Source organism: Capricornis sumatraensis, chromosome 1, assembly GCF_032405125.1.
Source record: "Capricornis sumatraensis isolate serow.1 chromosome 1, serow.2, whole genome shotgun sequence".
NCBI classification, from domain to species: Eukaryota; Metazoa; Chordata; class Mammalia; order Artiodactyla; family Bovidae; genus Capricornis; species Capricornis sumatraensis.
The window spans coordinates 37,942,625-38,014,166 of NC_091069.1; the positions used below are offsets into that span (position 1 = coordinate 37,942,625).

Consider the following 71,542-nt stretch of genomic DNA (forward strand, 5'->3'; position numbering starts at 1 on the left):
CATTTCTTGGACCCCAGGAGTCACCCTCAGTTACAATACAAATGAACCGAAAAAAGTTACTCACTGTTGATGAAATTAACTTGGCTTATTAAATCGGTCCAGAACACAAGGCAGTACCCACAAAATGGGTAAAAATAACAGATTATTATATTAAGAGCCAACAATATACCCTGAGCACCGTCAATGGATCAGGCAGCCATTGAGCAGTAGACACGCGTTGTCTCCATTCACCCTAAAAATACACTCTTACTTATAATGGAGCTGAAACTGGAAGAGTGAAGCCACTTTCCTGAGGTCAGTGAGGATGTGGGGGGACAGGGACTGCGGGCTGGCTGCCTGGGAACCTCAGGGTAACAGAATATAGGAGCCAGGTGGTGTGTTTAGGAGCAGCACGTGGTAGGAGGGAGGCAGCTAGGAGCCAGATGGGGCTGAAAGCAAATGCTGACAAAATGTTGAGTAGGAAAATAATACAGTTTCAGGGGACTATGTGCCGCAGGATATGCTTTTTAGAAAGTTCTAAAGCATGAAACCTCAACAATATGCTATTGTTAATGATAATATTAATTTAAAAACCAAGGGAATAAATTCCATAGTGTCTAGCTCTGGGGTAGCTAGGAGACAAGGACAGAATAATGGAGGAACACATAGATACATGCAAATTGCTGCTAATTTTTCCGGTTCTCAGACTGGATGATGGGTACACCAGGGGTTTATATGTTATTTAAAAGTGTGTTCAACAAAAAAAGAAAAAATGTAACCAAAAAGCCAGGTATAAGGAGTTTGTCTTCAATCAAAATTATGAAAAAAATCTAATTTTGTGTACCCAAGGAATTTTCTTTGAAAGAATAGGGGGAATGATAAATAAACAGCCAAATACTCATTTTCAAATTTAAGAAATAAAACACAGCAAATAGAGTAGAAGACACCTGTGTACCCATCCCCAATTTCTCTTCCATTCTTGGTACATGGATTCTTTACCACTTTCACCACCTGGAAAGCCACATACATATTCCCTTACATTTTAAAAAACTTCTGAGTATCATGAACAACAAGAAATGCTTTTTTCATGATTTAAAATTTAAGAGACATGGTATTTCATATGCTTTGCATCATAGAGTACCTCAGGTTTTCTTTACTCAGCGCTATGTTTTGGCATCAGACCCCATCCCCGCATTTTCTCATTTGTATACTATTTATTTTATTATGGGCTTCCCTGGTGACTCAGATGGTAAAGAATCTATATGAAATTAATTTTATCATATAAACATGGCACAATTTGTCCACTTTCTTGGTGAAGAAAATTTCATTGTTTTTAATATTTTGCTGTTAAGAACAGTGCTGCCCTCAACATCATTCTCTCCCTATGCACCTGCACACAGACAAGAGTCTCTCTAGATAAAGTGTAGGTGTGGGATTGCAGAGCGAATGGAGGACACATATACCCTGAGCTTCGCCAGGCAATGCCAAATCATTTCCTTAGGCATTTATGCCAGTGTCTACACATCCACCAGTGATGAGCGAGAGTTCCCATCACTCCACATTCCACCATCACTCAGTATCATCCAGTGTGTGTTTTTTGTCCATTTTGGTGTGTGTGAAGTGCTGTCCAATTGTGGTTTGGCATTTTTCTAACTACCAATAAGGTTCAACATCTTTTCTTACTTTTATAGGGTAGGAGTCACATAGTCTTTTTGTAAAAAAAAAATCTTTGTGTCTTTTGTTAATATATTTTTTTCTGTTGGAATGTTTGTCTTTTTCTTATAGATGCACAAGCAATAATTGTACATTTGGAATGTTCTTTGGTTGGTTTCATGTATTGCAAATATCTTCACATTCTGTTTTGTATTGTCAGTTGAATAATAGTGACTTAACTTTACTACTACCAAATGTATTAATCTCATTTGCAATATGCACTTTGGTGTCTTCAGTCGCTCAGTCATGTCTGACTCTTTGTAACCCCATGGACTGCAGCACACCAGGCCTCTCTGTCCATCACCAACTCCCGGAGCTTGCTCAAACTCATGTCCATCAAGTCAGTGATGTCATCCAACCATCTTATCCTCTGTCATCCCCTTCTCCTCCTGCCTTCAATCTTTCCCAGCATCGAAGTCTTTTCAAGTAAGTCAATTCTTCATGTCAGGTGGCCAAAGTATTGGAGGTCCAGTTATAGCATCAGTCCCTTCAGTGAATATTCAGGACTGATTTCAATTGACTGGTTGGATCCCCTTGCAATCCAAGAGACTCTCAAGAGTCTTCTCCAACACCACAAATCAAAAGCATCAGTTCTTCTGAGCTCAGCTTTCTTTATGGTCCAACTGTCACATCCATACATGACTACTGGAAAAACCATAGCTTTGACTAGACGGACCTTTGTTGGCAAAGTAATGTCTCTGCTTTTTAATGCTGTCTAGGTTGGTCATAGCTTTTCTTCCAAGAAGCAAATGTCTTTTAATTTCATGGCTGCAATCACCATGTGCAGTGATTTTGGTGTCTTATTGAAGGAATTCTTCTTGACTTTATAAATGCATTCTCTACTGCAACTTCTGTATATATCAGGTTTCCATTTGCCGGCTATTTTACTGGGTCCGTCTTCTCTTGGTCTATCTCTATGCTAAAACCTCAGCACCTTAACCACTGCAACTTGATAATGACACCTACTAGGGCAAGTTCCCTCCTCTAACTGTTGCTATTGCTGTTGTTGCTGTGTTCCTCCTTTTTCTCCCCTCCTCCTCCTTCTACCCTCACACTTGCCTCTCTTCATTCTTCTTCTGGAATACCTTAGTTATTCTTGGACTATTTACTGTCTTATATACATTTTAGAATCATCTTGTTAATTTCCATGGAAAACCCTGTTCAAATTTTAATTTAAATTCTATCAATTATTGAATCTAGCAATTATGCTGTAAAGAATTCACATCTTTCTTACACGAAATCTTTTCATAATTGAACATAGTACATCTCTCCCATTTATTTAGAACTTCTTTCATGTCTTCCCATTGATTTTTATCATTTTTCATTTAACAGTCTTGCACATCTTTTGTCAGATTTATCTATAGGGTATTTTTTTTTCATAGCTTTTTAAAAAGCTCTCCTTTGTAGCTCTTTATTGCTAGTATACAGACATGCTACATAATTACTTGGTTCTTTTTTAAAAAGATATATTTCCCAACTCTTCGGGCTTCCCAGGTAGTGCTAGTGGTAAAGAGCCCGCCGATGCAAGAGACGTAAGAGATGCAGGTTCAATCCCTGGGTCAGGAAGATCACTTGGAGGTGGGCACAGCAATCCACTCCAATATTCTTGCCTGGAAAATCCTATGGATATAGGAGCCCGGCGGGCTAAAGTCCGTAGCATCCCAAAGACCTTCATCAACTCTTTACCACCAAGAGCTGGAGTAACATGTATCAATGTGTACTGAGTAAATTAGGTATTCAGGCTGATGTTGAGTTTTACACAATATCATGGCTGTACTAGTTACTAAAATATTGAAATATTTTCAATAAAGGACCCCCCTGACTTCCCTGCTGGCACCCTGGCCGTCCTGGCCTCTCTCCATGGACAGACCCAGACCTCCCCATCACCCAAACACTACTAATGTGGTTTAACATCTTATATTTATAGGACAGTCTTATAGTCTCTTTTTATAAAAGGAATTTTGGAGTCTTCTGCTAATTTTTTCTATTGGAATTTTTTCTTATTAAGACAGGCATTAATTGTATATTTTGAATGCTCTTTGTGGGTTTTATTATTGTAATGTACTTTCACTCTTTTTTATATCTCTACCCAAAACGGGCGGGGGGCCTTAGGCCCTGCTTCACTGGAAAGATAGACAAGTGTTCTGATTGCTCCATTCCTATGCCATCTGAGTTGTTAAGAATTTTGAAAGTTGCCTTGTACACTCACATGCCAGTGCTAAAGTAACACCAAGGGTGAAATATTCATCTGAGTGGTTTCTCAATCAAGGTGCACAGAGCTCAGAAAGAGGAGATCAGCTCTGGGGATCAAGGAGGGGGTCAAGAGATCTGAACTGTAACCAAGGAGATGCAAGCCAGCACCCGCCTCTAAGGATCCCCACCCGAATCCCTGCACCTCGCCTCGCTCCTCCCCTTGGAGTTTCCACAGGCACCTTGAGCACATTTCAGACTTTAAATGCCAAGTCAGCTCTCTTCCTGACTCCAAACTGGTGGAACAGTGTCTCCAACCACCTTGCCCCCAACAGTAGGAAATTCAGAATTATCCTAGACTCTGACTTACCCATAGTACTGCTTACCAAGATCTGTCAATTCTATGCCATTAAAAAAAAAATCTCCTAAATATAATCTTTTCTTCATTCCGATTACTCCGACTCCTGAATTTTTGAATAGTTTCCGAATCAGTCTTTTGGCCTCCAGCCTCTCTTGTTTCTCCAGTCCCTCCCCTGCACCGCTACCCACATTAACAGTCCCACCTGGCCCATGAGCCTACTCTCTTTCCTCATCTGTGGAGAGGAGTATGTGGAAGCCATCTGCCCTGGCAGCAGGGAGTGTTTTGTCACTGGTGCAAATATAAAGCAGATCAACTTCGAGTTGGTTTTATTATTGTGTTTAAATTCCCTGCAGACAATGCACCCTTTCTTGCCTACACCTGCCTGGCCAGCTGTTCTCATCCACTTCTCCTTGGCATGAAACTGGAGACGTGATCTGCCCTATAGAGCTGCTGTGTGCTATGCTTAGTCATTCAGTCATGTTAGCTCCTTTGTCCACGGGGATTCTCCAGGCAAGAATACTGGAGTGGGTCGCCATGCCCTCCTCCAGGGGATCTTCCCAACCCAGGGATCAAATCCAGGTCTCCTGCATTGCAGGTGGATTCTTTACCGTCTGAGCCACCAGGGAAGCTATGAAGGTTAAATGAAACAATACCTGATGGGAACTTAGCCCAGGCCCCTGCACATGGTGAGCATTTGGTCCATGTTAACCATGATTAATAATAACGTTATTATTGATTCCTTATTCCTTCTGTGATTCCTGTTTCTGTAAAACATTTTCTGCCTGGCCTCAGTCACTCCCTCCCATCCTCCTGAATTCCATACTCTTGGTAGCAAACTGTTGACTCTGCCTTCACCCCACCAAGTTCTTCCATGTTCCCCTACCTTTGCAAGTGCCCTTTACTCAGCCTGGAATGTCCCCCTTCTTCTCTATGGGTTCATCATTTAAGATCCAGCTCACAGTCAGGCTTTCTGTGACACCTTCCTCAAATTATCCAGACAAAAAGGATGCGGATGCCTCCTCCCGCTATGCACCCAGGCCTTCTGTTCCTATCTCCTCTTAAAACCCGGCCTGGCTGGAGTTCCTGGAAAAGAGAGACTCTATGTGCTTATTTTGGTGATCAAATTTGTAACCACAGTCACCAAAATCGTGCCGTAATACTGGCTTAATACTTGTGGACGTTTTGCTTATTTTGTTCGATTTTATTGGAAGGAATGAACAAATGAATGAATGAGAATAGTTTAACTTCACCTAGACCAAGCAAAAAGTTTGGGTAGTGATAGTGTTGGTCATTTGGGGCAAGCTAATATTGGACTCTTCCTTCCATGCGCCAGGAAAAATATTACCTAACAATAGAGAACCTGTCATCCTAAGGAACTGAACTCAGTAACTAAAGGGAAGCCTATATTTAAGAGTAGGGAGAGTGTGAAGCAGATCAACTCTGTCTTCGCAGCTGTCCCTGAGAGGGCGCTGTTCCCAAATTAAACCTCCAGAGGCCGGGAATGAAATACCAGAGCGTTCCCACAGAGCTCAGCATCCCTCCCTTCCCATGCAGCGAGCGGTCGCGGGTCCCCAGTGGGGCCACTGCCCACAAACATGGCGGCGCCCTGCTCAGCTTCTCCCCGCCGGGGCCGCAGGGCAGCGCCAGCCTTGCCAGTACTCGGGGACTTCCTCCGCGAGCCGGCTTCCTGCACGGCTGGCATTTAAACCCGCGCCTGGGGCTGCGGGCTGCGGCTGCAGATGCTGAGCTGTCCGCGGGCTGAGCAGCGCCGCCGCCTCCTCTGAGCCTCCGGGGCGGGCGGGAACAGATTCGAAGCATCCTTTAACTGCACTCGAGCCAAAGTGGGAGAGAGCTGGGGGAGACCGGGGAACCCGGCATCTGACATTTTAATTGCAGGTTTGACTTTTTTCCCAAGATCGCAGCTCTCCCGCCCAACCTAGATATTTCTCCTCTCTCCGGCCTTGGTTGCTGGATGAAGCCAGGGCTGGGCTTGGTCCCAGGAGCAGAGGAAGAGCGCGTTCGCGGTCCCACGCCGTCGACCCGGGGACCCCCGAGCCCTGCGTCCTGGCCATGGTGCGGCTGAGCCCGGCGCTCCGGTGAGGCTGCGGGCCCTCCCCGCGGGACACCTTCCCCAAGGACCCGGGGTCGCCGACTCCAAGCCCTCCTGCTGGGACTGCGCACCGGGGGCGAGCAGGCGAGTGGTGGCCGCGATGTTCAGCTGGCTGCGCTCCGACGACCGCCGGAGGAAGGACCCCGAGGTCTTCCAGACCGTGAGCGATGGGCTCAAGAAACTCTACAGGACCAAGCTGCTGCCCCTGGAAGAGCACTATCGCTTCCATGAGTTTCACTCTCCTGCCCTGGAGGATGCCGATTTCGACAACAAGCCCATGGTGCTGCTGGTGGGCCAGTACTCCACTGGGAAGACCACCTTCATCAGGTGAGCCAGCCAGGGTACCCCAGCAGCCCATCCAGCTGCCCAGCGCTAGACCCTCTGCTCACTCCCGATGTCCCTCCTGGGGACAAGAGATAAGTCCACTTGAAATCTCTGAAGAAATCCTTGTATGGGGGTTGTCCAAAACTTACCCTATAATTTCATTGGATGGTCCCTTGCTCCATCCTACCTAGCACCTCTCCACTGCACTCAGCCCATAAAGTGTAAAGTTCAGAGCCATCCCTATGCTACCCATTTTATGGATGGTGAAACTGAAACCCACGAGGCACAAGTGAGATGTATCCTGGTCACAATACCTTAGGCTGGTGGGGGTGTCTGACACCATCTCCTTGTAGGGACATGTGCTTGATGGTCAGGACCAGTTCCCTTGCCTTATAAAAGCTTCAGTCACTCACATGGGGGCTTTACAGTTGCAGCTGAGGAGGTGGGCCAGGGAGCCCACTTGTCCTTCTTTCATCAATTTCCTTTTCCAATCAGAGCTCTTTACAAATATCTCTCGGTGACTGGAGACAAGCAGTGTCTAGAGGCAGAATGCTATTTTGTTTCCTGTTGATCTTCGCGGCTCAGTAATCATATTAAAGTCTTTTGGAGGTGGACAGAATATTGGCCACGGTCTCATCCAGCTCCTTGACTTGGCAGGCAAGATAACTGAGGCATAGAGAGGTTAAATGAATTGTCCAAACCATATAACAGGATGGGAGGCTGACCTGGGATGTGGTCCTAGATGCATGGGAGGAGATGGTTGGCTCAATGCCTATAACTTTGAGGGTGAGTCATCCATCCCCTTGAATTACAGAATCCTCGGGCTGTAGGGATCCTCAAGAAGTCAGCTGTCCACCCGGCCTTCACACTTATTGTCCACCAGAGCGATAAGGACCTTTCGTATCTTTAGAAGACAGGCTTCTCTCCAGCCCTCAGGCCACATAGCCTTCAAGGCCAGGCCATCTTCCTTGGTCTCATTCACACATTCACAGGCCTGAAAGCTGTTGAGGGTGCTCTGTGTTGAGTGGCCCTCCTTGTTGAGAGTCAGGCTCATAGAAAGTGGTGATGGATTCAGTTCCCCTCTGCCCCCGCAGAGTCAATGGTGCTCATCTCCTATGGAAGGTTTCAAAGCAGGGATGCTCTTGTTTCCATTCATTGACCTGCAACATGCAAAGCACTGTGCTTTGTTTGGTGAGGAGAGCAGAAAAGTTCACAGTCTAGTTCCTGATTTTCTAGATTCAAATCTTCCCTAGTGCTGAGCTTTTAACACAAGCCTTCTGGGAGCAGGGCACACACCATATTAACATGACATGTCTGAACGGGACATCAGCTGAGTTTTTCCTTGTGGGGTGGACATCCTTGGAGTCACTCAGCTTGAGAGGCTGAGTGATTTCTGAAGTTGGGTACCCAGGGGGATTGTTGGCTTTTGGAGGTCTTATATTGTTAGGACCCTTGCAAAGGGTCCTACCTGCAAGGACCCTTGCAAAGAATCTAATTCATTGCTTCTTAACTTTTCAAAAAGTCTGTGAACCCATCTTTACAAAAAAGTCCCTCCATCCCAAATTTACATATAATTTTGGGAGTCCAAGCCTTGGACCTTAGGGCAAAAACCCCTGATCTAATCCATCTCCCTTTTTTTGTTAAACGCCCATTGCAGCCAAAGATACTTCAGAGCCTCCTGGTTCTGTGCTTTGTAACATGCATCTTCCACCTGGCCCCATGGGAAGCACAGGCCATTTACAGATGGCTCCTGCCCATCACGTGGCCTTCCCCAGCCCTCTGGCCACACCTTGGTTATAATTCTTTGTAGGTTGTTTAGAACATCTCCTTCCTGTGGCACCAGCACTTACTGCCTAGCTCCCTGGGGCCTTGCTCGGGGGTCTCTGCTACAGGAGCTCCCAGTAGACATTTGCAGAATGGGAGGGGAGGTGGGGAGAAGCCAACATCCCCGAGGGCAAGATCCCAGAACAGCAGACGTGTTTAAGTGCCTCTAGTCTGAGACACTCTCCTGGCTTTGCCTGAGTCATGCTGGCTGTTAACTGGGTCTAAGAAGGTGGCAGAGCCGAATTGCTATAGATTACTCCTTATCTGAGGGAGACAGGAAGGCTGGGAGAGGCAGAGCCCTCCTCTTTCTTATCCGCTGAGTACAAGCGTTCACCCTCCCCACTCATGTCAGTAACCGAATTTAGCTCGTGCATCAAAAGCTGTCTCCCTTTGAGAGAGAGGATCCCAGCAGGGGAGGAGGGGTGGCAGCACAGGGAAGGCCTCCAAAACCAAATTACATATTTTCCTTTCTTCTCATTAAATCCACTGAACAGTAATTTTTTTTTTTAATTGGAAAATGCAGACAAGAGTAAATTTGAGGAAGATGAAAAAATGCCCCATCATCATCCTACAACTCAGGGGAAACCATTTTAAATATTTTATATATAGTTCAGTTCAGTTCAGTTCAGTTGCTCAGTCATGTCCAACTCTTTGCAACCCCATGGACTGCAGCACGCCTGGCTTCCCTGTACATCATCAACTCCTGGAGCTTACTCAAACTCATGTCCATTGCCCTGCCAATGCAGGAGACATAAGAGACTCGGGTTTGATCCCTGGTTGGGGAAGATCCCCTGGAGGAGGACATAGCAACCCACTCCACTATTCTTGACTGGGAAATCCCCATGGACAGAGGAGCCTGGTGGGCTACAGTCCGTGGGGTGGCAAAGAGTCAGATACAATTGAAGCAATTTAGCACATATATATGATGTATGTATATAATATATGTATATGTGTATATAATACATATTATGTGTTTCCAGTATTTTCAGCTATTTTATAACACAGTTGAAATCATGCCATAATGTAATTTTGTATGTGGATTTATTTCACTTATAGCATGAACATTTCCCGAGTAAATTTTTAAATCTCTGTAAGCATTATTTTTAAGAGCCGCATGATATCTCACTGTATGTATATGCAGTTATTCAATTAACCAATCTACTTCTTTTGAATATTTGAAGTTGTTTCTAATTTTATTTTGTGCTATTATTGTAGGATCAATCTGACTGTCTCTGTGCATAATACTTTTCCACATATTAGGCTGTTTTCTCAGAGATTCCCAGAAGTGAAATCACTAGGCCAAAGGTTGTACAGAGTTTTGGTTTGTTTGTTTAATTTTTTCTGACTTCTTAATCTTGGTAGTAAGAGTCACATTTTTAAGTTGCTTTTCAAAAGAGCCAGTTGATACCACACCCCCTCCCCAAAGCAGAGAAGGTTCCACTTGGGGCGGCTAGGAGCACCTGGGTGCAGAATCCAGCCTGCCTTCACAGCTGCAGCCTCTCCCTTCCCCGCTTCTTGCCTTAAGTGCGGCCATTCACATCTTGTATTCCAGCCTGAACCTAAGAGGGGCCCTTCCCTTGGGAATAAAAACTTGCCTCTTCATCCCCTGGCCCTTGGCCTTCTGTCTCCTAGTGTCCATCTCCTTTCAGTTACATTTCCTTGCCTCAGGGTCTATTTCTTGTCTCAGGAAGAACATGCAGAAAAGGACATTCTTCTAATAACTAATTAATGTGCTATGATCTCTGCCTGAAACAACTTCACTGGCCTAAGGCCCAGCAACCCAGGGTAATAAAATAAACAATAAATTGGCCGGGTGGCTGCTTCCTCCAACACAGGCTGCCTCTTCCTAGTACAGTAGCTCTGTGTCCTTCTGGCCTGGCAGCCTCTCCTGCCTCTGCTGTTTTTCTCTCTTCATTCTTCCTCCCTCTGGCCTGCAATCTCAAGTCCCTCCTCCTTTGCACCGTTTGGCCCCCTGGTCACAGAGATGAATGGCTGGTTGCCCCAGGGGCTATAAGGTCCAGGATCCCAAGGCCTCAAAGAGGGCCTCACTGGCCTGTGGCCACGCTGTAGTAGAGGGCCTGGGGCTTTGGGTGTGGGGCTTGGGGCTGCTGGAGCTGAGTGGCCTGGGTCTCCATAGGGAGAGCTCAGCTGGTCTTAAGCATCTCCCGGCCCTTCTATAACATGACTGAGCCTCTACAGTATGAACGGGCACATGGTGGGGAGGGGGCCGGGTGCCTACTCAGCTGGTCCTTTTGACCTCCCCCTTTTTCAGGGGGCTCTTTGCATCCTCGTGTAAAGGTGACTCAGCATTTGCCTGTGGTTGTACTCTCTCTCACCACCTCTCTGGCTTCTCTGCTGCCTAGGCCTCACAGCAGCATCACCCCCAGAAAGGATGATTCTCTAATAAGCTGAAGGGCTAGTGAAGGGGCCCCTTTCCATTCCAGTAGAGCCACTGTCCTCTGCCAGGCCATCCCGCTAGCCACAGCCCCGGCCGCTCCTCACTCCTGTCACCCATCTGAGGTCCATGGAGATCCTTTTCCTGTCAGGGCTCTGATCTGCTAGTCCATAAGTGGGACTAGGTGGACATCTGCCTGCCTCTTGTAAGGCCTGAGTGTTACTCAAGGGAGCAGAGGGCAGAGCTTTGGTCTACCTCCTGATGTCTGGCTTAAGATCTGTCTTGAGAGTCAGGCACAAGCTGGAACCAAGATTGCTGGGAGAAATATCAATAACCTCAGATATGCAGATGACACCACCCTTATGGCAGAAAGTGAAGAAGAACTAAAGAGCTTCTTGATGAAAGTGATAAAGGAGAGTGAAAAAGTTGGCTTAAAACTCAACATTCAAAAAATGAAGATCATGGCATCCGGTCCCATCACTTCATGGCAAATAGATGGGGAAACAATGGAAATAGTGACAGGCTTTATTTTCTTGGGCTCCAAAATCACTGCAGGTGGTGACTGCAGGCATGAAATTAAAAGATGCTTGCTCCTTGGAAGAAAAGCTATGACCAACCTAGACAGCATATTAAAAAGCAGAGACATCACTTTGCCAACAAAGATCCATCTAGTCAAAGCTATGGTTTTTCCATGTATGGATGTGAGAGTTGGACTATAAAGAAACTGAGCACTGAAGAATTGATGCCTTTGAACTATGGTGTTGGAGAAGACTCTTAAGAGTCCATTGGATTGCAAGGAGGTCAAACAAGTCAATCCTAAAGGAAATCAGTCCTGAATATTCATTGGAAGGACTGCTGCTGAAGCTGAAGCTCCAAACTTTGTGAAGAACTCACTCATTGGAAAAGACCCTGATACTGGGAAAGATTGAAGGCAGGAGGAGAAGGGGATGACAGAGGATGAGATGGTTGGATGGCATCACCAACTTGATGGACGTGAGTTCTAGTGAGCTCCGGGTGTTGGTGATGGACAGGGAAGCCTGGCGTGCTACAGTCCATGGGGTCGCAAAGAGTCGGACACGACTGAGTGTCTGAACGGGACTGAACTGAGAGTCAGGTGTGGAGGTCATCAGGGAGAAACAGGACTGGGAGAAGGACCTCTGGGGAAGGGCTCATCCCACTCCCACTGACAGGAGAATGCAGCCATAGAAAGAACATGGGAAGCTCAGCAGAACCCAGGCTCCACCCATTCCAGCCAGGAGACCTTGTTAGGAAGGATCTAAGCTTTCTGAACCTCAGTGTCCTTATCACTAACATGCAAATAATGGCAACTACCTCATAGGGTTATTTAGGCCAGCCTGTGTCAGGGGCAGTTAGGCAAGGCAAGGCTAGTAGAAGGTCTGGCTACTGGTCTGGCTACTGGTCTCCTTTGCGCTCGGGTCACTTTGTCCCCTGGTAGAGGTTTCTGTGTGCCAGGGACAGTGGTGACCACTCCGTAAAGCAAAGAGCTGACTCAGACCTCAACTCAGCCATTGAGTCACCCATCTCTTACCTCGCTTTGTGTCCTTGGGGTGATTTACAGTCTCCCTGAAACCCTGTGAGGCCAACCAGACAAGTAGTATTGTCTTGACCCCATTTTAAAGCTGAATTACACAAGGTTTAGAGAGACCAAAGATAGAGACATATAATGCAAATAGGGTTCCTTGGTGGCTCAGATGATAAAGAATCTGCCTGTAATGCAGGAGACCTGGGTTTGATCCCTGGGTCAGGAAGATCCCCTGGAGAAGGGAATGGCAACCCACTCCGATAATCTTGCCTGGAGAATTCCATAGAAAGGGGAGCCTGGTGGACTACAGTCCATGGGGTCAAAAAGAGTTGGACACAACTGAGCAACTAACACTAACTAACCTAACCCAAATACCTGTACCACCGGCAGAAAGTGATGTGTGCCTTTAGTGTCAACCTCAAGATATGCAAATTAAGAGCTATGTGGATTTTCACGAAGGTCCGAGAACCCTGGGTTTGGAGTCCGTCCAGGTAGAAATGCACTGGGTACTTACAGACATGTGTTTTCTCTAATTATTATCTGTGCCAATGTGAGCCCATGTCTGGTGTAGCCATTGCTTTTCCAAAACTCATGTGTGTCTTTGCAAAACCTTCACTCTGCCCCCCGAGCTAGTAAGAAACCCAGGATTAGCCCCACTTTATAAAAACTGGGGAAACTGAGGCAGTGGTCTCTGGAGGGACTTGTCCAAATCATATCTGCAGTGAAGCAGCCACCCATCAAGGCACATTCCCTAACTGAGCTGAGGCATCAGGTCCAGCCCAGCCACGGCCTTGGGCAACATTGCTGGTAGCCCCTGTCCCTCTGTTCCCCGCCCTGGGTGCTGTCCCAACCGCAGGGAGGGTTGGCCCCACTGTTGCAGAAGCAGAGGCCCCAGAAGCAGACTAGGTTGATTCTTGGCTACACCTCACCCTGAGTGCTCAGGTGCCAGTAAAACAAGCCACATGCTTAGATTGCCAGGCAAGCACGTTGCTGAAAACTGAGGGAGATGATGTTAGGAAACAGTTTGCTTAGGAAAAATAGTCCTCATGGGGAAAACCGGAATTGCATTTGTCTTCCTTATATCCGTTTTATTTCTTTTACATTGGATGGCAAGTCAGGGAGACACCCAAACCTTCTGTGCTCTTTGGGCCTCTGAATATTTGTATTTGGCCCTGAATGGGGGCAGTCTCCATCTCCATTTGCTCACCTGCAAAACTGAAAGAACTCAGCCATCCTGCAGCACTTCCAGGACCGATTGAGTGGAATAATTCAGGGAAGGGGCACAGAAGAGCACCTGGCTCACAGTGGGTGCTCTGCCCAGCAACCCCTCCTTGTTCTCAGGCTTCCCCATCTCCGCTGCTCCCACCCAGGCCTGAATTAACTTTCCTTTTTTTACCCTGCCATGGGAATGTGTTTGCCTGGCAACAGAGGCGATCTGTATCTCTCCCCACAGAGAAAGCAGCTATGAGAGCCCTCAATAGGATTTCCTTTCTGGACACAGTGCTGGCCTTGTTAAGGGGGCCCTCGGGGCTGCAGGTCATACCCAGATGTCCCTGAGAATTTACCCAGCCCCGGGTTCTCTGCTTGGCTTGACTGTATCCCTGGATTTGCTTTGGAACTCACTGAACTCTGTGTTTCTCCAGACCCATGTGTGGTCAGCAAATCCAAGGTCGTGTGGTTTTAGCCGAAGGGCTCTTGCTGGGCCACTTGAGGCTCTGGAAACATCCCAGGAAGTGGCCCTGGCTATGCTGGGGAGCATCACCCTTTGTTCCTCCCCATGGAGCTTACCAGGCTCCTCTGTCCATGGGATTCTCTAGGCAAGAATGCTGGAGTGGGTTCCCCTTTCCTTCTCCAGGGGATCTTCCTGACCTAGGAATCAAGCCTGGGTTCTCCTGCATTGCAGACAGATTATTTACCATCTGATCCTGCAACAAATGGTTTGATCTTTGGGATGGTGATCTAGGTGCTAGGTACTGGTTTATGCGCTTACGGTCTATAACTGATTTAACCCTCAGAACATCGGGTGAGATGGATTTACCTAGAGGCCCATTTGATGGTAAGGGTTATAGTGCTCACATCAGAGGAAACGTGAGATGAAACGAGATAATTCATGGACAGTCTGGAACACGGTCTGGCACAAGTGCTTAATAAATCAGAACAATGACCTCCCATTATAGAGGAAAGTACCGAGGTTCACAGAGGTCGAGAACCTTCTGAAGGTTAGAGAAACCAGGTCTGCTGGCCCCAGGCCCTGAGGCTCCCTGCCTCTCCCCTGAGGCTCTGAAGGAGCAGATGTGCTTGAGAAAGAGGAAACCCTGTCCACGGGCCACTGGGGTGACACATTCTCATCACAACCCAGCTTTCAGAATGGGCCTCTGATGGGAGGAAATCCTGTCTTCACACCCAGCTGTTGGAGGGAGATGAGGGGCTTCACTGACCTAAAACTGCCGGTGTAGGTGGGTGGCCCCCGGAAAGCATCTCCTCCATGGCAGCTCACCTGCTAACTCCTTGGGGAGCAAGCCCCGTGGCAACTGAACTTCCCTGGAAGCACAGAGTAAACTAACAGCTCAGAACACAATGAGATGCCCATGAGCTGGAAGAAACTCCAGCCAGTTTCCCTGGCTGCCGCCTGCTGGGCAGAGGGTGGGCACGGGGCAGGGGGCGGGTGGTGGTGGCAGAGAGCATTTCCTTAGGGTAGAGACAGTTGGAGAGCAAAGGATTTGGTGTTAGACTGATAAGGGTTTGGGTTCCTGCTCCACTATTAGCTCTTTAAGGTGAAGGAAGCCCGATAACCTTTCAAAGCCTTGGGTTCCTCAATACAGCTGTCCCTCGTTCCTTGGTGTCCACGGAGCACTGGTTTCAGGACCCCACCTCCCTTGCAGATGCTCAAGCCCCTGCAAGTATAAAATGGCACGGCACAGCAGACCCTCCGGATCCATGGGGTCCACATTCAACAGTTGGTTGTGTTCTCAGGTGTGGAAGGCTCAGATACAGAGACCCCAACTGAACCTACTAGGGCTGCTAGAAGGAGCTGCCTTCTTGAAGTGATGAGGGTGATGTCTGCTGTGGACATGCTATTGTCGGCGGTGCTATCTGCATATTGACAGTGTCCAGAGCAGGTTGTCAACCCCGGCTGCAATTTGAATTGACTAGGGAGTTCCTGAAAAAGACCAGTGGTCAGGGCCCCATCATGGACCAGCAGGTCAGAACCCCTGGGCTGGACCCAGCACTGTTAGCTGGAGCTCCACGGGCAGTGTCTGAGGCCTACTGGCCCAAGAGTTCCCAGGCTCCCTTCCTGGCCAGCAGTCTCTGACTTGCCATCTCTTCTCCTAAGGGCTCCTTGACTTTTCCCTCTGGGCATGAACATGGCCCCTTAAGGTTTAGGGGGAGGGTCTTGGCACACGCTGAGGGCTCACCCAAGGGTCTCTGTTTGTTGGGCAACCCACCCCTTAGCTTCTTGTCCGTCATGGCCCCTGGGACACTCCTCTGGCCAGTCCCAGCCCAGGGCAGCACTGGACTCCTCTGCCCGCAGTCCTGCTGCTGCTAAGTCACCTCAGTCGTGTCCAACTCTGTGCGACCCTATAGGCGGCAGCCCACCAGGCTCATCCGTCCCTGGAATTCTCCAGACAAGAACAATGGAGTGGGTTGCCATTTCCTTCTCCAATGCATGAAAGTGAAAAGTGAAAATGAAGTCGCTCAGTCGTGTCCGACTCTTAGCAACCTCATGGACTGCAGCCTACCAGGCTCCTCCACCAATGGGATTTTCCAGGCAAGAGTACTGGAGTGGGGTGCCATTGCCTTCTCCAGCCTGCAGTCCAGCCTTAAGCAATTTGGGCTCAAAGCTGTTCTGAGCTCCTGCCAAAGAGTCCGGTTTTCCTTCCAATTTGTTCTCTTCATTCTCTGGCTCACCATGGGCTCCCAAGGGGGCTGTGAGAGGGGTGGTGGCCTCAGGGTCTCAATGCTCAGGCCTCAGTTCAGTTCAGTTCAGTTCAGTCGCTCAGTCGTGTCCGACTCTTTGCGACCCCATGAATCGCAGCACACCAGGCCTCCCTGTCCATCACCAACTCCCGGAGTTCACTCAGACTCATGTCCATCGAGTCGGTGATGCCATCCAGCCATCTCATCCTTGGTCGTCCCCTTCTCCTCCTGCCCCCAATCCCTCCCAGCATCAGAGTTTTTCCAATGAGTCAACTCTTCGCATGAGGTGGCCAAAGTACTGGAGCTTCAGCTTTAGCATCATTCCTTCCAAGGAAATCCCAGGGTTGATCTCCTTCAGAATGGACTGGTTGGATCTCCTTGCAGTCCAAGGGAGTCTCAAGAGTCTTCTCCAACACCACAGTTCAAACGCATCAATTCTTCGCCACTCAGCCTTCTTCACAGTCCAACTCTCACATCCATACATGACCACAGGAAAAACCATAGCCTTGACTAGACGGACCTTAGTCAGCAAAGTAATGTCTCTGCTTTTGAATATACTATCTAGGTTGGTCATAACTTTTCTTCCAAGGAGTAAGTGTCTTTTAATTTCATGGCTGCAATCACCATCGGCAGTGATTTTGGAGCCCAAAAAAATAAAGTCTGACACTGTTTCTACTGTTTCCCCATCTATTTGCCATGAAATGATGGGACCAGATGCCATGATCTTCGTTTTCTGAATGTTGAGCTTGAAGCCAACTTTTTCACTCTCCTCTTTCACTTTCACCAAGAGGCTTTTAAGTTCCTCTTCACTTTCTGTCATAAGGGTGGTGTCATTTGCATATCTGAGGTGATTGATATTTCTCCCGGCAATCTTGATTCCAGTCCAGCATTTCTTCCAGTCCAGCATTTCTCACGATGTACTCTGCACAGACGTTAAATAAGCAGGGTGACAATATACAGCCTTGACTTACTCCTTTTCCTATTTGGAACCAGTCTGTTGTTCCATGTCCAGTTCTAACTGTTGCTTCCTGACCTGCATACAGATTTCTCAAGAGGCAGGTCAGGTGGTCTGGTATTTCCATCTCTTTCAGGATTTTCCACAGTTTATTGTGATCCACACAGTCAAAGGCTTTGGCATAGTCAATAAAGCAGAAATAGATGTTTTTCTGGGACTCTCTTGCTTTTTCCATGATCCAGCAGATGTTGGCAATTTGATCTCTGGTTCCTCTGCCTTTTCTAAAACCAGCTTGAACATCAGGGAGTTCACGGCTCACATATTGCTGAAGCCTGGCTTGGAGAATTTTGAGCATTACTTTACTAGCGTGTGAGATGAGTGCAATTGTGCAATAGTTTGAGCATTCTTTTGCATTGCCTTTCTTTGGGATTGGAATGAAAACGGACCTTTTCCAGTCCTGTGGCCAATGCTGAGTTTTCCAAATTTGCTGGCATATTGAGTGCAGCACTTTCACAGCATCATCTTTCAGGATTTGAAACAGCTCAACTGGAATTCCATCACCACCACTAGCTTTGCTCGTAGTGATGCTTTCTAAGGCCCACTTGACTTCACATTCCAAGGTGTCTGGCTCTCGATTAGTGATCACATCATCATGATTATCTGGGTCGTGAAGATCTTTTTTGTACAGTTCTTCCATGTATTCTTGCCACCTCTTCTTAATATCTTCTGCTTCTGTTAGGTCCATACCATTTCTGTCCTTTATTGAGCCCATCTTTGCATGAAATGTCTTTGCAGTCAAAGATGGAGAAGCTCTATACAGTCAACAAAAACAAGACCAGAAGCTAACTGTGGCTCAGATCATGAACTCCTTATTACCAAATTCAGACTCAAATTGAAGAAAGTAGGGAAAACCGCTAGACCATTCAGGTATGACCTAAATCAAATCTGTTATGATTATACAGTGGAAGTGAGAAATAGATTTAAGGGCCTAGATCTGATAGATAGAGTGCCTGATGAACTATGGAATGAGGTTCGTGACATTGTACAGGAGACAGGGATCAAGACCATCCCCATGGAAAAGAAATGCAAAAAAGCAAAATGGCTGTCTGGGGAGGCCTTACAAATAGCTGTGAAAAAAAGAGAGGTGAAAAGCAAAGGAGAAAAGGAAAGATATAAGCATCTGAATGCAGAGTTCCAAAGAATAGCAAGAAGAGATAAGAAAACCTTCTTCAGCGATCAATGCAAAGAAATAGAGGAAAACAACAGAATGGAAAGACTAGAGATCTCTTCAAGAAAATTAGAGATACCAAGGGAACGTTTCATGCAAAGATGGGCTTGATAAAGGACAGAAATGCTCAGGCCTGAAAAAGAGCAAAGAAAAACACATATACCCTGGGGCCACAGCCTAGTGGCTGTGCTAGAGGGTGGGACTGAAAGTCTAGGGTGGGATGGGGATCCTCTTCCTAGTGTACCCCTCACACGCTTTCTATCATGTATGAGCTATCTTTACATTAAATGACTGCCTAAACAGATCAATAACCACCTATGGCCAGCCAGCAGAGCCTCGGGGTGGTCTAATTCTAACCACATCTGTATACAGGTATTTTGGCAGACTCCCATTAGCTGTGAAGTCCACAATATTCTGTGTAGGAATCAGTTTTAAGCCATGCTTTATTTCTGAGCCAAACCTTGCTTGTCCCACCCACCCCTCCGCATCACGGAGGTGAAAAGAAAAGGACCAAGGACAGATTTGATATTTTAAGTTCAACTGAAATCCCACTTCCTCCCAAAGGTCTTCAGATTCCGCATCCATGAAAATCTCTCCCTTCTGTGAAATATCCTTGATTGCCCCTCCACCGTGACTCACCCCAGCATCTACCTTGCTGTGGGCAGACGGTGCTGATCTGCCCACAGCATCCCTGCATAATGACTGTGCTCCCTTCCACCAGGTATCTCCTGGAACAGGATTTCCCAGGTATGAGAATTGGGCCTGAGCCGACCACTGACTCCTTCATTTCGGTGATGCAAGGCGATGTGGAGGGCATCATCCCTGGGAACGCTCTGGTGGTGGATCCTAAGAAACCTTTCAGGAAACTGAACGCCTTTGGCAATGCCTTCTTGAACAGGTGGGTACAGAGGGAACTCACGCATCCTGGGTGCTCTCTTTTCTCCTTGGAGTATGTATCTTTTCCAGACCTGGAATCTCTCTTGATTGTCCCTTTCTTAGTGGGAATGAAACCACCATTGATTAGGGATATGGAAGCTGCTAACACTGGCCTGATTTCTCCTGATCAAGTTGGGGGAGGGATCCAACTAGTTAAATCCCATCTCTAATCCACACCTCCCTCCAGGAAAAGCGGAGAGGGCTTCCCTCTGTAGTTCCCAGCATTTGCCTATCCTATGGAAGGGCTTTTCAGCCAGCTAGGAGGAGGCAGAGGAAGGTTCCTCCTGTGTTGGACATTGTTTTTACTTGATGGCAGGGACCCTGGACTTAAGGTAGAAGCCCTGTCTTGAATCACTGTGCCTCCTACTAAACTCACTCTGTGACCTTGGACAAGTCCCCTCCCCTGAGACAAGTCAGCCTGTAAACACCAGGGTCACTGGGTCAATTTGAGTGGAAGAAGCTCTAGTGGCTGCTCTGCAAGCTGACCCGGGCCTTTCTGTTACTCTGCTTACCTAGAGTGCAGGCTAATTCCCTGATCAGGCTTAAAATGTAGGTCCGCACCACAATTTTGCATGCATATTGCATTAAAAAAATTTTTTAAGCTACTTTCTATAATTGAAGGCATTTTGAGTAAAGGTAAAGACTATGGGCTTTGGGTTAAGAACCCATCCAATAGCACCATGCTCTTAGATAGATTACTTAACTGGTCTGTGTCTGACTTTTCCCATCTGTAAAATAGGATGAGAGTAAATGTCCTCCTCCAAGGCAAGAGGACTTTGTGAGAAAGTTGGCATTTGACACAGATATTCAATGATGAGTGAAGTCACATGCAAAGGGTTAAAAAAATGACATTTCAGGAAGAGAAAACTGAAAAAAAATATGTATATATATATGTGTGTGTGTGTGTGTGTGTGTGTATGTATATAGGCAGAGAGGATTCAAAGAATGTGGCTCAATGCAGGAACACTGTAACTTCTCTGCTGGAGCCTCCACAGCTGAGTGACAGATGTATACATGAACTGTTCTCTGGGGACCGGCCAGGCACGTCCCCTGGGAGGAAAAACAAGGAGCAGGGCAGGGCAGAGCAGGGAGTTGAGGAGGCCCTTCCGTGTACCACCAGCTTCACTGCAGCCACGTACAGGATGGCTGTACCCCGGGTGCCTGCTTCCCGTCCCTGTACTGCCCAGGGGTCCTATTCTGCCCCCGACATCTCCCTTCCCCTTCTCTGGGGGGTGTCCCAAGCCTTTTCCAGGCACCTCAGCCTCCTCTTGCAGTGGATGACCTTGCTTCTCGTTCTAGAGAAGATGGAGTCCCGTATCCCTGGGTTCCCTGCCGTTGGTTTGGTTCCAGTCTGTCCATGAGCGGAGCCTGTTTGCGTCGGTCCTCCCCTGCAGCGCAGCCCAGGGATCTGCACCCTCTTTTACCCTCAGGTCTGCCGCTTCCCCACCCCCACCAAGAACCCCCACCCCGTCATCTTCCAGGGATGGTTCTGTCAGTTACTCCTCTTCCTGACAGCTCCGCCCTCCCTTGGCTCCTTTACCACAGGGAGCTATCTTCTTGAGAACCCTGCAGCAGGCCCTACTACCCCCTCGCTTTCCTTCCACAGCGTCTGGGCTTCACCTCCGCACTCTTTCCTGCCCCCGACCCTGTGGAACACGGCTTCCTTGTCACAGCTGCCCATGTGAACATTGTCCGTGACGTCTCTGTGATAAGCCGTGAGCACGTTCAGTCCCCACCCCACCTGATCTCTCAACCACCATCCCCTCTCAGCTCCTTGGCCTCCTCCTGTCTCCCTGGCAGACCCTCTCCAGTCTCCCCCAGCCCCCTTTTGCTCTGGCCCCTGTGACCTGGTGTCCCCCTCAGCTTCTGCCCTTCTCACTCCATGCACCTGGCCTGGGTGATGCTCACCCAGAGCCCTGGCCCCAAACACCAGCCCCATCTACATGACCTCCTGGTCACCAAGTGACAGCAACCCTGCTCAAACTGCTTTCAGCAAAATGTGGAATTTATTGAGGAATGCTGGAGTGTGCCTTAGAACCTATGGACAAGAATCTGGCTGGGCCCAAGGCATAGAGGAAACCATGGGCTTTAACAGGACAGGAGCCGCTCCATGGACTGTCTAGCACAGTGCCAGAAACACAGCACGTGCTTCGTAAGTATTTACCAAATGATCTGGAGAAGCTGACAACCACCGTATCAGATTGTATCACTCTTTTGCTTAGAACGTTCCAATGGATTTTTACCACCCTCAGTATAAAATCCACATTTCTTAACATGGCTTTCAAGGCCCTCATAATCTGGCCCCTACCTCCCTGTCCGGCCACGTCTCTAGCTGCTCCAGCCATCTGGTTCTTATCTCAGTGATAGTGTCCCCTGGCCTGGTGCTTACACACACACGTACGTGCACACACACACACACACGCTCCCCTCCCCCCTCTCATTTCCGTGTGGCGTCTCCACCTGCTTCTGTTAGTTTCCTAGGACTGCCAGAACAAATTACCATGAACTAGGTGGCTTTAAAATAAATATTGACTCATAGTTCTGGAGGCTAGATGTTCAAAATCAAGGTGTTGGCAGGGTCATGCCCCGTCTGAAGCCCAGAGGGAAGAATCTTTCCTTGCTTCTTCTAGCTTCTGGTTACTCCAGGCATTTTGTTTGTATCAGAATAATTCCAATCTCTGACTCCATCTTTACATGGCCATCTCCCTGTGCGTGTCTGTATCTTCACCTAGCTGCACACATACACACACATATACACTCACACGCACACACACCCTGCCTTCCTGCCTGTGCCCCTGTCCTCCCAGCAAAGCTGGTCACCTTTTGAGGTCTTACTTCAGGTTCTGTCTCCCCTGTGTGGCTTCCTGGACTGTTTCCCATGCATCCCTGGCCTCCTCACCTGACCTGCATTTCTGCAGCCACCTCACTGGAGAGCAGAGGCTCCCTTCCCTGTCTGTTCCCAAGACAGTGGGACTGTGAACTGGAACTGTGATGGTCAGACACCTTGTTGGCTTCCACCAAAAATGGCATTTAAGAGAGAAGGCTTGAAGTAAGAAGGATCCAGCTTAGGTTTACCAGTTTATATTTGGAGACTTTGGTATGTAATGCTGGAAATGTTTCCTTGCTTAAGGCTTGAGAAGGAAATGGCAACCTACCCCAGTATTCTTGCTTGGGAAATCCCATGGAGAGAGGAACCTGGCAGACTACAGTCCATAGGGCCACACAGAGTCGGACATGACTGAAGCGACTTAGTGTGCATGCACGCTATGCTAATAGCAATATTTGGTATTTGGACAGCCTCTTAAAAGCCCACATAAGCATTCCTGCGTGGTGTGGCCCATTCTTCAAGTCCAGTTGTAGTGTCTCCTCCTCCAGGAAGCCTTCCTTCCACCTTGGATCTCCTGAGTCCTTCATTTGACCTCTTGGGGGTGCTGGTCCCATGGTACCTATGTCCTTCTGCACACCTCCACTATTCTACCAGACTGTGCTCCTGGTGGGGCAGGGTTCAAGCGCTGGACATCCTGGTGTCCCTGCCAGCAGGGGCTCACAGACATAGTCTTACAGCTGCCTTAGGATGCCCCCGAGAGCTTCCTCCAAGTACAGATCCTGGGTCCACTATGGGGGTTGGTCTAACTTGGGCTGGGAGTCTGCATTGGAACCTCTGCCCAGGGCAGGAGAGGTTGGTATGGGGCCAAAAGGAGGGTGCCTGAGAGGCAAGGGCAGAATGGCGGCTCACCATGGGTCTCTTCCCACCTATGCAGGTTTGTGTGTGCCCAGCTGCCCAACCCCGTGCTGGAGAGCATCAGCGTCATTGACACACCAGGCATCCTCTCTGGAGAGAAGCAGAGGATCAGCAGAGGTAAGCGAGGCACCTGGTAGGCTTGGCCCTGGCTCTGTGTTATGTTCTTTCCAGAATGTTCTCCGGCTTCTATACCAGGATAGAGGTTCCTGGGGCCTTGCTGTCTCCTGATGAGTCAGCGCTGCCTCGTGTGCTATGTGGGGTGGTCCTAGGCAGGGGCTAGTACCAGAGCTCAGGTCCATTGTCACTCAGGAGCAGCTGGCCTCAGGCTTCTCATCTGTGAAATGGACATATCAGTGTCTGCCTTACTCACCTCATTGGGTTTCTTCCTGGGCCAAACCCTGGCTTGTTCTAAAGGTCCTGCTGTCCCTGTCCCGGGAGCTGGCAGCTCTGCAGGGAGGCAAGTGCGGGCAGAGGACTTCAGCCAACAGCGTGAGGATGACAGTGTGCTTTGGGGTGTGAGAGCAGGGAGCTGGGTACTTGAAAATGCTCATTCCAGCAGATGTGGGTGACTGCTCATTGAGGGAGGTCCCTGGCATGGGGCGTCAGGAGCCTGAACTCAAGAGCCAGACCACCGGCATTCTGAGCCTGCCTCTAGCACTTCCTGGCAGCGTGACCTGGAGGGTTTCTTTCCTTCAGCCGCCTCATCTGTAGAGTAGAGGACATAAGTCTATCTACCTCCTAGGGTTGTTTGAGGATTAAAAGAAATAACACAAGTGAAAAACCTCCTGGCTGGCTCATAGCAAGTGCCCGGTAAAAATGAGTTCTTACCAGTCATCACCACCACCAGCATCATCAGGTTTTTCCTAGCTCTAAAATACTAGATGGATACTGCGAAAGTCTTAAAGCTACAGCCTAGGACCATGCTCCCCCAGCCTCACCAGCCATACCAGACTGTGTGCCCCAGACAGCCCCCTACTGTTTCTGTGCTGATGCTGTATTTCTGGTAAGAAAAGCTGATGAAGCCATGCCTACCCCAGTCCTGGAGCTGGGAGCTGGGCAGGAGCCAAACCAGCACTCTGAAGGCAGCTTCTGGGAAGGGAAGGCTTTGCACAGGCAAGAGTTCTCTGGGCGACATTCGGTGACGACCCACCTTCCTCCGACACGTGCCTGGGGTGAGGTGCATGTATGGTGGTGCAGGGGAAAGGCGGACATAGAACTGATGGCCTGGCGGGGAGGGACCTCTCAACCCCTCCCTCTGGTCTACCTGCCCTTTGGAAGCACTCTGTTCAGGGCCCCATAGTGGGGTGCAGGGAGCAGCTTGGACAGCTGTCTTGCTTCTATTTGTTTCCCTAATTATTCCCTTCCTCCTGACCAGTCCCTACCATCACCCCTTAAGTCTTCCTCTAGGCTCATCCTGAGTTTAGGCCTAAAGGGGATTTACACAAATAGCCTGTGTCTCCTCGAAGAAGAGAGAAGACAAAGTTCTCCCTGTGAACTCCCCAAGCATTGGGTTTCTACAAGTACAGCCTGACCGGGGGTCCAGAGAGGATTCTAGCCTTTGGGTTTCCAAGGGTACTGGACTGGGAGTTTAGAGCATTGGGTTTTTGAACTGTGGGTCTCAGTAGGTCACATTTTCCCCTGAGTCTTAATGTCCCTGTGAGTAGCAAAGGGTAATGATACCCATCACTTGACCTCATGATGTCCACAGACAGTAATGGAAACTTGAACATCAGCTCTGGAATGGAACATCAGAACTGGAGCTCACAGTGAGCTCCCTTCTTTCGTCTTTATCTGACACCCAGGGCCTCCCTATCAATTGGGCAGCACCAGGACAATCTAGCAATACAATGGCCTTTCTTGCAGTTGTGCAGTGCACTGCCTGTGCAACTGTACATGGCAGCCCTGCTTCTAGAGATGCCTGCCTTCCTCAGCTTCTGTTACATTCTGTTCTTTTCCTATTCCTCTTTCTCCTGACTTTATCTTTGGACCTCAATGGCTTCTCTACAGTAAACTGGGGGCTCAGTTTTCCTGCTTGCCCTTCCTATCCCCTTCCCACCCCATGCCAACTGCCACCAGGTCTCGCCCCACTTCTGGGAGAAGTGATAGCCCAGTGTGTGTCTCTGCAGACCTGTTTGATCTCTGCCCTCCTGAGCCTAGATTATAAATGCAGCTGCTGGCAAAGTAGCCTGGGACCAAAACAAGAGCTGAGAGCTGAGCTGCCAGTCCTGCATCATCAGCCTGGGGTAGGGCTGACCTCAGCACTCCACAGAGACCAGGAAAATAGAGGGTGGGTATTGGATACCCTCAGATATCAGGGGCACCCCAGATAAGGAAAGTTTCTAGTATGCAGACCGCCCCCCACATCCTTCACAATCAGCCATAGAATTAGGTAGTTCAATGTTTACCTGTATACATATAACCCTCTATCTATATACATCACACCTCCCTCCACACATCTGCCATGCACACACACAGGTATGTCCACAGAACCAAACACTCTTCTGTGGCCTTTCGCCTGGGCTCTCAGAACTCTGGGTTTGGCCACAGTACAGATTTGGTGCTTCTTGCCTTCCTGCAGCCCAGGGCCAGGATAGTCCATGGATAGCCCAGCAGGTGCGCACCAGACTGAGGTGGTGAGTCAAGCCTGAAATCCAGCCATATTCCGCTCACTGAGCCTCATGCCAGGTTCAAGGCTGTGTCTCACCAGGGAAACAGGGCATCGTCATCACATTTACACTGAGCCTCTTCTGGGCCGAGGCCTGGTATGCCACTTCTCCCAGAGGCCCCTCCCAGGCCTCAGACTTCACAGGTGGAGCACTCAGGCGCCAGGCCAGAGCTGGGCCAAGTGTGGTCCTTGTTCAGGGTGTGGCTCCTCTGCCCAGATCTGGGGGTGTCTTGTGTGCCTTGTGGGAGAGCCGGAAGCAGGGACGTCCAGGAACCTGAACCCGGGAAGTCCTGGCCCACACTTGTCTCTGGAGGCAGATGCTTTGGGGTGGGTGGGAGAGGGGCAGGGAGGCAGTTGCTGGAAGTGACAGGATGTGTCCAGCCCGGGACTCATTGCTGGGAAGAAGCGAGGATGCAGCGGAAGAGGAAGGCTCCAGAAGCCTGAGTGTCCTCACACTTGGGAACCACATTTCCTGTCCACCTCCCAGCTAGAAACCCCCACAGGCCCCACCTTAGAAAAGCAACCCCACAGTGCACTGCACACATCACTCCAGCGGACCCCATCCTGTGCAGGTGAGCTCAGCAGGGCTGGAGCAGGAAAACACTTGCCCAGGTCACACAGCTGGGATGGGAACTCTGGTCTCCTGCTTCCCTGTCGAGTAGCTTCTCAGCACATTAGCATGGCCTGCCTGCCCATGAGGAGCTCAGAGAAGAGGAATGGGGCATGCTGTCACCTGGAGACCAGGGAGCACGCTCTTCTCTGCAACTTTCCCCTGGGGACCCCGGAGTGTCAGGGCCAATCCTCACAGTCTCCCGTCCCTGGCCTGTTCCTGGCGCCCTCACTTAGGGGCCTCCAGGCCCCCGGACCACATTCTGTACATACACACCTGTAGGGTTGTCACATGCCAGGGTGGAGTAGCAGAGTCCCGAGTCCCTTCGAAAGGGTGCACAGACACCATGTGGCCACCTGGGAGGCCTGGGACAAGGCTGTTGGGCTGCTTTTCAAGGTGACTTCTGGGAGGCATGTAGTGTGGCCTTTATTATCTTAACTGGTCCCACACTTTGCAAACTGATACCTTCTAATTTCTCTTTCTCTAAGATGTCTTTAAATCTTGACAGATTCTGGAACAGGACCTTTTATGTACCCACCTCAAATAAGCTCAGTGCCTGGAGCTCCAGCCTTGCGGGGCTCTGAGCCGAGAAGGGAACACAGAGGGGAGTAAGGATCTGGGTCCTAGCCCCAAGTTTACCCCCAGCTGGCTGTGTGAGCTGGGGTGAGCCCCTTCGCCTCTCTGTTCCCTCTCCCCTCCCTGTTAGATGTGTCTGCCTGTTTACCTCCTGGCATACGGAGAGTTATGGGAGTCAAATGAGACTGTGTGGCTGAAAATACCAAGAAACATGCTGCCTTGTCAGCACCCTTGCTCTGCCTCTCAGGCTGTGAAGGAAGCTGGCTGATGACTAAGGAGTTGCTACACTTATTGTTGTTTGTCTCATTGATTTCCTCCTGCCTGGAATTACTTAGAAATGCTTTCCTTCCAGTGCCCTGGAGACTGGGGTGGGGGGCGGGCCTGCAGGCTGCCCATGTTCTGCTCCAGGGGCCTGCTCACCCACTCTCCCAGAGGAGGCAGACTTGCTACCTGTAATTCCAGGACGGCCAGCTTCACTATCAGTCTTCCAGAGCTTGAATCTCCCACCACCCACCAGTCCACATTTCATGAACCCTTAGCTACTGCAAGGACTTGAGAGCTCTGTTGTGGGGCTCTGAGCCGTTCCCAGAACCAGCAAGGGAAAGGGGGCTCGTCACCCCAGATGTCGCAGCAGAGCCTCCAGACTGAGTCTGGGCCCTCCCCATGGGTCTCTTGTAACCATGGTTCTACCATTAATCCCCCACCAGTCAGTCATTTTTATCCCTATTTTACAGCCGAAAAACTGAGGTTCAGACTTGCCTAAATCCACACAGAAACTAAATGGGAGAGCAGCCCATTCCCCTTTCCTGAATAGGTCTACCCTGTGCTTTTCTGATGCTCCCATTCCTGGATCTGCATAATCTCAGTCTACAAAACCAATTAGATACCCAGCCTGGAGCCTGCGAGGCTCTATAGCCAGGATCAGGGAGGCTGAGCTTCAGAGAGAGCCTGCAGAGTCATTGCTTGACTCTCATTTCCTCACAGCCACACCTGGGGAGGAAGCTTTCTCAGCATCCCCCTGCTGGTAATTTTATAGCCAGCCCTGCCAGAGCAAGCAGAATTTGCAAAAGTGGAAGGATGAAGAGTAGGCCTCCGTGCATCTGAAATCCTAGAAAGGGTTCCCAGAAGCCATCTGCCTACCCTCAGGCAGGAGCAGCCTTCATATGGGCACCCAGGACATCTAAGACAGCAGCCCCCAGCCTTCCTTCCCCCGGATTAACAAGTAAAGAGACCAAGGACCAGAGAAGGAAGGCTTCTTGCCCCAAGACACACAGCAAGTTGATAGCTGAGCAGAAACTAGAGGTGGGCGTGTCCAGACCAGTGCTCCTCAGATGACCCCTTCAGAGCACACCCAAGTCATGGGCACTCAGGCTTGAAAGAAGCTCCACATAGAGGGGCAGAGCCATAGGAGAAGCCAGGGTCACAGGCAGTCTCACCTGCGTCCTTGTTGTTGAATGGACCCTCGCAGCCAACCTCTGGCAGGGTGTGGTGGGTTCTGTAAGGTAAAGGAGCTAGAGAAGGCAAGGTTCGGAAAAAGGAGGAGACCGGCACTTGATCGGAACAGACCACCTTTAATGAGGCGAGCAGGGGCAGCAGTCAGATTAGTGAGCTCCTGCGCTAAGTCAAGAAGAGAGTAGGTATATAAAGAAAACACAGATGCAGAGATACATCGTTTTGAGGGGTCTGTTTTTCCTCATGATTATTTCTGATTAGTTAGCTTTCAGCAACTGGCGCGAGGAATTCCTGAGACCAGCCAGAGACTGGGATTAGCTGGGAACTGAACGTAATCAATCTTAACATCCATTCCTTTCTTCGGGGGAGAAAGTTCTTTATTCTGTATAGAATGGTGGGGAGGATCTGGAGGGAGTTTTAACTCCAGGCTATTTTGAGCCATGTAGCTTTCCTTCAGGTTCCAATTCAGAGACCAGGAAACTGAGGCCCAGGGATGGCTTATTCACTGTCCCTGGGATGTAAAAGGCAGAACAGGTCTCACATTTCAGTTCTGAGCAGCACATGCTGATAGAGCACCTACTGTGTGCAGGGGACCATGCTGAGCACAGGGAAGCAGAGGAGGATGAGCAGGCCCTGCCCCGCCAGCTCCCAATGCAGCGGGGGGACAATGCATCCTGATGGCTCCCTGGGTCAGCCAAGAGGCCAGCACCTGCCTGCAGGGCACCTGACCCAGCTGTAGGGACAGGCACGGCCCTGTTCTGGCAGCACTGACTGGAGTCGTCCCTTTCTTGCCCCTCCCCACGCGGGGTCCGGTCAGGCTTCTGAGATTTGCCCCACTCCCTCCAGGTCTTTGCAGCAGAGCCTCCTTGTGCAAGGCTACCATCATTGTGGACTGGCAAGGGCTCAGAGGCCAGGAGCCTCTTCCCTGTAGCTTCTCTGGCCCCTTCGATCTCCCTAGCCCATGGAGGGGTGGCTAGAGAGCTGGGCTTAGAGCCAGAAGACCTGCGTTCTGGTCCTGAGCCCTGGGCAGGCTCAGCGGCTTGCTTTGAGCCATGTCATCAAGTGTCCAGGACTAGCTGCTCTGACTGCCCAGCTGATGGTGAGCAGTTGCCACCAGTGGCCACATGAGGTGTGCTGAGCAGTGAGGGCTGAAATCTGCCTCACAGGAGGGAGGGACATAGGGAAAAGGCAGCCTGCTCTTCACAGCTGCCCTCCCCATAGCCGGCACCACCACAGCCAAAACCTTGTCTGGCTAGATTTGGGAGCAGGCCTCAGCAGAAGGGCAGAGGCCGCTGAGCCCCACTGCCCTCCCCAGCCACGGCGGAGGGCAAGCTTGCTGGTTCCAGGCACTGCAGCAGCAAAGTCGCGACCTATTTTCCAGGTTCTTGGGGCACTGGGGCCCGGAAGTCAGTTTGCCTTGATTTTCTGAGACCTCTGCCCCGCTTCCTATCTATGGCTCTGAGGGGCTGCCTTCTGGAGGTGAGGTGAGAGCCGCCCCCGACCTGGCTGTGCTGAAGAAGATTAAATATAGCCAGAGCCAGCCCTTGGAAGGGATGGGGGAGGGAGTTAGTGCAAGCTGCAGGCCCCCCTGGAGCAGGCGGGCATGGACCTTGGGGCTCAGTGGAGCTGCGAGTCCAGCCTGGGCACAAGAAGGGGAGAGGGAGGCAGGGGGCTCAAAGGTGCAGGACCACTGCCTGCAGGACTGTGTAGGGTGCCCAGGGCCCCGTAGCCAGGTCTAGTCCTGAACACCCCCTCCCCAACACACACACACATACACACACACCAGCAATTGACTCTCCCCTCATCTCTGAGTCTCTCCTCTGGAAAGTGGGACTGTGCCTGCCTCAGAGGGTGGTGTGGGGGTGAATTGAGGTCGTGATGTGAACTGAATCGAAGTCTGAGGCTCTAACAGTCTCTCCAGGGGATTCTGCTGAACTCACGCCGAGGACCTTGTTACAGGCGAGCAGAGCTGCTTGCCTCTCACTCGGTTGCAAGGCAGTTGCCGAATGACTCTCCCTGGTCTCTAATCTTCCTCTGTGAGGCAGGGCGGGAACTGCTGGCTTTTTCCTTTTGGCTCAGTCTCCCACTCAATGGTGGCAAAGAGCTCTGGGACCCCAAGGTCTCTGCCTGTAAAACCCGGTGGTGTTGGGAGCCAGGGTCTTTGAGTCCACCCAGAACCTAAGGAAGGGCTCCTACCGCCCTGCAGTGGGGAGCGACAGAAGGCCCAACACTTCCACCTTTATCCCAGCGCCGCTGCTTGTGCTGCATGCCCTCGAGCAAGTCACTCTACCTCTCTGAGCCTCACATCCCCATCTATTGCCCTTTGTATGGAAGAGGAGACTGAGAGGTGAAGCTGTTTCCTCTCTAGCTGCTAGGTGAGCTGAGCATCTCTGGTCCTTAAAAATCTATTAACTAGATACTATTCGTATGCCCATTTATAGATGGAGAAACTGACTCAGAGACAGTCGGTAACTGGGCCAAAGTGTCAAGGCCAAATTGTGAAATGATGGAGGAGCCAGAGTTGAACCCAGATCTGACTCCCGAGACCATGTTATTTCCACCGCACCGCCGCCTCACCCCAAATCCCTACCCTTCACCCTAAAGGCCCCACCCCCTGACTCTGCTCTGCCACAGGGTACGACTTTGCTGCCGTCCTCGAGTGGTTCGCCGAGCGGGTGGACCGCATCATCCTGCTCTTTGACGCCCACAAGCTGGACATCTCCGATGAGTTCTCAGAAGTCATCAAAGCCCTCAAGAACCACGAGGACAAGATGCGAGTGGTGCTGAACAAGGCCGACCAGATCGAGACACAGCAGCTGATGCGGGTGTACGGGGCCCTCATGTGGTCCCTGGGGAAGATCGTCAACACGCCCGAGGTGATCCGGGTCTACATCGGCTCCTTCTGGTCCCACCCGCTTCTCATCCCAGACAACCGGAAGCTCTTTGAGGCCGAGGAGCAGGACCTGTTCAGAGACATCCAGAGTCTGCCCCGAAACGCTGCCCTGCGCAAGCTGAATGACCTCATCAAGAGAGCCAGGCTGGCCAAGGTGAGGCTGCCTCTAGGAGAGGGACAGCATGGGCGGGGCCGGTGGTTTGGGGATGAGGTCAGCTGCAAGGGGAGAGGGCTACTGCCTGCAGCCCTGAGCTACTGTCTGCCCATGTGAGGATGTCCAGTAGTCACTGCCTTGTGAGCATCAGCCATGCCACTCGGAGGGGTGGGGCAGGGTAGTGTGGTGGTTACGATGACATGCCCTGGTGTCAGATGGCCAGATTGGAGTCAACTCCATAGTTTACAGTGTGATCCCAACCTCAGCAAGGCCCTTAGTTGCTCTGTGCCTGCTCCCACATCTGTGCAATGAAAGGGTTAGAAGATAACATAAAATAAAGATGGAAAAGCCCTCATCACAGTGCCTGGCATCCTCACAAGTGCTTTGTTCGTGTCAGCTGTTGTTACTGTCTTCCTCATCAACATCATAGAATTACCATCCCTATTAGTCTTGACCTTAACCTCCTCACAAGCTCCCCTTCCCCCAAGATCTAGTGAAACAGCTCAGTGCTGTAAGCAATGGAAGAGAAAGAGGATGGAGACAAATTATTTCAGAAGTAGGAGCAGGAGGAGGGGTTTGTGGGAAAAGATGGGGTGAGAGGTGCCCTGGAGAGAAGGAAAGAACTTGATCTTGATGGTAAAGGAAAGAACTAGACGTCTTGATCTGAAGGCTTCTCCTTGCCCCTGTCATTCAGGTTCATGCCTACATCATCAGCTCTCTGAAGAAGGAGATGCCCTCCATGTTCGGAAAGGACAACAAGAAGAAGGAGCTGGTAAACAATCTGGCTGAGATTTATGCCCAGATTGAGCGGGAGCACCAGATCTCACCTGGGGACTTCCCCAACCTGAAGAGGATGCAGGTAACCAGGGTCTGGGGGCTCCAGGAAAGGGACAAGCTGGCTGAGCATCTCAAACTGGGAGTAGACCACCCTAGGATGTTCTGGGGAAACTCAGCCCAGAATCAACAGGCAGACAGGTAGCCCTGGGCATGCCCTTCCTGCTGGGCTGACACTGGCCCAACAGGTGCCAGACCTGGGCCCTGGGAGAAACATGGAGCCCTGGTGCTCGCAGTGGGCAGTGGTGTTAGAGGGGCCTCTGATACCTCCAGCTTATGACCTTCTCCTGTCCTGGTCACCACTGGTTTGGAATCCCCACCACATCATGCGAAACAGGACAAGTCGCCTGACAAACATGCTCTTGGCCCTTCATTGCTTAAGTTTACTGCTGAGATCTGCCTTGGCAGTGATTTGAACATACGCCACCGAGAAGCAGAAGTTTGCACAGGAGTTTGTCATCTTTGAGTTGCACCATGGGCGCCTCTCTTGGGCCAGGGTCAGCAGTGCATAGTTTCTTATGTCCCCCAAAACAACCCTCTGGGGGAGGCATTTCATCCCCCTTTCACAGGTGAGCAAACTGAGGTTTACAAATGTAATTAACCTGCCTGTGGTTTTAGTAATGTTTACATAGGCTGTCCAAGGTCAAATAGAAACCCCAGGAGCTGTCCAAGGTCTAAGCAAAAACCTACCACACCCTGCTAACTGGATCGTCTCTAACCTTCTGTCTCTTGTCTACAAGTTGAGGGTACAAAAGCACCAGCTTATATGGATATTGTGAGCAGAAATCAGATTAATGTTTGTAAGGCAGTTAGCATGGCCTGGTACAGACTATGCTGTTTAAATGCAATAGCAAGTTAGGTGAGATTTCACCAGTAAAGGAGGCAGGGAGACGACCACAAGGAACCTACTTCTGCATGATTTTTGCAACTTTCCATGATTCTGTAATTATTTAAAAAGGAAAAGTTTTCAAGAATTAGGGGATTAGGAAAAATAGCAGATGTAGTAGTAATATTGTTTTTGCTCTTGTTGCTCAGAGGGTTTTAGAACATCAGTGTAGTCCCAAACGTATGCATTTTTGCTTTCCTATCTAGTAAAAGAAAAACAGAGACATCCAGAGTGTGCATTTGTTCATGCATCCATTCATTCCTATAACTTTCCACATCGAGCCAGTCACTTGTTTCAGAATTGTTTTCACATAATTTGGGCTTCAACTTTCAGTTTCTCTTTCTGTTAAGAATTTCATGCTGCTGCTGCTAAGTCACTTCAGTCATGTCCGACTCTGTGTGACCCCATAGACAGCAGCCCACCAGGCTCCCCTGTCCCTGGGATTCTCCAGACAAGAACACTGGAGTGGGTTGCCATTTCCTTCTCCAATGCATGAAAGTGAAAAGTGAAAGGGAAGTCGCTCAGTCGTATCCGACTCTTCGCAACCCCATGGACTGCAGCCTACCAGGCTCCTCCGTCCATGGGATTTTCCAGGCAAGAGTACTGGAGTGGGGTGCCATCGCCTTCTCTGAAGAATTTCATGATCTGTAAGCAAATTTTGGGGAAGATGACATTTGAAAGGGATCATATGACTTTTTAATGTGAGGAATTCTTTTGCAACACAGATGGTTTTACCTTCTCACTTGTTTGCCCATCTGATGTCAGGTTCTGTTAGGGATACTGGTTCAGCATGTAAATAACTATACTGTGGGGACATATATGTGGGCTGATGGGAGTACTCATTTTGACCCCTGGAAGACAATGGGACCCCTAGTTGGGAGCCCACAAAACACACCTTGACATGGACAGGCTGGGAGAGGCAGGAACCAGAGAGGTTGTGCCCAAGGGCAGGAGAAAGGGCTTGTCTGCTCCACCCTCCACATCCCTCCCAGCCCCACCCTGGAATGGAGGTGAGGATGCCCAGGCTCACACTTGGTCTTGAAATATAGCCATGGGTGTTTTCTAAATTCTGTAGTGTGCTTGTCCTGAGACTGTCCCCTGTAAACTGGCCTCCTCCCAGTGTCCCGAGATTGCTGTGGCGAGAGCCAGGGTGGGAGCTGGAAGCTCTCATCTTGTTGTTATAGTGGCCAAGGAGAATCTGGGGATATTTGAGACCTGGGACCTTTAAAAATGGCAAAGACATGCAAAGCAGAACACATTTCTTTTACCACGTAGTGTGGTGGTCATGGGAAGGCAAGGAAGGGAGCTTTTATAAAACCTGCCTACCTGCTCCTGCCTGCTGAGTCAGAACCCTCAGGGAAAAGCTGATCATTGAAAAATTTCTCCAGATAATCCCTCAGGCATCCTGATTAAGAACCACTGGCTTGGGAATGACCTTTGGCTTCTTCTGTGATTTATTTCTCATTGCCTGTACCTCCCTTTTTCCTTCCTGAATGGTGATAAAATGTGATTTCCCACTCTCAGAAGGTCATGAGGAAGAGAATGAGCTCATGTAGTGGAGTGTGTTTTCAAGTGTAACCCTTATTGAAGTAGAGACCCACATGACTCAGTCTCAGAGGGATGGAGCATTCAAGAGCCACTCACTGTTCAATCAATAGCCAAAAGGAACTTAGAAATTTAATGACTGTTGTCCCTTGGTATGCACATGGCATTGGTTCCAGGAACCTCCACAAATACCAAAATCCATGGATGCTCAAGTTCATTATAATATAAAATGATGTAGTATCCACAAAAGCAGAGCCCTCAGATATGGAGGCCTGACTGTATTTGCTTCCTAGAGCATTAAAGGAATCCAAACAGATCAAAGTGAAGTGAAAGTGAAAGTCACTCAGTCATGTCTGACTGTTTGCAACCCCATGGACTGTATAGTCCATGGAATTCTCCAGGCCAGAATACTGGAATTGGTAGCCTTTCCCTTCTCCAGGGGATCTTCCCAACCCAGGGATCGAACCCAGGTCTTCAATTGCAGGCAGATTTGTTACCAGCTGAGCCACCAGGGAAGCCCAAGAATACTAGAGTGGGTAGCCTATCCCTTCTCCAGCAGATCCTCCCAACCCAGGAATCAAACTGGGGTCTCCTGCATTACAGGCAGATTCTTTTCCAACTGAGCTATCAGGAAAGCCCCAAACAGATCAAACCAGTTGTTAAATCTCTTTCTCCTCCAACCCCTGCCATTAGCCTCTCTCCTGAAAAATCCACCAAGAGTCAATGTATCTTTTGTGTCTTTCTCTCATATCTTTTCTGGGCCCACTGTCTTCTGTCCTCACCTTTTTTCTCTCTCTCTTCCCAGGACCAGCTACAAGCCCAGGACTTTAGCAAATTCCAGCCCCTGAAAAGCAAGCTGCTGGAGGTGGTGGATGACATGCTGGCTCATGACATTGCCCAGCTCATGGTGCTGGTGCGCCAGGAGGAGACCCAGCGGCCCGCCCAGATAGTGAAGGGCGGAGCATTTGAGGGCACCCTCCACGGCCCTTTCGGGCACGGCTACGGGGAGGGGGCCGGGGAAGGCATCGATGATGCCGAGTGGGTGGTGGCCAGGGACAAGCCCATGTACGATGAGATCTTCTACACCCTGTCACCGGTGGATGGCAAGATCACAGGTGCCAATGCCAAGAAGGAGATGGTGCGCTCCAAGCTGCCCAATAGCGTGCTGGGCAAGATCTGGAAGCTGGCCGACATCGACAAGGATGGCATGCTGGATGACGAGGAGTTTGCACTGGCCAACCACCTCATCAAGGTCAAGCTGGAGGGGCATGAGCTGCCCAACGAGCTGCCCGCCCACCTTGTACCCCCCTCCAAAAGGAAGGCCACCGAGTGATGGGAGGCGAGGAGGTCCAGAGCAGGCAGGTGTTAGAGGAGATGGGAGAGGCGATCTCTCTCTCACACACACACACATACACACACACACACACACACACACACACACACACACACACACACAGATGTTGAGACCGGCACTGCAGATAGGAGGGAACAAGGATCCCCAGGTTTCCAGGATACATCTCCAAGTGCTCAGAATTGGCTGAAGCACAGAAGCACCCAGAGTCCCAGGAGTCACGCCTCAGTCTCCATCCCTCTTTCCCTCCCTGGTCCCACTGCCCGGAGACCCACCTTCTCCTGTGGAGGCCGTTCACTTGGCCACAGATGGCCCACCCACCTCCAGATTCCCCGGACCCAGAGCAGATGGAAAAGGTTTTTCACTTAATAGACAATCCACTTTTTTCTATGCTTTATCCCCACCTCTTTGACTTGCTAACATGAAATCTGCTCTGGGGCCAGGAGATGGGAGGGGAGGGGGCTTCTGTAGGGAGGGGAGTGAAGGGGGAAGTGTCCTCAGGGAACCAGGCCCCAGACTTGAAGAGATGTAGCCACAGCCATGAGCCCTCTTTCCCATGCTGAGGCTCTGACTGCCTCGGCAGACCTGGCTTAAAACTTGCTTGCACTTCCTCTCAAAGAATCCCGGAACCAGAGGGAGAAGGGAAAAACTTGGCAGGAAAGAAAGCGAAGAAATTGTCCTGTCATCCATTGCTCTCTTAGCCAGTCAATGGCGGTTTTATCCCACAGACTTTGTGAGATTCCTGTTTTTCCCACCTGGCCTCTGTGTGGATGCTTGTACTTGACACATTTATCCATCCCTTCTGAGTGCCAGGAGCTGCATCCAGCGCTTCATATATCTTATTCCAAGTTGTCCTTAACCACTCTCCAAGGAAGTCTGTGTTAGCCCCTCCCATTTGAGCCTGAGACTCAGTAGAGTTCAGGTGACCCTCCCAGGTCACACAGCTCACATGTGATGGAGCTAGGGCCACAGACTCTGCCCTCTGCTGTGATGATATACAGGATCCCTGTGTTTCTGGCTAATGACAAACTGTGAAGAGTTAGCTGAGCACGCAGGCCCCTCACGGGCTCCCAGAGAAGGCTGGCAAGGGAGAAGGGCCTGCCAGCATTTGGTGGGCCGTCAGTCTGACCATCTGTCACAGCACAGAAGCAAACCGTGCCTTCTGGCGATGCGCCCCATGTTCCCAACCTCACAGAAGCCCAGCAGCAGCAGCAGGAATGTGAGCTGGCCTGTTGGGTGCTGTTTGCCTCTGACTCTGCTCCGCCTCCCACCCTGCAGCCTGAATCATCCCAGCTCAAATGCAGCCTCCAACTCTTCTCAAGTGGGACCTCCTGCTGACTGTCGAGAAGACCAGTTCGAGAGGTCTGAGGCCATGTTCTCTGCAGGACCCACGACTCTGCAGTGTCTGGCAAATCCCCACCATTCCTGATGCCCTACAGCCACCCTTACAGTCTCTCCCTCGGCTTGCTTTGTGGCCACTGAACCGGTCACTTTGTACGCTATACGCCTACTGTGATGGAAAACAAAAACAAGTATAAGTTATTTTGTATCTATGTTCAGACTATATAGAGAATATTCTCTGTATCTACTATGTGCTTACTACTGCAGTGCACTTGTCATTAGTATTCATGTTAATATAGCACATTTATCCTTTGGTATCTGCTTGGCCATAGAGCATGATTCCGTGGGAGGCTGACAGAGAGGAGTTGGGTTCTTAACTCGGGCATCTCTGGCAGAGGATCGGGGCCACCCATAGCCAGCATCCGCAGGTAGCGTCCCATTGGCCTGGTGCTTCTCCAGGCCCACCGACTACCCAGGCTGCCCCAGTGGAACCACCCTGCCACTCTGGAGGGAAGATGGTCCCCAACTCCTGGGCTTCCTTATGCATCCACACATTTCTCTTTCTCATGAAATGAAGACCAAAGGAAAACCAAGGTACAGAGGTCCAGCCTCCTCTAATTCAGGGGCCAAGCCCAGCAGAGGACCATTTCTCAGCTCTATGCCTTTATTTCAACTGAAGAGGAATGGGAAGGACAGCAGAGTGAGGGGAGGTTTCTGTCTTTATTTTAGGTGGAGAGGGGTGTCTGTCGGTCCCCTCACCCCACCTTTGGACACACACATGTGCCACTTTCCTGCCCTTCCTTTCCCTGAGTCTCTCCCCTCCCTTCTTCAGGGCTCCACCCCAGAGAGATCTGGCAGGCATGGGAATTCCATGTTGACACTTCTCCCATCTCCTGAGAAAGAGGAAATGGTGTTTGAGCCTTCCCCCCAGAGATGAGGGGACAGATGGGGAACACTTTCTCTGGGCTGTCCCTCTGCCCCTGCTGCCTGGACCTATTGACCTCTCGCAGTCTCTGGGGGCTTGGGGAACTCTCCTGCCTCAGCCTGGAGAACATTTAAAGTGGAGGGCAGAGACTTGTCATGGCAGTCTCACCGGCAGGAAGCCCTAGAGGCCCCACTGGCCTGGCCTGCCATTCCCCACACTCAGTCTGGACCACAGAAATGCTCAGATGGGAAGAGCCACACCCTATGCCCCATCCCCAGAAAGCCTGTCCTGGCACCTGAGCACTCAGTCTTATATGGGGAACACTACTGCCATAGCAGGGCCTGGCCTCAGTTTGCAGAGTGGTGAGAGGTTGCCCTGCATCACCTCATTTCCATCGGTCTCCTCTGTTCCAGGAGCAGATATTTGTTTACGTGTTAGCTAATTAGCAGAGCCATGTTGGGGGAACAGACTTATTTTCCCTGTGAGATGCTAACTAGCTTCTGTACAGATTCAGTCTTACTCTCTAATTTGTCCATCCATCCATGCCTTTATCCATCCCTTTTTCTGTTCAGAAGACACTGAGAATCTCCTGCAGAAAAGACCCCAAGATGAGATTCAGACATCAATGAGCCATTCAAAAATACTGAATACATGCCATCTGTGCAGGGGGGGACAGTTCTAGGTGAATCAAATCAAATCAAGTTCCAGCTCTCAGAGAGCTCACAGCCTAGATGGGGAAGTGAGACAGTTATACAAATATCGATAATACAATGAGGGACTATGACAGGTGCTGGGATGAGGGTGGGCCGTCAAAGTAGGGGCTAATGAGAGTCAAAAATGGCTTCCAATAGTGGGGGAGGGTGGAAGGCGGTCAGAGAAAGCTGAGGGTGAGCGTGGGGCTCTTGAGCTGAACCCCAAACCTCCTGGGGTCTGCCTCTCAGGCCCATCGTCTCCCTTCTCTAATCCAAGGAAGACAGGGTTTTTCTACAAAAATAAACACATAGCATTCCTAGCCCACAAAATCATGACAGACTCAGAAAAATTGATGTATTTGAGGAAAAGTATGATGAGAATTTTGCCCCTGGGGACTGTGCTGGGTTTCCACAGGCCATTTCAAGTAAAAATTTTATCAGTATCTTTAAAGTTGAAATTTTCAGTGCTTGGAGGGACAAACAAAACGGTAATAGGGAACGTCAGTAATCCTAGTTGGACCATGAGGGAAACGGGAGGAAGTAAGGACACAGCTCTCCCCATCTCCCTGTGGAGGTAATTAGCGCTCCCCACACTGTGGTTCTTGGGTCCTCTAGGCACAGGAAGGACCAAACTTTCTACCCCTTTAAAGTCAGGCTTTGGCTGCCAGCTTATGGTGGTTAGCAACATGACCCTTCTGGGCAGAAACAAGCATGCCGTTTGCCACATTCTGCTTCTCTTGCCTGGCCAGGAATGCATGTGGGAGCCTTGGTGAGCCCAGCTCCCTGGATCTGTCTAAAATCCCTTACCAGTCTGCACTGGACAGGTGGCATGAGCAAGATACAAACTCTAGTCATTTTAATTTTAAACCACTGACAGTAATGGGCTATTTCTCATCCAGCATTACCTAAACTATCACAGCCAAAATACCTGCTAAGTTCTTTCCATAGTTCAGTCCACTGAGTAAGTGTAAAGGCAAGTCTTCTAGGAGATTGAGATTCTGCTTTCTCAAGAGCCAAGGTCACCTGAAGCTGAAGGCATAGGTGATTGGCACCAAGTCCTTTAGTGTCTGAGGCATTTGCTGTAATGTTCCAGCCCCAGTCCTTCAATGTCACTTTTTAGGCTGAAGAACTTTGCACTAATGGAGGCAAATACTCATAGGACCTGTCTTCCTTCTGTGATTATATACACACTGAGGATTGACTGGGTGTTTGTCTGCCTTGAGTTAGACAGAGAATGCACAGGTTGGAAAGAGAAGAACTACAATTCCCAGACTCCCTTGCAACCAGGTTCACATCCTTAAAATCACATCCTTGTGATTTTAAGTCCTGCCAACCAGATATACTCAAGGGAGAGCTTGCTGAAGTGGATCATGCCAGAGGTGGACCCAGCAGCTAAGACAGAAGCTTCCTGACTTTACAGCTTCCTTTTTGTGCCCAAGAAGCTAGAAGACTTGCTTGTGATGTCAGATGAAACAGTGGCCTGCAATAGTGACAGGAATATAAATGATCATATGCCACCTAACTAGGGTGCCTGAGCACTGCTGAGATGTGCAGAGAGGACCAGGCTGCAGCAGGGGAGGCTTTCTGGAGGGGTGCGTGTGTGTGTCACTCAGCTTGAAGGGGTTAGAAATTTCGGTCCTTCTGTACCTAGCGTACCCAAGAACCACAGTGTGTGTGTGTGTGTGTGTGTGTGTGTGTGTGTGTGTGTGTGTGTGTGTGTGTGCTGGGAGGATACCCTGAAGTGGTTCTTGCTGGATAAATGAGCAAGAGAGGGGATGATAGGGCTTTCTAGAAAGAATAATGACTGGGGAATTTTCAAAGTAATAGTCTCTTTCTAAGAATCTAGGGGGTATGAATGTATGCACTCAGAACACTTAAGACTATAAAATAAGGAAATGCTTAAAAAAAAATAGCAGTTCTAGCTCCTCCCATAGAATTTCGTGGGTAGAGTTTCCCCTCCCCAGGGAAGTGTACATGCATGTCAGCATGTAGCACATCGTTACCCAAAGAAGACACAGGAAGTGCAGGGCCTGGGACCACCTGAAGTCCAGCATCAAAATTAACCATGTGGCCTCTCTGTGCCCCCATTCACCTTCCCCCTAAGTAGGAATCATTTTAATTATTTGGAGATATCATGAGAACACAAAGAAAGTTCACCAGTAACATGCACACTGTATATGTAAGCTTTGTTGTTATGTGCTGGAAGAGGCACAGTTCATGTCTCACGGAAGAGGCGAGACTCCTATGCACAAGGGGGAAGGAAAGCAACCAAGCCTGAAAAGGCACAGAGAGAAAGGAGAATGGACAAGAGGTGTGGAGGAGCTGGGAAGCACAAGGCTTGCAGTGCTTGAATACCTGAAAGGTGCCCTGGGCCTGGAGACTGCCTGTAGGCACCCACAGGCCCTAGACCACTGGGGCCCCTGCCACTGGCATAAATGCAGAGCCCTGCATCCCTGCCTGGACTCCTGGCCACACAGTCCGGTGCTGACAGAGGGCTGTGAACAGTCACGGTGCACTCACTGGTGGGCTGAAGGGGCAGCATGACAGCCTGGCTCCAACACAGACCACCTATAGATGCCATAGGTCAGAGAGGTCAGAGCAGATCCTCCAGGGTATTGAACACACCACCCAAATGTCAAATGTTTATCTTCATTCACAAAGTCCCAGAATCACAGCATTGGGTAAGATGAAGTCTCCTTTCCAGCCAGCCAGTGTTTTTTTAAATGGCATCTCTTTACGTTGGTTTGAGACAAGGAGCTAAGAGAGTAAGAAATACCAGGTTAGAGTAGAGAGGAGATGACCCTCATTGTTTCCCAACCCCACTGTGGGATGGGCCCAGGATTTGGTTCACCTTCGAGAGAATCTCAGACACGCTGGTGTAATGATGCTGCGGGTGAAATCTGACTTTAGTCCAGAGCTCCTTTTTCACAGCTCACTTCCTCTCTTCTCTTTCTCCTGCTCTCCTTCCCACTCCATCCAGGTTCCCAGAGGACTACTGCTTCCCATCTGGTCATTCTGCCCTCTCCAACACACACACACACACCCTTACTCCCAACAGCTGGGTCTGTTCCCTCTCTCGGGGCTGGGTCCATGGGGACCACTGGCTGACTGGAGGAACCAAGAGTCTGCACCTGTGACCATGGGGCCAGATGCTGTGGCTGTGACTCTGGTCGCAGGCATGAATCCAGCAGCATGGCCCAGTGGGAGAGGGCCTGTCAGTCCAGCGAAGAAGAAGGCGGGAGATTCAGGGTTGGGTGGGTATTGGGACACAGCTGCTCCTATGGAGGCTTCCCCTCTGGATCTCATCTGCTTCCTAAATGCCTCTACAGCTTTCTCAACAGCACACAGTCATTCCCCTCATTCCAAAAAGTTCTACCCCTCAGGAACAGGCCATGGCATGAAAATAGAGAACTGTAAATAAGTCAGAGGGTGCTTCTTGCCCCAAGAAGAGTAACTGTCCAGGCCCCAGAGCAGATGTAGCTTGTCCTCTTGATCTCCTGGCACATCCAGGGGCCACAGGAAGTGAGGCCTGAGATAATAGCAGCCCTGACCTCTGCAGTGACATTTCCTGGAACTTCTTGAGATGAAGAGAAAACAAGCAAACTGACTCCAAGCTGCCGTGCTTGGTCAGACGTCACTCCCCAGCCCTGGCGATTGACTGAACATCTGGTTTGGAATCCAGGTCTCATGGTCTGTGTACAAGCAAGCCCGCTCCAGGCACCAAGGATTTCAATCAGGCTGCCTCAACTGGATAAGGACAAAAATCTGCAAGCCAGGCTTTTCTAAGACCCAGTTCAAACACTCCCCCAAGCAAGTGACTCTTCCACCTCCACAGCAGCCCCGCCTGCATATCCCTAGGGCTTTGGCGTCTCTGTCCTCAGCCGCCTCCTCACAGCACTGTCATTTGCATCCTTGTTGATTCTCACCATCCAGGTAATGAACTCCTCCCCAGGGCCTGGAAGGCTTAAGCTAAGCACAGGGCAGGGGTTGCCTTGCTGTATCACCTGGATTGTCTCAAGTGCTTATGTCCCCAGCTACAGGGCTGCCAGCTGCCAGCCCTTAACTTCAAGACATCTCCAGAAATTGTCCTTGGTGGCAGTGATCTGCCTTCCATGATGCCACCCCCTCTTCCCATGGACAGCCACACCAGTGAAGGTCAATGAGGGGCTATAACAGCCTGGCCCCACCTGCAACAGTTCTGAAGGGCCCTCTCACTTTAGAACTCCACACGGGCTCAGCCCACTCCTCGTGACCACATTGCAGCCCAACACCTCCCTCAGCCTCCTCCCATATCTTTCCCTTCCCCTTTCCAAGAGCATCCTCCAATAAACCTGCTGCGTACTAAACTTGAGCTTCCCTGGTGGCTCAGTGGTAAAGAATCCGCCTGCCAATGCAGGAGATGGGTGTTTGATCCCCGCATCGGGAAGATCCCCTGGAGAAAGAAATGGCAACCCACTCCAGTATTCTTGCCTGGGAAATCTCATGAACAGAGAAGCCTGACGGGCTACAGTCCATGGGGTTGCAGAGTCAGACACAACTTAGCAACTAACCAATAACAACAATGCTAAACTCCATCCCAGGGATGGATGCTTCCCAGGGAAGCCAGCCTGCAATAAAAGAAAGGGTCTAGCAGAGAGAAGTTGCTCGATAAATACTGGTTGGCACAATTGAACAGTCAATGGTTCAGTGATAAATTCAATCAGAGATTGGTCTCATGGGGACTAGTGAGTTGACCAGGCAAATAGAAGAGTCAGCCTTCCCAGAAAATAAGCGCCATGTGGCACCAAACCTACTTGGCACACCACGGTGAATTACTGGGAGAAGCTGGCACCATGGAATGCAGGGAAAAAGGTGAAATGGTTCCAGAGTTACACCTCAGGCAGCTCAGCCAAAGGGTTGTTTATTAGTGATGAGGAGAAGGGCCATAGGACTCTCCTTAGTATAATGAAATCATTTTTTCCAAATCACTCTCAATCTGTAATTTCTTCTTTTCTTACTAAAAGCATGTCTCTCAGAGAGAGATGGGGATCCACAGATGATGGAGAGAGCATACTTTCCAAAAGGAAGCATTAGAGGGAAGGACACTTCCTTAGGAGCTGGTTGGTGAAGATGCTGTCCTTAAGCAGAAGTTTAGAACCACTGCATAGAAACTTTTCCACATTAGCTGTGAAAGCCCTAGTGATGAGATTGCAAATTTTAACTGCGACTTGTATGGTATAATAGAAGATCAGTGGATGAAAAAGAACTGGGGCAACAAAAGAATATCTGATGGGGATCAGCATCTGCAGAGCTGGTTTCCACATCCCAGTGGCCATGGACAAGTAGCAGCTGCCTGGAACACTGATGGGAGGACCCAAGGTACTTTCTGTGACCAGTCTACTATGGCTTTGCAGTCACAGAAAGGGGGAACAGTAGGACATCCCTTCTAAACTGTCACCAGTGCCTCAGTGAAGAGGCATCAAATTTAGCACCAGAGCCACTTTATATATTATGTGTAGTTTTTTAAATAAATAACATTCCCAGGTGGCACTAGTGGTAAAGAACCTGCCTGCCAATGCAGGAGATGTGAGAGATGTAGCTTCAGTCCCTGGGTCGGGAAGATTCCCCTGGAGGAGGGCATGGCTACACGCTCCAGTATTCTTGCCTGGAGAATCCCATGGACAGAGAAGTCTGGCAGGCTACAGTCCATAGGGCCGCACAGAGTCAGACATGACCAAAGCAACTTAACACATATGCATATGCTAGACATAGTTAATAGTTTAATGAATTATGTTGATCTTATTCCATAGTCTCAATCATTTTATCATCTTGGAAAAGTCTTGAGAAAAAGGGAACCTTTTCAGGTGCTTTCAAGCAACAGGGTGACCTCCAGTGAATTGCTGTGTGAAGACCATGTTGGTCAGAGCAACATGGTCAGGCTGGATAAGCAGCACCCCTTGTAGGACATGCCTCCATAAGGCCAGTTCCTGACTGTGTCTGGCCTAGGCCACAGAAGCACAGGTCCTGGAGCTGAATGGGACCTTGGAAATCATCGTGTCCAGCCAGTCCCAGACAGGCATCTGCGGAGCTCTGGATCTTTACAACTATCCATCAACACCCGCATGTCTCGACCAATCCTTTCTGGATGTGCTATCTTTCACAGTCACGATATGATTTTCGTAACACTTGCCCAATCGACATATACCCGGAACTGCATCTGCGGGATAATGTGGGAGCAAAATGTGCTTGTCAGAACCCATAGAAGGTTCAACACCGAGAGTGAGCCCAAGGTTAACTGTGGGCTTTGAGTGATATGATGCGTCTGTGTGTGTTCATCCACTGTCACAAGCATACCACTCCAGTGGGGCTGTTGAGAGTTGGGGAGGTTGTGCGTGTGTGGGGCTGGGGGGTGTATGGAAACTCTCTATATCTTCTGCTCAGTTTTGCCATGAACCTAAAACTGCTCTAAAAGTAAAGCCAATTAATGAAAAAGATTGCTGGGAGAAATATCAACAACCTCAGATATGCAGATGACACCACCCTTATGGCAGAAAGTAAAGAGGAACTAAAAAGCCTCTTGATGAAAGTGAAGGAGGAGAGTGAAAAAGTTGGCTTAAAGCTCAACATTCAGAAAAACTAAGATCATAGCATCTGGTCCCATCACTTCATGGGAAATAGATTGGGGAAACAGTAGAAACAGTGTCAGACTTTATTTTGGGGGGCTCCAAAATCACTGCAAATGGTGATTGCAGCCATGAAATTAAAAGACGCTTACTCCTTGGAAGAAAAGTTATGACCAGCCTAGATAGCATATTCAAAAGCAGAGACATTACTTTATCAACAAAGGTCCATCTAGTCAAGGCTGTGGTTTTTCCAGTGGTCAGGTATGGATGTGAGAGTTGGACTGTGAAGAAAGCTGAGCCCCGAAGAATTGATGCTTTTGAACTGTGGTGTTGGAGAAGACCCTTGAGAGTCCCTTGGACTGCAAGGAGATCCAACCAGTCCATCCTAAAGGAGATCAGCCCTGGGATTTCTTTGGAAGGAATGATGCTAAAGCTGAAACTCCAGTACTTTGGCCACCTCATGCGACGAGTTGATTCATTGGAAAAGACTCTGATGCTGGGAGGGATTGGGGGCCGGAGGAGAAGAGGTTGACAGAGGATGAGATGGCTGGATGGCATCACTGACTCGATGGACATGAGTCTAAGTGAACTCCGGGAGTTGGTGATGGACAGGGAGGCCTGGCGTGCTGCGATTCATGGGGTCGCAAAGAGTCGCACATGACTGAGTGACTGAACTGAATGAAAAAGAAAGAAAGAAATCAGATCCCTCTCTGCCCACATGGTACTCTACAGCTGAATGTCACAGTGAAGGAAGTGCTGCCTGGCATGAACTCTGGGGTCTGGGTTATCTGGCTCCCTTCCCATCTCACTGAGACAACAGTCAATGATTGCTAGGTGTTAAGATGGGTTGAGTTTTGAGCTGAGGGATCCGGGCTCTGGAGAAGAAAGATTTAAATAGATGCTTATTTTATGTACACACTGCTATATTTTAAATGGATAACCATCAAAGAACTACTGTAAAGCACTTGGAACTCTGCTTAATGTTACATGGAATCCTGGACAGGAGGGGAGTTTAGGAGAAAATGAATATATGTATATGTATTGCTTAGTCCCTTTGCTGTGTACCTAAAACTATTAGAACACTGTTAATCTGCTATACTCCAATACAAAATAAGTATATAAAAAAAAAATAGGTGCTCATTTAATTAGCTGTCTGCAAAGCTGCAGCTTATCTTGGGAGCACTTGGTCCCCTGATCTGCACACCTCCTTTCCAGCCACTCCCATTTCAGTTCTACCATTCAGGGCCTGCCTTTCCAGCATGACTAAGTTTTGAAACCATCATGTCCCATCATGTCCCATCATTTCTCTCCATGTTGTTCTCATTTGATCCAGGAACGGGAAAAAAAAAAAAAAAAAAGACTCAAGATGACTTATTGCTGAGAGAAAAGGAGATAAGTCACGAGACGGAAAAGAATTTTTTTTTTCCCTTACAGCTCAGGAAATGCAACTCTCTAGATAAGTTTCTTAAAATGCACTCTTTCATTTTCTTCTAATACAAAAGCAAATTTTCCCTTGAAAACTAAATGTATCATTCATGTATCTCAAACAAGTCTTTTTTTTTTCAATAAAAAAAGCAGATTGAGGGGTGTGGGGAATATGATCAATTTCAACCCACGCCCTCTCTCTGTGAGCATTAATCAAACAAGGATGAAGAGTAAGGCAATCCTTCCAATGCTCTTCCCCTGACTTCTTCCCTCTGTTCGAAAAGATTTCATACAAAGTTATTTCAGTTATTGTAGGTTTTGGCCCTAATTCAACAATTTTCCCAAATGTTAGCAGTATTACTGTGTCTACAGGGCTTCAGCATTTGTGTGTGTAAGAGAGAGAGAGCAGCTGAGAATCTTTGTGTGTGTGTGTGTGTGTGTGTGTTGATGTTTGTGTTTGTCCTGTTTCTCCAGTGATACAACAGTTTTGAAGGGTACCTGAGAACAACTTTGCAAAACAGAACCTTCCTATCCTGTTTAAGAAATTCCAGTTTTGGAAAGGCACCACTGAAAAGTGCTTCCAGCTGAGCCATTTGAAGATGCAGGACAGTGTGAACCTATTACAAACCAGTCTGCTCACCCAGCCACCAAGGCCATTACCAGCAACTCGGCAGCCCATCACCTGTGCAGGCTGTTCTTTGAGCCACATCCGTCAGATGTAAGGCTGTGCGCCCTTTCCTCCCCGTGCCACCTGCCAACACCCTCCCGTAGAAGGCAACACAGCAATATATCCACCCTGCTTTGTTACTGCCTTCCTCTCTTTTCAGCCCTGGTCACAAGTCCTCGACCATCTCTCCCTTTCCTCACTTGATGCACCCACAAATTCAGCACCTAATAACATAAGTCTGAGCTATTTGTTAAGGGTCTCAAGTGTCTTTATTTTGTCTGTCGAGCAGCTCTAAGCTATGGTTGAGCAGGCTTGCATTTCCTATTCTTGTTGCTTTCTCCCAAACTGCCTGGACTAGTCAGGGACAACAAGCTGGTATTTGGAGCTGGACAGAGTGGCAGAGGCCCAGTGAGTGGATCCCTTGGGGGCTGCCATCCGAGAAGCCTCCAGCCTTGCATGGACTCAGATGAGACTTGACTGTTACTTGCCCCAGGTTGATATCCATGAAGTGTCAGGACTGGGATTAGCCATGGGAAGGGTGGCTATTCTTAGGTATATTCTTGTTTCCTTCCCCTCTCTAACTGGAGAATTTTCAAGAGAGATACAACTTTGTCTACTTTTTATATCCCCCAAAAAAAATGCTTTCTGAAGGAATGAAGGAATATTTTTCATGAAAGGAGCCAAGGGCTCAAACTCCTTAGGGAAACATTTAGAATATAGAAATCTGAGATTGTTTACATATAGCTCCACTATGGACCAGAAGAGTAGACAAATTATTCTCCAAAGTCCTTTCGGGACTTGTGACACTGGTCACTAAAACAGCTTAGTCAGGCTGCTGACCTTGTTCATGTCTGAAATGTCTCGTGACCCATCTGATCCATAGCTGTTGACATTGTACTGTCATGGTATTGCTCCCTTCTACACCTTAATTGCAGTGGAAAGAATAATAAGTCTCTGATGCATGAAAAGCCTTTCATCAGATAGCAGCATTTTTTTTTCTACATTAACAATGCTCTTAGGACTGGACAAGCTAGTCCTTGTCTGTCCCCACCAAGGTTCTGGCTGGTGACTAGGAATTTGATTCCCTGCTTGAGAGGAAGAAGGGCACAAGGTCAGGTGAGGAGAGCGCCTTCTCACCCCAATGTAAGGACAAGAATTCTTCTCCCAAGACAAGGAAGGGATGTTTCCCTCAAATGCTTGAATTCTTGCCTAAGGCATATCCAGATTTACTTCCCATTTACTTTGGGTAGAAATATCCGATTCCCACGTTGGACTTCAGATAACAGCTAACTCCAAATACACGCACACCAAGAGTAGCCAGCTCTTATGAAAATCTACTAAAGAGGATACCTCTCTCTCTGGAGCACAGACTCTCCGGTCCATGCCATCCCTACTCAGTTGGCCGAATAGATCGTGTCACCTACCTAACTCTTTCAGGCATCTTGCAGATCAGCGAGAGCACAGGACCAAGACCTGAGCCTGGAGGGGCATCCCAGGCAGGCAGAGGGAGCAGGGGGTACAGTCGTTCCCTAGACCTGAGACAGGGCAGCAGCAGCTTCAGAACTGGAAGGAGAAGACAGGATCTCAGAACTGAGCGGCACTAAATGCAACGGAAAAGTTACCAAACACAAAGACTGGTGAAGTTGGATAGGGGAGGTTCAGGAGTCACCCAGAAGGGGTGGGGACATAGGGAGATGAGGGACTACATGTTGGGGAGGTTTAGCAATCTATAAACAAAGAAGAATGGAATAGGAGCTCAAAGGGAAGCAGAGGACTTCCCTGCTGGTACAATGGATAGGAATCTGCCTGCCAAAGCAGGGGACAGGGGTTCGAGCCACATGCGCAGGTCAGCTAAGCCCAACTAAGCTACTGAAGCCTGTGTGCCCTGCAGCCTGTGCTCTGCAACAAGAGAAGCCACTGCAACGAGAAGCCTGCACACTGCAATGAAGAGTAGCCCCTGCTTACAGCAACTAGAGAAAGCCCTCGCACAGCAAAGAAGACCCGGTGCAACCAAAAGTTAAAAAATAAAAGTTTAAATATATATACATAAAGGAAGTTGAATTATTTCACAAAGAGGATGCATGTGCACAGGTTAGGAAGGGGTCAATGGTGGGGGGAAATCTTTGGTGACCTACTATCCTGATTTGCCCTTAACTCAATTTCCTGGGATATGAGACTTTCAGCATTAAAACTAGTGAAGTCCCAAGCAAACCAGAAAGAGATGGTTATCCTACAAAATTCAGGTGGGTCAGTATGGGGACGCAGAGAGAATTATAGGATCCTGGGAGAAGTAGAAAGACTGACCTGGAAAGGAAGGCTTTCTCTACATCAATGTTTATTCCACTGGGAAGTATCTCGGTACACAAACAACACTTGGGTACATTCTCAGTTTCTCGGTTAGCCTGGCTCAGGGCTGAAGGCTTAGTGTCTTCTGCTATTCCCCATTGAAGCTCTTGGTTAACTTGTTCCAGCTATCTTGAACCTTCTGGTCACTGACCTTTTCGCTTTCTGCCCTTCAACTCAAGGTCAAGCTCTCACTGTTAGTCTTCGGCCCCTGACACATAAAGCTCCTTACAGCCAAGGTCCCAGGCCCGGCCTCTGCTATGGATCACATTTTTACAACGTGCTGCCTGGGCAGCAAGATCTCAGACCTGTACCATGTGATAGGGGTGGACTTGCTAGAACTTCCACCAACCTTCTCTCACTCCCATCTGGCCACAGCCCTGCAGAGCCCACATTCTCACCTCCCCCAGCCTCCCCCAGCCTGGGTCCAATTCTTTGAACAGTGGTTTCACAGGAGCAGAATTTAGGCACACAATTCCTTATTAGTGCATCTTTTCTTAGAATTTAGGAAATTCTCCAAGGCTGACACATCTCTCCCCTTTATATTTGTCAGGAGTTAGACACAAACAGGGTATCCTGAAAAAAAAACAGAACTAAAATAGCTTCTGGCTCTGCTATTACTCGAGAGACTCTGGGTAAGGAATTTCAGCTTTCTAAGCCTCTATTTCTTCATCTGTAAAATGGGTCTACAATGCCTATAACTTAGAAGCCTAATTCACTTCAGTTCAGTTCAGTTGCTCAGTCATGTCTGACTCTTTGTGACCCCATGGACTGCAGCACGCCAGGCTTCCCTGTCCATCACCAACTCCCAGAGCTTACTCAAACTCATGTCCATTGAATCAGTGCTGCCATCCAACCATCTCTTCCTCTGTCATCCCCTTCTCCTCCTGCCTTCAATCTTTCCTAGCATCAGGGTCTTTTCCAATGAGTCAGTCCTTTGCATCAGGTGGCCAAAGTATTGGAGTTTCAGCTTCAGCATCAGACCTTCCAGTGAACATCCAGGACTGATTTCCTTCAGGACTGACTGGTTTGATCTCCTTGCAATCCACGGGACTCTCAATTCACTCAGAAGGGATAAACAAAAACAGTTTGCCAATTCTTGTTCCAGCTATTTACACTGTAAATAAGCTAGCAGCTCCAGAGGTAACAATGAGCTGGAAAGACATCTGGAAAGCCAGCAATAAATAACTGTTGAGTGAATGAATAAATGAATGGGTATGGGATTTTAATGTGGTCAGACCTGGGGAAAACCTAAAAATTGGTCAGTGCTAACCAAGTATGAAACTGGAGGGGGCAGTCCCAAGTTCACGGAGGTAGAATTTGAAGACATGAAGACAGACAAGCTGGCCAGACACCAGACCCAAACACAAGCCACAGAGCAGGCCTCGCAGCAGAGAGAACTGCCTTTGCTGTGAGAAGCCTCCTTAATTTGGGGCCCAGCACGGCTCAACTGCATGATCCGCTATCCCAGCATCACATACACAGAGACCGCTGGAGATAGAAGAGGTTTATCTCAAATGTATGCCAGTAGGGCACACAGGTGCACGACGACAGAGCGCCAGTCGAGGGTGAACTGGTAAACACGCCACTTTCAATGGAGGCCATTTAAAAATCGGTTAAAAACAAAACCTTCACCAGCCTGACAAATACCGATAAAGAAACCAGCTCAGAGAGAGGAAAAGCCTGCCTATTTGTGACAGCCCAACAACCGGGACCTAGATCTTCCAGATGCAAGCATTACATCATCCAGACCACAGAGGGAGAAGAGAGTCTGTGGACAAGGCCAGTTCTAGCACAAAGCTTCTGCCTGTGACCCTCAGCCTGAGCTGAGCTTCAGACCGCTTCCAGCACTGGCCTTGTCCTGGTGCAGATTCCCAGATTAAAGCGCAATCAAGAACATGCAAGGAGCCAACATGAGGCTGCGATGGCCATAGAAAATGACACACAGAGAGACTAGCTGTCTTAGTCCGCTTGGGCCAGAATAGACTATGTGGTCTAACCAACAGAAATGTATCTCCTCACAGTCCTGGAGGCTGCAAGCCTAAGGTCAAAGGCATGTTCATTTCCTCTGAGGCTCCTCTCTGCTTGTCTTCTCCATGTGTCTTCACGTGGTCTTTCCTCAGTGTGTGCCTATGTCCTGATTGTCCCTTTTTATAAGAACATTGGTCATATTGGATTAGGGCCCATCCTAATGATGTCATTTAATGGTAATTACCTCCTTGAAACCATATCTCCAAGTACAGTCACACTCTGAGGTCCTAGATGTTAGGACTTCCTGTGAATTTGGGGGGTAGGGGACACAGTTCAACCCATGACACTGGCTTTGGTAGAAATCAATAATCCTTCAACATTTGAATGAGATCAGTCCTCTCTGGCATTGTGTATACTAGATGTAATCAAAAGAGCTTCTGGGAACCGAACAAGGGGGCTCGACATGTAACACTCCAGCAAAGCTCTGATAATCAACCTCCCCACTTCCAGACACAATTTTTTCGTTCTAGAATTATTGTTTTTAATTGAACCTACTGTATTTCAGGCACATTTGATGGGCAAAGTCAACCTGGCCTGGGCCCTCAGATAACTCAGTCTATTGAAAACAATTCTCTGGTTCCACCCTTTACTACTTATGTGACTCAGACCAGGTTACTTACCCTCAGTGAGGCTCACCTCATCTGGGAGATGAAGAAAATAACACCCATAATTAGAGAAGATAATAAGGCATAGAGAGGGTCTATCGCAACATGTGAAATTCATGTGTCCTCAATCAACATAAGCCTTCTACTTCAAGTCCTACTACTTAGCCTTCCACACAAAATAATCCACACTGAGGAATTAAACTTTTCAGACTTGAAGAGTGACATTTTTGTTTTTGCCTAAATTTGGTGCTTCCCATCCCAGGGCAAGACGAAACAGGACCATAACTTATTAGTGGAGACAATGAACATGTTATCAATAGAAAGGCACATTCCAAGATAATGAAGATACTGCTTCCCAGGGTCCAGCTCATCCCTCCCACTTCCAACACGGAGGGGGTGGGGAGGTCGGACGGGGGGGGGGGGGGCGTCAAGGAGGGACTGGCACCATCTTGGACCATAAATCACTTCCAAATGGTTCCTGGAAGGCACAGACCCCCAGAGCTCTACCTTCCACGCAGCTAAAGAATTTCCTGCCAAAACGGATAAGAATTTCCTGTTTTGCTTTTCATTATTACTTTAAATAATCATATTCAGAGTCTCGGAGGACTGCAAGCAGCAGGGGCTGGGAGGGCCTCATCAACATCTTTTCTGGATTAACTCTGGACGGTTGCAGCCACTTGAGAAATGTCAAGCTGAGATCGGGAGAAAAATGAATGAAACTGAATGAGAGAGAACAGCTGATGCATGGGGTCCCCTTTGTGTGGCTCTGGTCATTCTTTGTGCCTTTGACCACCACTCCAGATCAGGCAGGAAGCTCCACACTGATTCTCCCCTTAAAGTTCAGGGGGAGCCCCTATAAGCCCTCAAGTTTACCACCCTTCCTTACCAAAAAGGCCCAAGTGTCCTTAAAAGCATGAACCTCTGGGGACGCTCCAGGCAACTCATAAACTTATCACCCCTGCCCTGTAGGGTGTCTGCTCCTGCCCAGAAAATGCAGGCTGCACAGCCCCAGGTCTAGGGAGCTGAGACCTGTGCTAGGTTCCTTCCTGGGTAGTCTTGCTCGCATTCGTCCCATTCCCCTTGCTGCGCCCACCCTACAATAAAGCCTCAGGGCCTTAGGGCCTCATCATCTCCAGCCCCAAGGACAGCAGTGGCCTCTGTCCCCCCCCACCACACCCAATGCTATTCCTTTCCCTGCTTCTCTGGAGCTGCTGGTACCGTCCACACAGCACTCAATACATTCACAAACCCGCTCAGAAATGTCAAGGCCAAGCAAGCAAGGTGCACGCCCCTTCTCCTGGCACGCAAAGTCCTGCGAGATCTGGTCTCAGGTTTCTCTCTTATTATTCCTCCCTTCATGCACCTACACTTCAGCCAAGCTAGGCAGTTATCCATGAAGTTCACATTTCTTGTCCTTTCCTGCACTCCTGCTTCTGACCCCACCACCCCTTCTAGATCCAGCATGCTCCAACCCCTGCCTCTCAGAGTGCAGCCTCTCCCACAGGTCTCCCCATCAGGCCACTTCGGGCCAGTGCTCCCCTCCCCACTGCCCCACACAGCTCTCTGTATTGTTTTGTCATAATGTAAAGACCCTATGGCTGGTAGGACTGCTGCCAAGTATCCCCATTCTCCCTTTCTGGGCATTTGGTGGGCGACCTTGCGACTTGCTTTGGCCAACAAATGTAGATGAAAGTGACCCATGATCTTTTGGGTAAAATCTTGAAAAGCTGGTGGGTACCTGCTACATTTTCTTCCCTAGGAAACAAGTGTCAAGGTGAAGCTTCCATCAGCCCGAGACCTTGCTGACCTACTGTGATCATACAGTGGGAGTGAGAAAGTCCCTTGCTTCTTAAGCCACTGAGATTGGGAGATTGTTTGTTATCACAGCAAAAATTAGTTTATCCTGACTGCTATTATATCAGGTCTAAGAGACCATCTAGGCCAAGGACTGCTTTATAAACAAGGAAACTAAGGCTTCAAGGAAGTGAAAGGACTTGCCCAAGGTCACATCATCAAGCAGTGACTCAAGTCTAGCGCCAAATTCCCCTAGCATCCAGTCCAGTGCTGTTCCCATGACCCCAGCCTGTAGGATCCTTGAGACTGAGGACCTAATAGCAGGAATCCGGGGATCTTGGCCCCTGCCCTCCTCTACTTAGCTGTGTGATCCTGAGTAAGTCGTCCTTCTCACAGACCTGTTTCCCCACTTCTAGAATGAGAATATAGGACAAAAGTCCCTTCTAGGAGTCTTGCTATGTACCCCTCTGTGTTCACAATGGTACCCTGCATCTGTGGAGGATCATCCAATCGTGCCATGGGCTTATCCCCTCTCTCCTGGGGAGTAACCAGGCCTCCCCCAGGTGGGGCATAAGTCAGACTGTGTGCACCGGCTCATTCTTGAATTACCCTTCCCATAGTTCCTCATCCAGCTGCCCTCAGGTATGAGTTTATGCTTGACTCTCATCTATCAGGCCCTGCCTTTAGCTGGAAGTCATTCAAATAAGACTCACTGTTGTTATTTAACCCCACTTAAGCTCTTGGCCTTTGACAACACAGTTGATGAAAGATATGAGCTTGTTTATTCATGTGTATTTGCTCCTTTTGGTTTTTTCTCAGCACACCCCAGTTCTTGCAAATACTGTCAGCCTTTAAATAGGTCATCAGGTTTATAATGCTCTTAATTCCTTTTCTTTGTCTCTTGATCTGCTTTACATGAAAAGGACCAATTCTTTGGAAGTTAAGACAGTTACGAACATTTGCAAACATGGCAGACCATCTCATACTCTTTGACGTGGTGTCAAAAGTTGCAGAAGCCTGGCAGCTATCAGCCACATACCTGACATTCTTATGGGATTGGTCAACCCAGAGCAGGAAGGGTCTCAGAGCAGGCTGACCTCTTCCTCATACTGGTGGCAGAGAGGGCAGGTCATGCCCTGGTGCAGTCCTTCCAGAGCAAACATTTTACCACAGAAGTTAAGTTGTTCACAAGGACACAGGCAGTCTTGGGCCTCCTCTTTCTGCCTTGGCCACCTCTGTGAGGTACATTAGGGCAAATGACCAACGAGCAGCCAGAGGCAGGGACCCTGCAGCCACCTGGAGTCTTCCAGTAAAACTTCCTTTCACCTAACCTCAGACTAGTTAACAAACAAGACACAAAATGGGAAGGAACCCAGAAAGTTTCATTCAACTTGTCCATGAGAAGCATACTACAACTGCATCTGTATTTTAAATATTCTAGTAGCCACATTAGTAAAAAGCAACAGATAGGTTAAATTAATTTTAATACATTTTTATTTACCCCAATATATCCAAAAATTATCATTTCAATGTGTAGTCAATATAATTATTATTAATGATAAAGTTTACACATCAGTGGAGAAATAACTCCAGAAAGAATGAAGGGATGGAGCCAAAGCAAAAACAATACCCAGCTGTGGATGTGACTGGTGGTAGAAGCAAGGTCCAATGCTGTAAAGAGCAATATTGCATAGGAACCTGGAATGTCAGGTCCATGAATCAAGGCAAATTGGAAGTGGTCAAACAAGAGATGCCAAGAGTGAACGTCGACATTCTAGGAATCAGCGAACTAAAATGGACTGGAATGGGTGAATTTAACTCAGGTGACCATTACATCTACTACTGCGGGCAGGAATCCCTCAGAAGAAAAGGAGTAGCCATCATGGTCAACAAAAGAGTCCGAAATGCAGTGCTTGGATGCAATCTCAAAAATGACAGAATGATCTCTGTTCGTCTCCAAGGCAAACCATTCAATATCACAGTAATCCAAGTCTATGCCCAAACCAGTAACACCGAAGAGGCTGAAGTTGAGTGGTTTTATGAAGACGTATAAGACCTTTTAGAACTAACACCCAAAAAAGATGTCCTTTTCATGATAGGGGACTGGAATGCAAAAGTAGGAAGTCAAGAAACACCTGGAGTAACAGGCAAATTTGGCCTTGGAATGCAGAATGAAGCAGGGCAAAGACTAATAGAGTTTTGCCAAAAAAATGCACTGGTCATAGCAAACACCCTCTTCCAACAACACAAGAGAAGACTCTACACATGGCCATCACCAGATGGTCAACACCGAAATCAGATTGAGTATATTCTTTGCAGCCAAAGATGGAGAAGCTCTATACAGTCAACAAAAACAAGACCAGGAGCTGACTGTGGCTCAGATCATGAACTCCTCCTTACCAAATTCAGACTCAAATTGAAGAAAGCAGGGAAAACTGCTAGACCATTCTGGTATGACCTCAATCAAATCCCTTACGATTATACAGTGGAAGTGAGAAGTAGATTTAAGGGCCTAGATCTGATAGAGTGCCTGATGAACTATGGAATGAGGTTTGTGACATTGTACAGGAGACAGGGATCAAGACCATCCCCATGGAAAAGAAATGAAAAAAAGCAAATGGCTGTCTGGGGAGGCCTTACAAATAGCCCTGAAAAGAAGAGAGGCGATAAACAAAGGAGAAAAGGAAAGATATAAGCATCTGAATGCAGAGTTCCAAAGAATAGCAAGAAGAGATAAGAAAGCCTTCTTCAGCAATCAATGCAAAGAAATAGAGGAAAACAACAGAATGGAAAAGACTAGAGATCTCTTCAAGAAAATTAGAGATACCAAGGAAACATTCCATGCAAAGATGGGCTCGATAAAGGACAGAAATGGTCTGGACCTAACAGAAGCAGAAGATATTAAGAAGAGGTGTCAGGAATATACAGAAGAACTGTACAAAAAAGATCTTCATGACCCAGATAATCACGATGGTGTGATCACTCATCTAGACCCAGACATCCTGGAATGTGAAGTCAAGTGGGCCTTAGAAAGCATCACTATGAACAAAGCTAGTGGAGGTGATGGAATTCCAGTTGAGCTCTTTCAAATCCTGAAAGATGATGCTGTGAAAGTGCTGCACTCAATATGCCAGCACATTTGGAAAACTCAGCAGTGGCCACAGGACTGGAAAAGGTCCGTTTTCATTCCAATCCCAAAGAAAGGCAATGCAAAAGAATGCTCAAACTACTGCACAATTGCACTCATCTCACATGCTAGTAAAGTAATGCTCAAAATTCTCCAAGCCAGGCTTCAGCAATACGTGAACCATGAACTCCCTGATGTTCAAGCTGGTTTTAGAAAAGGCAGAGGAACCAGAGATCAAATTGCTAACATCCGCTGGATCATGGAGAAAGCAAGAGAGTTCCAGAAAAACATCTATTTCTGCTTTATTGACTATGCCAAAGCCTTTGACTGTGTGGATCACAATAAATTGTGGAAAATTCTGAGAGAGATGGGAATACCAGACCACCTCACCTGCCTCTTGAGAAATCTGTATGCAGTTCAGGAAGCAACAGTTAGAACTGGACATGGAACAACAGACTGGTTTCAGATAGGAAAAGGAGTACGTCAAGGCTGTATATTGTCACCCTGCTTATTTAACTTCTATGCAGAGTACCTAATGAGAAATGCTGGACTGGAATCAAGATTGCCGGGAGAAATATCAATAACCTCAGATATGCAGATGACAGCACCCTTATGGCAGAAAGTGAAGAGGAACTAAAAAGCCTCTTGATGAAAGTGAAAGAGGAGAGTGAAAAAGTTGGCTTAAAGCTCAGCATTCAGAAAATGAAGATCATGGCATCTGGTCCCATCACTTCATGGGAAATAGATGGGGAAACAGTGGAAACAGTGTCAGACTTTATTTTGGGGGGGCTCCAAAATTGCTGCAGATGGTGACTGCAGCCATGAAATTAAAAGGCGGTTACTCCTTGGAAGAAAAGTTATGACCAGCCTAGATAGCATATTCAAAAGCAGAGACATTACTTTGCCAGCTAAAGTCCATCTAATCAAGGCTATGGTTTTTCCAGTGGTCATGTATGGATGCGAGAGTTGGACTGTGAAGAAAGCTGAGTGCTGAAGAATTGATGCTTTTGAACTGTGGTGTTGGAGAAGACTCTTGAGAGTCCCTTGGACTACAAGGAGATCCAACCAGTCCATTCTGAAGGAGATCAGCCCTGGGATTTCTTTGGAAGGAATGATGCTAAAGCTGAAACTCCAGTACTTTGGCCACTTCATGCGAAGAGTTGACTCATTGGAAAAGACTCTGATGCTGGGAGGGATTGGGGGCAGGAAGAGAGGGGGACGACAGAGGATGAGATGGCTGGATGGCATCACTGACTCGATGGATGTGAGTCTGAGTGAACTCCGAGAGTTGGTGATGGACAGGGAGGCCTGGCGTGCTGCGATTCATGGGGTCGCAGAGTCGGACACGACTGAGTGACTGAATTGAACTTACATTCTTTGGAATAGTCTTCAAAATCCAAGTGTGTTTTACACTTACAGCCTACCCCATTTGGGACCAGTCACAGTTCAAGTGTTAGTAGCTGTTTGTGTCTAGTGGCCTCTGATTAAGAGTACAGATCTAGGTAAGCCTCTTGTCCCTAGAGATGAGGAGCCTGAGGCTCTGAGATGAGAAATGAATGACATCAACAGGCAGATTAAAGCCCTGGTGTTTGCAACACCCATTTAGTGTACTATTAAAATATCCCAAACCAGAATAAAACAAAAATACCCCTCAGTGGCAAATAAGGCATTAGTTTATACAGACCCCAAACAAAAGATTAAGGGTACATTGGCAGATTACAAGAAGTCATGTGACTTTCAAGTTCAAGCAAGCTAGGCATTGAGGGAATTTCTTCCTGCTCTCTGAGTGGGGTAGGTATCTGTGCTACAGTTAAAGCCAAGCAAAGCAGCTGCCCCGCAAAACAGACAGCTGCTCCTTCTAGGCAAAAGGAATCCTGGAGAGCTGCCACTCAGCCAGCTGGCTGTGCCCACACTAGCTGCCACTGAATCCATTCACCTGCAGCAAGATGTTAAATGAAATATTGGTGGTAAAGAGAAAAGAGCTTGTTCTGGAATCAAGTTGACCCAAATTCCAGTCTCTGACCACCTCTATGAGCTTCTGCATTTTTCTCTCTATAATGAGGAAAATGCTGATGATATTTTAAAAGGATGGCTGCTGGGGAAACTGAACAGCCTGGCCCCACTAGTAGGTCCTGGGCCCACAGTCAGGCCTCAGTACCCTTTAGCTTTCCTTCCCTGGTGGCCCAGAGGCTCGTTCCTTACAGCAAATCAATGCCATTCACCTAACTGCTTTTGGGAAAGGGGTTCTCTGGCATAAGGGCCCCTCTTGGTCTGGGTCATTTAGCCAGCTATGGATGTGAGAGTTGGACTGTGAAGAGGGCTAAGTGCCGAAGAATTGATGCTTTTGAACTGTGGTGTTGGAGAAGACTCTTGAGAGTCCCTTGGACTGCAAGGAGATCCAACCAGTCCATTCTGAAGGAGATCAGCCCTGGGATTTCTTTGGAACGAATGATGCTAAAGCTGAAACTCCAGTACTTTGGCCACTTCATGCGAAGAGTTGACTCATTGGAAAAGACTCTGATGCTGGGAGGGATTGGGGGCAGGAGGAGAAGGGGACGACTGAGGATGAGATGGCTGGATGACATCACTGACTCAATGGACGCAAGTCTGAGTGAACTCTGGGAGTTGGTGATGGACAGGGAGGCCTGGCGTGTGGCGATTCATGGGGTCGCAAAGAGTCGGACACAACTGAGCGACTGAAATGAGCTGAACTGAACTGAACTGAAAGTACTTCTAAGTGGACCTATCTCTGTGTCTTAACAGATGTCTCTGGAGCATCTTTCTAGGTCCAACCATGACGTGCATGGAGTGTTGCCCTCCTAGAGTCACAGGTGGTCCTCCTGGCAATATTGTTACCTTGGGTTAGACAGAAAATCAAGCTGGGATGTCACAGCCCTTTGTTATCCATGCCTTCTGGGAGCCATTTTCAGAGGAAGCCAACCCCAGGAGGGAACCCCAGGAGCAATGTTTAGGAGAGGAACACCTCAGTGGGGGCGTCAGTTAGTGCCCAGGTTGGATATGGGAGTGACTCTCTCTCTCCCTGCTGTATTTCTAATTCTAACATCAAGTAAAAATAGAATTTCCTGTTGATCTGATAAGAAATTCCTGTTTTCCCAAGGAGCAGGGCAGACTATATCAGGGGCATGGACAGCAAGGTTTACCAACTACTTCCGAGATGGATGACTACAGAAAGGAGCGGCCCAGTGGGCCCTGGTTCACATTTATTTATTTTTAAAATGTAAAGACAGCTCATACAAAGAAGAATCACAGGGTGTGATTAATGAGTTCCTACATACATTGAAGACCTTGGCTGGCTTTGGAAAAGTTCTTTCTGCTGGTTCCCTGGAGCCTGGGTATTTTTAGTTGCCAGATGCAATTTGGTCCAGATTCTCAGGCTGAGATGCTGAACATCACACATGGAATGTGGAGTATCAGGGTGGCAACCTGCCCAGGGTATGTGGATACCAGGCCCCAGCCTTTGCCCCAAACCCCTAGTCACCCCAACTTGTGCTCTGCTCCTAGGGGAGTCCAGAGCCTATGGCTGAAGTGTCGCCACTGCACCTGCTTCTGCATAAACAGTTCAAAGGGCTTGTCCCTAGTGGACATTTGAGGCTTTGGGGTCTTCTAGCATCCACTTCCCATTCCTTCTGTTAATGGCTCACCCATTTCCACTTGGAGAATCACCTCTTCTCCCCAGCGTGCAGCCTTGATGGAACTGTCAGTCAAGGATTCTTTCCCTCCCCTGCTCAAGTGGCCCATCAATCAGACCCTCTCCTGGGGTTTGGAACCTTGAGTAGAGTGATGCAAAGACAAAAGAATGTCCATTACCCATTTACCCCAGCAGTCAGCCTCTGACCCCTGGACCCTAGGACCCTGTCTGGCACCTGCCCTTTAGAACCTGATTGTTCATTCCTCCTGGGATTCCCAGGTGGCACAGAGGTAAAAAGAGATGCAGGTTTGATCCCTGAGTCAGGAAGATCCCCTGGAGGAGGGCATGACAACACACTCCAGTATTCTTGCCTGGAGAATTTCATGGACAGAGGAGCCTGGCGAACTACAGTCAATGGGGTCACAAAGAATCGGACACAACTGAGTGACTAAGCACAGCACACACACATTCATTCCTCCAATTCTGTGGGCTCCCCAGGTGCCTTCTGAAGACCCATTTTCTGATACTTATAAGTAAAGCACTGCAACAAACGCACCAGAGTACTGACGGTGAGTCAGAGTTGCCACTTTGCGTGTCTCCTAACAGGGAAGTACTAGTCACGGCACAGATGTGTGATCCTGGACTGATGTAAAAGCACACCCACACCAGACAGCTCCTCAGCCATTTAACCAGTCCATGAGCAAGGCGAGCAGCCATCACAGCACCTTTTGAGAAATGAGGAGGCGGACTCTCAGGGACCCACCCAGAATCTACACAGCCCGGGGACGGAAGAGCCATCACGTAAATGCTGGTCTGTCTCCTGCCCCCAACCTAGGATGTTCTCTGCCAGACTGTACTCTCACCCAGCCTCCTGAGATGAAGTGGAGCCATTTCCCTGGGTTGGGGGCTGTTTGCTCTTTAACCTCTTCTGCCTATTGATGCCAACGTCTTGGCTTACCAGTAACTAAAACTGGGAAACTAACCCCTGAGATATATTTCCCAAACTCTGACGTGCATCCAAGCAGAGAACCCATAAAAACACATTGTCAAAGTCATCTTTAAAACGTCATCAGGATCACGTGTGCATGTTCCTATTGACTCTTCACAACAGCCAAAATGTGGAACACTCCAAATGTCCGTTAATGGATGAAAGTGAAAAGTGAAAATTGCTCAGTTGTGTTCGACTCTTTGCGACCCCATGAGCTATACAGTCCATGGAATTCTCCAGGCTAAAATACTGGAGTGGGTAGCCATTCCTTCTCCAGGGGATCTTCCAAACCCAGGGATCAAACCCAGGTCTCCCACATTGCAGGTGGATTCTTTATCAGCTGAGCCACAAGGAAAGCCCATTAATGGATGAACAGATACACACACTTTGGTATATCCATACAATGGAGCATTATTTCACCATTTAAAAAATAAAGTACTAATGTACTCTAGTGGATGAACCATGAAAATATACTAAATGAAAGAAACCAGGCACAAAAGGTTGCATGTTATATGATTCCACATATATGTAATACTCAGAAGAGACAAACTCAGAGAGAGGGAAGATCGTTGCCAAGTGCTGGAGGAGAGGGAAGGATGGGAAGAAACTGCTTAATGAGCACAGGGTTTTAATTTAAATGATAGAAAATTTTGGAACTAGATAAAGGTGGTGGTTGCACAACATTATGAATGTTCTAAATGCCCTGATTACTCACTCTAAATGGTTAGTTTATGTTATGTGAGTTTTATCTCAATAAATCATATAAATACTTCAGTGGATAAAATGACAATAAAACAGATTTGAGCAAAATAAGAATATTGGGAGCCATCCTTTCTTTTAATTCCTAAAAGATGCTTACTCCTTGGAAGGAAAGTTATGACCAACCTAGATAGCATATTCAAAAGCAGAGACACTACTTTGCCAACAAAGGTCCATCTAGTCAAGGCTATGGTTTTTCCTGTGGTCATGTATGGACGTGAGAGTTGGACTGTGAAGAAAGCTGAGCACTGAAGAATTGATGCTTTTGAACTGTGGTGTTGGAGAAGACTCTTGACAGTCCCTTGGACTGCAAGGAGATCCAACCAGTCCATTCTGAAGGAGTTCAGCCCTGGGATTTCTTTGGATTTCTTTTTTCAGCTTTGATGCTAAAGCTGAAACTCCAGTACTTTGGCCACCTCATGCAAAGACTTGACTCATTGGAAAAGACTCTGATGCTGGAAGGGATTGGGGGCAGGAAGAGAAGGGGATGACAGAGAATGAGATGGCTGGATGGCATCACGGACTCAATGGATGTGAGTTTGAGTAAACTTCAGGAGTTGGTGATGGACAGGGAGGCCTGGCGTGCTGCAATTCATGGGGTCACAAAGAGTCGGACACGACTGAGCGACTGAACTGAACTGAACTGAATCTCCCTGACTCCTCTCTCTTCCTCAGTCAAGTGTTCACAGTCATTTGTCATCACAGGAATTCCTCACACCATGTTTTCCTCACAACGTTTGCTCTCTCAACAACACCCAGCGACACTCCAGTGACTAGAGATGAAGACTCAGCTGGGTGTTCAAAGTCTTCCAACCTCGACATCTGAACTTCCAGCATCCCCTCGACTTTAGCCAGACTGCTCTCCCCTCTGTCACTGGTCACTGACGTATCTGAGCTCTTCCTGAGCCCAGCTCCCCTAAGAGATGATGTCTATGAACCTTCATCCTCTATAAAAGTGGGTGCTGACTATGATCTGATGATGACAATGAAGATGATACAGTTAAACCACTGCTGCTGCTACTAACAATAGCTTCTCATCTGCCCCAGCTCTCCTAGGCATTTTAGAGTGGGGTGAGGATTTGTTGCTGTTGTTTAGTCACTTCTGTCTGCTCTTCATGACCCCACAGACTGCAGCCTGCCAGGCTCCTCTGTCCATGCAAATTCCCAGACAAGAATACTGGAATGGGTTGCCATTTCCTTCTCCAGGGGATCTTCCAGGACCAGGAGTCGAACCCACATCTGGAAGGACTCTTTACTACTGAGCCACCAGGGAAGTCCAGGGTGAAGATGGTTCCCATCAAATTGAGATGCTTCTCCTGAGCTGCTTTTGTGTGGGGCAGGCTCTAGTGTTAAGTGTTGTGGTGACTATTTCTTGCCTTTTTTCCTTCTGCAGTAGATACAGTGCCGCTTTCTCTCACTCGGCATTTCTACCACGATAACCTCTACTCCCTTTTGTTTTACATTTCCCCTTAACCTCTCCCCTGGTTGATACGTAGAATTTGGTATTTGTATGACCTATTGAGCCTGGACAATGGGGCATTGAATCCAAGATACCAGGACAATCACCATCTATCAAGAACCTTCCTATGTTGTGGTACAGTGTGTTAACAGGCCAAGAGGCCCTAAGAAGAAGATAAAACAAGATCTCTGAGAACAAACATCTTTGATTTGTGGGCAGAGTGCCATGGATGGGCTGGCTTCCCCTCTCTGTTGTTGCGTGGAGGATGTAGCTGAATTAGATCAGGGGAGGGGCTGGATGCAGCCAGTCGTGGTGGTGGTGGTGGTGCTTAGTCATCATGTTCGACTGTTTGAGACCCCATGGACTTGTACCCACCAGGCTTCTCTGTCAATGGGGTGTTTCATGCAAGAATACTGGAGTGGGTGGCCACTCCAGGGAATCTTCCTAACCTAGGGATCAAACCCACGTCTCATGATCTCCTGCATTTGCAGGTAGATTCTTTACCACTGCACCACCTGGGAAGCCCAAAATGTTGGCATGGGGGCATCACTACTGGGAGTATGTAATTATTTGTTTGAGGTTTTAGCTGGTTGAACGGCTATATGTGTGTCTGTTTCCTCCCGATTGATAGCTTTTGTCAAATGTACACCTTTGCACAAGGCTGTGAGCTCCCTAGCCTGAGGTCAACAGGCATCTTGGAATCAAGGAGCACTAAGATTCTGAGATCTGAATTTCAGGGACAACATGGCCATCAAAAGAAGAAAGGGTATTCCAGGAACACTTCATATTCTCTATCTTGTGTAGTATTGATAATAATTGTAGCTAGAAAGAGATCCACATTAGAGGTGAGGAAACAGACTCAGAATTTTAGCCAAGCCACATACCTGGTGCCTGTGGAAGGTGAACTGAATCCCAAGGTCTCTGCTCTCCCCTCCACTCTAATATCAGTTCCCCTCTTCTCTACTTACTCATTCCTTAGAGCTCTTCTGAAAATGATCTGGCCTAAGATTAGCTGCCTCACGTGTAGGATCTCTTTTCGGGACTCCTACAGAAATACAGTACAAGTGAATTGTGTTACTTACTTGAATATTTATTTTATAATCTTCTAATTTATTCTCACCTGAGTCTCCTGATGAGTTAGCAAGGAAGAGGGCAGGGCACAATCTTTAAAAGAATGACACAGACAGGACAGGACAGAAACTGGTTAGAACCAACCAGCCTCAAGCTGGCAGAGATTTGACTTCCAGTAGATCTGGAACCTCAGTATAAGCTCACTGTAATACATTAGCATCTAAATGGTACACCTACAGGCGCCACGATTCTGAAGTAAAACGCCAAGCAGTGAGCCACGATGCAATTCCTGGAAATCCCTGCCCCTTCCCCAAAACTGTTGGAATAATCCTTCCACTCATTAGCCCCTGAAACTACCCAGCCCATAGAAACTAACCAGCCAAGATTTCACGGCTGCTCTTTCTGAGACAGACCACACTCTCTGTCTATGGACTGCATCTTGCCCTCAATAAACCTGCTTTCACTTTATTCCGGCTTTTTCTTGAATTCTTTCCCACAGGAAGTTAAGGACCCTCACTTGGCAGCCGATCCCAGGGACTCACCCAATGCCTCTCAAACCCCGTGTATTTCTACAACACTATATTTTGTATTTATTTCAAGCATGTGTATCTGTATCCTTGATAAAAGCACAGATTTCTTGAGAGAGGACAACTGCTCTGCTCCCTCCTGCCCAGCCCTGTCCAGAAAAATACTAAATAAGTAGGAAATGAGCACTCTGCCCTGGGATTGGAAAATTTAAATGGCCCTTAAAGATTGTTCTCATCCAGGACCAGACCACTCTAGAAACTCCTCAGTGATCATATGAGCAAATGAAGAATGAAATATATTGTTTCAACTGACTTCACTACCTCTAGTCCCTTTTGCCCTTAGATGGCAATCTATCATTTCTTCCAGGAGAAAAGAGGGTTATTCTTTACAGGGTTTTGCCTCTCGAAATTCCAGAGTTGACAGTCACCACTACCGAAATTAATTTAGGGGACATACTGACTCTGCTTTTAAAAGCAATGGAGGTTCACAACCCCTTATCCTAAACTCTCAGAACCAGGTGTGTTTTAGAATTCATAATTCTTCAGATTTCAGGAAGATGATGTGGTGCCTATAGAGTATACCCTGTAATGACCCCAGCAGGCTCCAAAGCAGCACCTCATTAAAAGTGAAAGTGAATCGCTCAGTTGTGTCCGACTGGGATCCCACGGACTGTAGCCTGCCTGGCTCCTCTGTCCATGGAATTCTCCAGGCAAGGGTACTAGAGTGGGTTGCCACTTCCTTCTCCAGGGGATCTTCTTACCCAGAGATCGAACCAGGTCTTCTGCATTGCAGGAAGATTCTTTACCAGCTGAGCCACCAGGGAAGCCCAGAACCTCATTAGTATTTCTAAATAAAGCATCCCACGTCAGGAGAGGTTTTGCTTCCAAATGAGTTTTGACACCAAACACACAATTTTCAGAGCTTTTCAATTTCAGAATCATATGCAGACCTCTCATAGATAATAATCGTTCAGTATTTATTATATGACAGACATCCTGCTAAATGCCTACTATTAGTTACTTCATATAATCCACCAACAGCACTAAGAGGTAGGTTCTCATTTTACTTCCATTTCACAGATGAGGAAACTGAAACGTAAAGAGGTTAGCGACATGCCCAAAAATCACACAGAGAGTTAGCCTGGGAGGAGAGCTCCATGAGTAGTTAAAGGCACCACCACCCATTCCCTCTTCTCTGTAGTCCCCTCTGGAGGTGAGTAGGATGATGGACCTAGCGGAAGCAAATGATTCCCATGGGTCCCAGGCTACTGGCCTGGGCAGATTTCACCCACAGGCCTGGAGAAGCAGAGCCTCAGATCTTGAAAGCAAAAGACAAGAGGAAATCAGCCACCTTCCTGAACTAACTAAACCCCAGCCTTGACCATGACTGAGACAAGCAAGACATGAGCATCACCTGGCCAGGAGGGTCCTCAGAGCACAGGTTAAGAGCAGGAGGTCTGAGTTCAGCTCGTGGGGGTCAGATCCCATAACTAGCTGGGGGATGCTGGGCAAACTTCCTTCCTTGTTAAGTTTCAGTTCCCTCTTTTGTTTGATAAGATTTCGTGATGCTTCTTCACAAGACTGTTTGGAAGATTAAATGAAACAATTCACGGAAACAGAATGCCTGACACTGAGTGGGTCCTCAATACTGGCTTTAAATACAACCTGAAATAGAAGAAAATAGGATCATAAACTGAGATAACCCAAGAGGAAAGGCATGGATTCTCTGATCGTTCAGTGCAAGTGCCCCATCTGAATCATTTTGCTGCTAAAAACACCCTCGTTTCACAGTCCTTCACCGCTCAGCCGCGCTAGACTGAGGGTTTGAGATGGCAAGAGCAATGCCATGGGGGCCTCCGGAAGTCAAGCATATCCAGAACCGGCCAAGTAGACTTGGTGTGGCTGTTTTACATGGGCTCAGGTGAAAGGTGGGGGTTATGGTAGCCTGGGCTGAAGCACAGCAGCTCCAGCAGAGACCTTGACCTGCAGTCTCTGAGCAGGCTCAAAGACAAATGGATCGGTCACTACCCCTGTCAGTTCATTCTTCACAAACATCCTGGAAGTGGCCATGATCGCCCATGGTTTTCCTCTGTACCCCTGAGACTATCTGAAATAATGCTCAGTCCTCACTGATAAACAGTTTGCCCTTCCCCTACCAAACACGGGCCATCAGAAATGGCCACCGGGGCAGCAAAACCAGTCGGCCTTTCACCTGGCCCCCGAGGCTCCAAGATTTGTCTAAAAGGGAAAGTGTTAGTCACTCAGTCATGTCTGACTCTTTGCAACTCCAAGGACTGTAGCCCACCAGGCTCCTCTGTCCATGGAATTCTCCAGGCAAGATATGGGAGTGGGTAGCCCTTTCCTCCTCCAGGGGATCCTCCTGACTCAGCGATCAAACCTGAGTCGCCTCCACTGCAGGCAGATTGTTTACCATCCGAGCCACCAGGGAAACCCAAGATTTGCCTGAGGGGAAGCTAACAAAGCCACACTTCACAGGATCTTTCAGAGCCAACCCTGACATCACCTCAGGGCCGGCCATGTTCTACAAAACACTCACTCGCTCATGGAGACTTCACGCCTGAGAAGCCTTCGGCTCACCCACAAACTCACAGCCAGGCACAGGCAGCAGGCAAAGTTCCAGGAAGGCGGGGCATTTGACCACACACCGCTGTGTCCCCAGGGAAGACGGCATTTGGCAAAGGAAACAGGTGCTTAACAAATGTGTGCTGAGTGAATAACGAAAAGGACTCGCACCTCTGGGACGGTGCAGCGTGCGGCTCAGCGTCCCCCCAGGGGGTGACTCTGCCTGGTCCTCCCCATCCTGGCTGCAGCTCCTCCTGGCCGGCCTGGGAGCTCATCTGAGCATAAGGCCCCACACCTGAGGCTGGAGGGAGTCTGCCCTCACTGGCCGCTCTGACAGTGCTGTCGGGTGGGGCCTGTCAAGCCCCTCTTTAAATCTCAGTGTCTCTCTCGTTCCACAGACAGACCTGCCATTAGGAGCGTTCCAGACCAGAGCTCAGCTGCTCCAAAGAGCAATAATTAAATCAGCAGACTGTGACGTCTGCTTTGGGTTCCTTTCACACCTGTCTGTTAGCAGGATTACTGGCTAAAACAAAGTCTTGACTGGGCCCAGACTGGTGGGCATCCGATACAAATATCCAGAAAGCCTGGGGTCAGTGGGGAAGGAGGCTGTGGCCACGTGCGGGCCAGCTTCTAAGACCCACACAGCAACTCACTGACATTTCTGGGGGGCTGCCCTGTGGCCCAGGGGAGCTGCAGGCGGGGTTGGAATGAAGGAAGAGGATCGCAGTGGGTTATGGATATGGGCGGGGAATATCGCTCCCTTCTTGAGTATTTACTGAGTTCCCCTGAGCTGCAGGGCTGCACTGGCTTCTCTGTCTCTCGGTTTCCTCGTCAAGTGGCCCAGACTTCAGCAGTTTCTCAGGCTGATGAAAGCAGTGTGTGTGCCTGCAAGAGACATTCCGGAAAAACCTGTTGACTGGGCAGGGGCAGAAATGGGTGACAGACCAGGTTAGAGGCTCTGCTGCTGAGTTCCCCTCCCTTTCTTGCACAGCTCAGTGACCCACCCTGGACAGTGTCCTGGGTTTGGGGCAACAGGCTCAGGGGAGCGAGTAGAAGAAGCCTCTGGGCTCCCAGGGGCTATGGAATTGGGGGTCAGCTTATCGTTTTCCTCTCTCAGGACCCCATGGCCTTCTGTAAATGACACTGTTGACTGAAAAAAAGATGCACAGCTTGAGAGTGGGTGAGCTGTTTTATCTGGGGCAAAATGAAGACTGCAGCCCAGGAAAGTACTTCAGATAGCTCTGAGACGGCTCCGAAGAGGCACCGGAGGAAGAGCAGTATATGAGATTTTGGTGACGGAGGAGTTCAGTGCAATCAAGCACTTACTTTACAAGAGCCTCTCTCCTAGTCACGAGGATCTGATGTCATCCTGAAGGGATTTAGTGGTTTTCTAGATATGAGGTCATGCAAGGATCGGGATCATAACATCAGTTCCTGAAAATATGCACCTATCTAAAGACCTGTCCCACCAGGTTCCCTGGAGCAGAGAGTGCCTCACTCCACCATGAACTCCCTCACGGGGTGCTGAAGGTCAACAGCTGCAGCAGCACGGGGCTCGGGTTCCACATAGGCAGAAGGCAAAAGCGCTTGTGGTCCAGTCACTGGCAGCGCGCTTAGCAAGAGCCAATTTGTGGTTGACAGTGCCCCCTTGTGGTCATAAATTAGACCATACTTGGGAAGGAACTTCGTGACCATTTTGTCCCGCGTTGCCAGGAAGGCTCCTTCCCAGCTCCGAAGAAGATTTTAACAGATGGGACACTCAATGTGCTATTATTGGACTAGGTCTTAATTGTCAAAGATCTCTCTGGACACCTGTCTTCTAGTTATGGTCCAGGGAAGTATTCCCTCTCATTGCATCTTCCCCTCTCTAGAGTTAGACAGTTACGATCATTGATCACATCAGTTCAGTTCAGTTGCTCAGTCATGTCCGACTCTGCGACCCCATGGACGGCAGCGCACCGGGCACATACCAAGCTGTATATTTGATCAACTGTGTCAAGTCTAATCATTATTTTCATTGCAGGCTCAGTCATACACTTGGTAACACAAGAAACAATAATCTTGTAAAATAGGCAAAATACATATAATATCGCTAATAACATTCATGGAATTATAAGTAAATATTTCAACCATGAGCCTCCCACGCCAAAGCAGTTTTTAAAAGGTCGTCAAGACTAGGGAATGGATCACTTAAGGCAGAAATCTAATTTTTTCATATGGCTCATCAAATGTGTTACATTAAGTAAAAGTTGCTCAGTCGTGTCCTACTCTTTGCAACCCCATGGACTTTGGCCCGCCAGGCTCCTCTGTCCATAGAATTCTCCAGGCCAGAATACTGGAGTGGGTTGCCGTTACCTTCTCCAGGGGATCTTCCCAACCCAGGGATTGAACCATGTCTCCCACATTACAGGTGGATTCTTTACCGTCTGAGCCAAGATTCATCAGGTATGAAAACAGCATTTTGTTTGAACTATAGTACAAGTACCTCCCTGAGATGCTGTAATGTGTTAAGGAACTTGCAGTTTTGTAGCCTTTCCCATCATAGAGGTCTCAGAATTCGATAGGCTAATAGCCCAGTTACTACCATCTAAATGGCTCAGAGGTTAAAGCATCTTCCTGGAATGCGGGAGACCTGGGTTCGATCCCTGAGTCGGAAAGATCCCCTGGAGAAGAAAATGGCAACCCACTCCAGTACTCTTGCCTGGAGAATCCCATGGATGGAGGAGCCTAGTAGGCTACAGTCCATGGGATTGCAAAGAGTCAGGACTGA

At 48.6% G+C, this 71,542-nt stretch overlaps 1 protein-coding gene across 1 annotated transcript; it reads left to right on the plus strand.

The window, feature by feature from the left end:
* Positions 1-5,986: 5,986 nt before the first annotated feature.
* EHD3 (EH domain containing 3) lies at positions 5,987-36,296 on the plus strand. Its single transcript, XM_068989089.1, has 6 exons — positions 5,987-6,680; positions 19,262-19,438; positions 23,238-23,335; positions 31,156-31,568; positions 32,263-32,427; positions 35,639-36,296. The coding sequence occupies exons 1-6, from the start codon at positions 6,454-6,456 to the stop codon at positions 36,164-36,166; spliced, it is 1,608 nt and encodes a 535-aa protein (XP_068845190.1). The 5' UTR covers positions 5,987-6,453; the 3' UTR covers positions 36,167-36,296.
* The last annotated feature ends 35,246 nt before the right edge of the window (positions 36,297-71,542 follow it).

What these genes read in the sequence shown, in the direction of transcription:
- EHD3 (XM_068989089.1), top strand. Translation starts at nt 6,454, where the DNA reads ATGTTCAGCTGGCTGCGCTCCGACGACCGCCGGAGGAAGGACCCCGAG. An exon ending in AGAGAGCCAGGCTGGCCAAG is followed by an intron (nt 31,569 to 32,262) that starts GTGAGGCTGCCT and finishes CCTGTCATTCAG; the next exon opens with GTTCATGCCTACATCATCAG. An exon ending in CCAACCTGAAGAGGATGCAG is followed by an intron (nt 32,428 to 35,638) that starts GTAACCAGGGTC and finishes CTCTCTTCCCAG; the next exon opens with GACCAGCTACAAGCCCAGGA.